This window comes from Pollicipes pollicipes, unplaced genomic scaffold (genome assembly GCF_011947565.3).
Source record: "Pollicipes pollicipes isolate AB1234 unplaced genomic scaffold, Ppol_2.1 Scaffold_6138;HRSCAF=7277_pilon_pilon_pilon, whole genome shotgun sequence".
Classification (NCBI taxonomy): Eukaryota; Metazoa; Arthropoda; class Thecostraca; order Pollicipedomorpha; family Pollicipedidae; genus Pollicipes; species Pollicipes pollicipes.
Window position 1 is genome coordinate 936,941 of NW_023596818.1, and position 61,230 is coordinate 998,170.

Sequence of the window (61,230 nt, forward strand, 5' to 3'; positions counted from 1 at the left end):
AATTCAAAAGATTATCAGTCAGCTAGACTGCACGAGCGAGGAGCCAGGGGGAAGGACACTACCAGCTGCCGGAGCCAGGGGGAAGGACACTACCAGCTGCCGGAGCCAGGGGGAAAGACACTGCCAGCTGCCGGAGCCAGCGGGAAGGACACTACCAGCTGCCGGATCCAGGGGGAAGGACACTGCCAGCTGCAGGAGCCAGGGGGAAGGGACTGCCAACTACAGGAGCCAGGGGGAAGGACACTGCCAGCTGCCGGAGCCAGGGGGAAAGACACTGCCAGCTGCCGGAGCCAGGGGGAAGGACACTGCCAGCTGCAGGAGCCAGGGGGAAGGGACACTGCCAACTACAGGAGCCAGGGGGAAGGACACTGCCAGCTGCCGGAGCCAGGGGGAAGCTGCCGGGCCGGTGGCAGCCTGCCAGCTGCCGGGCCGGTGACAGCGTCATCCCAGCTGCGCAGCAGCCAGGCCACCAGCGGCGGTCATGCCACGGACGGGCGCACCTCTGCGTAGCTGCCAGCCACCGCCCGACTCCTCGGGTCTGCCCCAGGTGCGCCGGTGGATCCAGGTCACTATGCATCACGGCGAGAGCAGCAATGGCTGCCAAAGCACACTCATGCATCCGCTGTACATTCTGCAATATATAGCGCGCTGTTCAGCACGAGATGTTTACTCACCCAGCAGCCACTTGTTCTGCACGTGGATCCCTCCACCGGACGCGTCCTGCTCCACTCTTACCACCTCCACGTGATCATGTTCGGCCTTGCGGTATCGGTACAGGAGCTGGAAGCAAGCGCATGTCCAGGTAATACAAGTGTTGCGTGTGACGAAATGTTTATCAAGGACTCAGGTATCGGCGTTGCGCTTGCGTGCTGCGGAGTCATGGCGCTCTTGACGTGTATACCCACGTGCAAATATGATAGATATCATCGCAAGTTAACAGTCGTTACTCGGTTGGAAAAGCATGCACTAAGCCCATAACACGCATCACTAAAGCGCGCTCAAACAAAATGGTGAGAGCAAGCGTACCTACGGCTGCCCGAAAGAGTCGCAGTGTAACGCAAACGAACCTGGCATGACTTACCATCCTTTGGGGTTTCCCATCGCAAATAAACAAACATTACGTAGTGTTTTGGTGCGGTCGATACGGATGTACTTTGCTCATATTGTCCACCCAAGGCTCGTTTTTTCCGAATAAACAGCTGCCTGCGTTGTCGATGCGCGACCGTCATCAGCTGTATTAAACATACAGCTGATGTTTAGCGTTGTGAGGTGCGGTGTCTTACCCTACACGTGCAGGAGTTTGTGCACTCTCACCCCATTCCGGCTCAAGAAGGTTAAGTTAGAAGTTCAACAATGCAATAACTCGAGTAATTGCATTGTCATTTAACACCGGCCTGAGTGAGTATTCTCTCATTTCGCAGCGGCTTGGGTCGATGTGCTTACACCTCACCCCGGCTCTGGTTAGCGCACTCTCATTTCACATTGGCCAAGTGAAATGCTCTCATCTCACACTAGTCGGAGGTGGTGTGCTTTTACCTCCTACCGGCTCGGGTGAGCGTGCTCTCAGCCCATACCGGATCGCATTGCAGTACGCTCGCCTCACAGACGTGCTCGGGTACTGACCTCGTACCGGCTCGGGTGAGCGTGCTCTCAGCCCATACCGGACCGCATTGCAGTATGCTCGCCTCACAGACGTGCTCGGGTACTGACCTCCTAGCGGCTCGGGTGAGCGTGCTCTGAGCCTATACCGGATCGCATTGCTGTACGCTCGCCTCACAGACGTGCTCGGGTACTGACCTCGTACCGGCTCGAGTTGGTGTGCGGCTGCCCACCTCGTACCGACTGGGGTTGGTGTATCAGATGCTCAACTCGTACCGGCTGGAGTTGGTGCACGGCTGCTCACCTCGTAGTAGCTGGAATTGGTGCATCGGATGCTCACCTCGTACCGGCTGGAGTTGGTGGACGGCTGCTCACCTCGTACCTGCTGGAGTTGGTGTATCGGATGCTCACCTCGTACCGGCTGGAGTTGTTGTACGGCTGCTCACTTCGTACCTTGCTGGAGTTGGTGTATTGGATGCTCACCTCGTACCGGCTGGAGTTGGTGTACGGCTGCCCGACGTCGACTGTCGTGCAGGTGGCTGGCCACAAAGCCTTGCTGGTCGAGGTACGCAGCACGTACCACCGTCCGCTGGCCTGCCGGGTCGGATCGGGTCACCGCAGGCCCACCTGGCTTCTTGTGGTGGGCCGCATTGGTAGATCATAACGGGTTACAACTGTGTCACGTGCAGGGGCAATGTCGGTCGAACCTGTTTGGGCAGGACTCAAAAGATCGTTCCAGGTGGATATGTTGAAAGGATTCTCACAGATTGAGCCACATGACAAAAGCTAACATTGAAGGTGAAAACGACTGCAAGGTGTTTTGACAATGACACAATGACAAAACGACCTTCAGGTCAGCTATGCAATTTGTCTGTTGTTGGAGAGCGGTGCCGTTTACCTGATAAAGGTCCTGCCCGTACGCAGCAGTCATATTTGGGCAACCTCCAAACCGGAAGAAGCTCATTTCCGGCATGCAGGCGGTAGCCAGATGCACCAGGGCCACCGAAAAGAGAAACCTAGCCTCTGTCCTGCGTCCTTCCGTCGAACACATCGTGGATCTTGATTCTGTTAGCGTCTCTGAGGCATGCACCTTTCGTATTCCGCACCTCTTCCTTTTCCGGATTCCACCTCTTTGATGTCTGGAGACTCCCCCGGTCACTTTCTGGAGACTTGTCCTGCCTTGGTCCGGGAAATGTCCCGTCTCGGTCCGGAGACTTATCTTGACCCTATCTGGGGATTTGTCCTATAACCGCCTGGAGACTTGATCTGCTGTTTTCTGAAGACTTGCCCTTGCCGTCCTATGAACGTTGTCTCGATCTGACGCTGTTTCGGACGACGCTCCAAGCCGTCTGCACTCTTCGAGACAACGCTCTTCCGCCGCAGACACCAACCTTCCCAGGCGGCGGTGTTAGACGGCGCACGAGCTGGCAGCGGGGCCCTCCAACAGCGTCCTCGGACACGTGCGCTGCGGAAGCGCTGCCGTTCTGCGCCGCAGCCCGGCAGCGGGCGCCTTTTGAAGCGGCAGTTGGACCGCAGTCTGCCGATGCCGCCGCTCTGTTTGTTGACGGGGGACCGGAGCTGACGCCGGTCGGCAGCGCTCAGTTCCGGGCCTTTCAGAGCGCCGGCAAAATGTGCCGGGGTGCGGGCCAATTAGAACAGTGCAGCGCGCCTGTGACGGCCGGCGCTTCACGCGCAGCTGGCACTCGTTAGCTGGTGACGAGTTTGCGGGCGCCTCCGCGCGGCGGGACCCGGCCTCCGGCTGACACTGATGGCGAATGTCATGGAGCTTACGAGGAACAGTTCCTGACAATAGATATATTGTGGACTGGCTCTGCACGGTTCCCATGACAACTGCTCTGGAGACCCTCTCGTGATGACCTCCTGCTCCTGGTTGCAGTGCACGATAAAAAGGTGTTGTTTTGTGATAGACCATTGTGTCGCTGCCAGTGCCTCCGTTGCCTTCGTCACGCGGCGGCGTGCGCCGTCGTGCTATGACGTTCCGAACCTATCCTACATTGACACATGCTGTACGAACACGTCCGGCTCAGCCCGGCCGATCGTACCGGCGAGTGTTTACCTGTCGCCACTCGATGACAGCCGCAGCCAACACAACGCTGTTTGCTTCGATTGTTCTCAGCTGTCGAAGTAAGGCCTCCCAGCGTGACTGCTGTGGTCCTGCTGGCAGCTTAAAAACATCAGTTCAAAACGGGATTTCCAGCTCCGTTGATACAGATTCTGGACGCTATGCGAACTTTACGCTCGCATGGGCTAAACGTGCTGCAAACTGGCTACCTCAGCGGTGTTTTGGTGAGAAGGTAAGGGGTTGCATGATGATGCGGTATGCTAGATACAAAGTACGGTTAGAGTGATGATTCCAGCTATCGCTATCGTGTTCTTATGGTTTAAGCCCGCTCCAGCTGGTCACTTTTTGAGCCTCCGTCAGCTCTTAGTCCTGATGACGACCCGAAGATGTGCAGCGCACAACTATGCACGCATCACTGTCTCAGCAGTATAAGCCCCGCCTCCTTATCTATATAGCAACGAAACAAGATTTACATTGATAAGCTAGGCTATAGCCATTGTCCGCTGTAGCCCACTGTAATCATCATTTTGTCTGACTATGAGTCCATGCAATGCCTTAGAGTGTCGCATCGTTATATGGGGTGTCACAAGCTCAAGTAGTCATGTTTGAGTCGGTCATGAATTTGCATCGATTTAGTCCCATACATCACCGAGCAATCAAACAAAATATGGACGTGTCTGCAAACATGTACACACGTTACTGCTGTCTATGTGTATACAATTTCCCTGAATGGAAGTCAGCAATGCCAGACGGGGACGCAGATGTCCCAGCTCAGCATCAGACCAGACCTCCGTCCGGCATCGGCCCGCCGCCAGACCCGAGTTGCTCATCAGACCAGACCTCCGTCCGGCATCGGCCCGCCTCCAGACCCGAGTTGCTCATCAGACCAGAGCTCTGTCCGCCTTTGGTCCGCCGCCAGACCCGAGTTGCTCATCAGACCAAAGCTCTGCCCGGCATCGGCCTGCCGCCAGACCCGAGTTGCTCATCAGACCAAAGCTCTGCCCGGCATCGGCCTGCCGCCGGACTCGAGTTGGTCATCAGACCAGGGCTCCATCCGGCATCAGCCCACCGCCAGACCCGAGTTGCTCATCAGACCAAAGCTCTGCCCGGCATCGGCCTGCCGCCAGACTCGAGTTGCTCATCAGACCAGAACTCTGTCCGCCGTTGGTCCGCCGCCAAACCCGAGTTGCTCATCAGACCAGAGCTCTGTCCGCCATTGGTCCGCCGCCAGACCCGAGTTGCTCATCAGACCAGAGCTCTGTCCGGCATCGACTCGCCACCAGACCCGAGCTGTTCATCAGACCGGAGCTCTGTCCGCCGTTGGTCCCCTGTCAGGCCCGCCAACGCGCTGAGCTACATGCTTGCGGGTCCCTGGGTGATGTGCTGATACAGACTGCGTACGGCGTAGACTGTGGCTGCGTACGGCGTAGACTGCGACTGCGTACGGCCTAGACTGCGACTACGTACGGCGCAGACAAACCTCATGACGTGCTCTCCAGAAAAAGCTGGCGATGATCATGTTAACCATCTCATAACGACTGAGAAGGACTAAGGTGAGTCAGGTTGGTCACGGCCATTTGAAAGTAGACCCCGTGTTACACAGTAAGGTTTGAACCAATTACATTGGAAGTGTGCCTAATCATCGGACAACATGGTGTGTCAGTCATCCATGCTTAACCCACACCCCACTGGGGGGGGGGGGAGCGGGGGGGGGGCAAGTAGACGCTCTCTGTTTTTTCTATTGCAGCGAAAATATAGCTGCCCAAGTGAGGTTTTATGATTACATTTATTCATAAATCACATACAGATGAAAACAACAGCTGCAGGTGGAGGCACAGGCAAAGTTGCAGGTTCTGAGTCTAATGTTAAGTTTTAAACCTTGCAGTAATTCAATATTTAGTAGAATACTCGCGGCAAAATGAAAGATGTCAAGTAAATCACGCCGTTAAATTGTTGACACCGTCTACTTCTTTAGTTAAGATGATTATCCGAAGGACTCAAATATTTTCATCTGAGTTTGGATAACACTGCTCTGAACACAATTGTTCAATGATCCGTTCAGGGAATTCAAACATGCCTGCGCCTGGAGCGCTAAGATCGCTGCCAATCCCGCAGCAGTCGTTTCACTCCCTTCAGTCACTTCCATGCAGCAATACTATGGTTGCCTACCTTGCGCCCATTGCACTGTGTCATCTTTGTTATCTCAACGCCGTGAAAAAGCACGTCACACAGCGCAGTTTCTACTCGCTGTTCCCGGATGCTTGCCTTTGAGCATGAATGCAGGGAAACGGACGGTCACCTTGAAACATGAATACCAGCGACGAGACAAGCCGATGTTATTATTTTTTGTTTTGTTTCCAAGCTGTTTAATGTCCGGGCGGCTATTGTGACGTAAGCGGCCGCCTACAGCAGTGGAGACTGCCGCAGTTCATCAGCGCGTCGCGGGACACCACCTGCGTTCTCCCCCTCCTGCACTGTATCCCGCAAATCGGGCCCGGCGGGGATGCCATTGTGTCGCGCCTCATCCACATCCTTTTACGTCGGCGGCGCCAGCTGATGATGACGTCTCGCCTGAATGGCGGAGCCACCCACGCAACCCCAGCTCCCGGGAGTGTGGGGGGGGGGGGGGCTGCAGGGGACGCGGGGTGGTGCCAGCCGGTCCCGGCCTCTGACCAGCCGTAGAAATCGGAAGTCGTGCTGATGATGGCCACATGACGACGAGGGCAAGCATGATCTGCATGATTGGCAGTTTGGCGGTGCGGCGATCCAGCCTTCCACTGCCTCACCCTGAGAGGCCTTTGTGACTGGCGTGGGGAAGCAGAAGAAGAGCTGCGATGCTGTACTTCTTCTTCAGAAAGGTTATCCACTGAAACGAGCGCCGCTTTGACATTCTTGCTAAACAGCTGTGGTGAGCTTACCAACAGCTGAATAAATCCCGTAACGTCTTTAATACTCGTCCGGCTGGCAAAAGTAAACCTCAAGAAGCGCTTCTCGCGCCTGTGGTCGGCGTCCCCTCCCCCTCCCCCCGGCACGCCCCCCACCGTGAGCGCGTGCGGGCTCCCGTTCTCCCCTGTGACCCGAGCGCGTGCCGGCAATCACCGAGGTCAGACTCTGGACAGAGGCCGGCAGCTGGGGGCGCCCGATTAGCATTGTGGCCGGCGAATGGGCGGTCCGATCGGATTTGTGGGTGCACTCGCAGCGGCCGGCCGGGCAGGTGGCGGGTCAGGGACGGGGCAGTCAGGGGGAGGGGATGGGTTCGCCGCTGCGTAAGCCGGCGGCAGGGAAGGCCGTGGGGGTCAGCCGACAAGGAGCAGCGTCTGTCTGCGATGGCAGGAGCAGAAGACGCTGGCGTGGGTTGACTCAAAGGCAAGACGATGCCAAGCGATGGATCTGCCTGTTCTGTCCCACAAACATCCGCCCCCCATTCACAAGGCCATTCAGCCGGTCCATTTGCCGGCTGTCGACCGAGGCGTACGTATCTGCGAACAACCTGATGATGCGCATCTCGTGTTATTTTCTCCGCTTCCTTTGACTCTGTTTTCATGTGACGATAGTGTGGGAGGGAGCAGCTTTTAAGACCGATGTCATGGATCGAGGAATCCTTATCGAAAGAAGAAGCTATCTTCAACATGTGCCGACTCGGCCCGGCCCAAGTCATCATCCTTTTCAACGGCCTCCAACCACATTGATCACGTGAAGTCTGTTTTTGGCAGGTCAGTTTCAGTGGTATATGTTGCTTTGAAATGTGTGTTGGCGTCACGAAAATTCCGGTTAAGTAAAAAGGAATGTACCTAGCCGGTGACTCGGGTAGGGAAATGTTTACAGTAAAGATGCGAATTATGTCTTGCATACCTTTTAAATCCGGATCGATCGCCCCTTAGCATGTAATCTACGATATTTACGGATGCTCCAAAGCATCTTCTCTGGAAATCTTTGAGAAGGTACTCTCATTCTGATCCAACGAGGCAAAATTAAGTACTAAATGAGATCCCCGCTTTTGAGCATTGGTTATGAGGACACAAAGCTGCCATCTTCCTAATGGTGGTTGAACGAGGAAATTGTGTGTATTGCAGCTTCTTCTCTATATGATGAGTGACGGACAAGTGGACCGAGTCTTGAAATCACCGATTTTGTTCTCGTAGTGCGAGTCAAAACACTCGTTCGCCAATTCGTTCTCGGCCATGGTATTCAGCATTGCCTCTACGCCACCTCTGGACTGTTGAGACTTCTCACAACACCTACCGGAATTCATACTTTATACGTTGAGGCGCGAATAAATCGCTTGCGATCTAGGCTACATCAGATCAGATTCATTCGTAAAACTCACCATGCGGTACCTCCGCAGATCTCAAGATAGGTTGAACGTTAAATTTTAGCCTCACCTGAGTGAAGCGTGTAGTTGAATTTGGTGGAAATCAAGGTCTGACATGGGATTTTTTGACGTTTGCTCGGCATCGAAGATATAGGAATGAGAATGAGACAAACTGGTCTAAATTTCAGTTCCTTAATAAATTCCGGATGTGGAATACACCGTTCGAGATATGACTCGGCAGAAGTGAAATGCTTTCATTTGCCTGGTATTATTAGTTCATACCAACAATGGGCCGGTTGTGGAATCCAACGCTTGTTTGTTAGCAGCGCCAGCAAAAGTTTGGTTGCAGCATAATTCACCCCGTTTTTTTTGCGGATACTGGGCTCCATTGCCCTGCTTCTTCACTTCCCTGCAACTGACCTTGTACATGCACAATCCCATGCAATTTTTTCGGAGGAGCCTGTTAAAAGGGGCGGCCGGCAAACATGTGTACCATGTGTTTGGAGTGAAAGGAATAAATCAAAGGATCCATATCCATATTCTTTCTTCGACCACATTTGTTAGATTCCCGATCCTCCACTCAAGCTCGAAAGCGTATCAGGAGACTGGCATTAGATTTAGGTCGGCAAAGCGATGCATATGGGGCATCGTTGCTGTTACCTTCATCCTCTGCCTACATACCTGTTATCTATATGTGAAATGTGAAATATGGAATATATATATATATATATATATATATATATTCACAAAAGTATCGGAATTCTTAGTTCGCATATTGAAACGTGAATAAATCCTTTACAATCTGAACCACATCAGATCAGTTTCAATCATAACATATATACACACACACAGACTCATATATATATATATATATATATATATATATATATATTCACAAAAGTATCGGAATTCTTAGTTCGCATATTGAAACGTGAATAAATCCTTTACAATCTGAACCACGTCAGATCAGATTCAATCATAACATATATACACACACAGACATATATATATATATATATATATATATATATATATATATATGTCTGTGTATATATGTCTATATATATATGTCTATATATATATATATATATATATATATATATATATATGTCTGATATAGACAACCATGATTTGGAAAACTGCTGTGTTCCCGGGTCCTTTTTTGCTCTGTGGCGATTAACCGAAGTACTCGATACTCCCACCGCTTTCAACCCCGTAGTTGTCCGAAGTTGCATGCGCCGTTGCACAGCGAGCGAGTGGAGCGGCTGCACCTTTGTCCTATGAATACCACCAATTAAAATCGCACGCCGTAGCCCATGGTAGCCAGCTTGCCCAGCAATGGCGAGACTGTGAGTTCGATACCCACCGTCGGCTGTTGTTTGCTGCCTCCGCTGCGACCGCGGTCAAATATCACGGCGCCAGCACTTCGGCTGTTTTGTTTGTTTTACTACGCAGTCACTCACCAATCAGCGAACGAGACGAGTGCCTGCCGTGTTCTACCTCGGCAGAGAGAGAATGGACGCCCACATTAGGAGGTGAAGATATGTTTCTAAATTTCATGTTGCAGGCGTCATGCTGACGCATAAGATGAAGTGCGATGTTCGAAATTTAGTTTAAAAAAATGAAAAGGGTATGTGCAACAAATTTTTTAGAGCTATTCAGGCTATTAATGGGGGTAGTGGTGTTCGGCACAGTCAGAACCCCGCCCAAGTCAGCTGTATGCTAGATAGAGTAGTTGGTAGCATAGTGCTGCATGTTCTCAAAGAAAACGAAAGTCATTACCCTTTTGGTGGTAGAGGCATTTCCTGATTGAATGTATACGTGTGCCATGTCTGTGTATGCGTCATAGAATAATCCCTCAAAAATGTGCACTCGCAAAGCGCACCACCTTTACCGAAAAGCGATCCCCGAAGCTGCGGATCGTCCCGCGCGGCGCCAAGACGGGAACAAATCGGCGCCAAGACGGGAGCAAATCGGCGCCAAGACGGGAGCAAATCGGCGCCAAGACGGGAACAAATCGGCGCCAAGACGGGAACAAATCGCTGGGCATGCTCGACTTCCCCAGGATTTAAAGGGCCTTCAGCACCCTGCCGCGCAGCACCACGGCCTGTGAGGATGATAAGGTGGGCCGCCATGGCGGCGGCGGTGCCCGGGGCGTCCTCCCTCCCCCTCCCCCTCCCCTGACGCCCCCGCGCGGGCGGGTCACGGACGGGTCAGAGGTCCCCTGGGGACCGGACACAGCGGGCGGGCGGCCACAGCACGAGGTAAGCCTACGTCACGCGCATTGCTGGCTCGCAGTCGACTGTGCGTGACATGTGGGCACATATGCTTGCTCACGGTAGTTGCACCTATGTTTCTGCCCCCTTTTTCCGATATGCTAATCGTTCCTCAGTCACTCCCCATGAAGCCACAAAAAGGTATGCATGCTGTGTCTAGGAAAGGGATGCTCTTCCATGACATTACGTAATCTGTTTTCAATAGCATGCTTCAGACGGATGCTTAAAATCGTACGGTTATTATATCATCATCCGTGTTATTTTATGCTAAGGCGGATGCTACAGAGGCTGTAAGCAGGTTTACAATCACGCTGCTACCGCATGGTTATCTTTGCAACCACTGATGGCGCTGCCATGCAGTTTCCACCAACAGTCGACCGATTCTTTTAAGTTGTTCCTCGCTATCTCCAAAGTATTGTTAGCATGCAAGCCGTTGTTCAGCGTGGGATGACCTAACATACAAATCTTGCCGCCCTTTCACCTCCTTCACTACACCATCGAAGGAAGGATAAAATTAAGCAAAGTAAAAAGTCAAAAAAGTTGAAGCACACGTTCAGACCCAATACTCGGCAACCCGGGGCTACAACGACATCGGGGACCTCGATGACCCCCGATGTCGTTGTGGCCCCAGGCTGTAACCCCCGACTCATCGAGGGGAGAAGACACAGTCGTGATGACAAAATTGTGACCTGAAGTGTGCAGCTGGTCTTGCGCACTCGTGCTCGAACCATAGATCGGCCAATTCCCAACTGTTTGTAAGGACTGATGTCAGGGTTCGGCAACCAGGGAAAACGTGTGCGTGATCCAATGGCATACGTAGGCAAATCGGCTGTCTACAAACTACAAGGCGAGTTAAGCAATGTTGCTCGCAATCTACCAGGAGACAGCCGGTGTCGCCTTCTTTATGGGGCCTCACACATCATACGATGATGCATAAACAGGTGTGTCGCTCAATTCACTATATCTTCGTAATGAAAATACGCCACAAATTATGCGCGTGCTGTTCTACATTATTCCCATACCGAAAACGTTTGATATAAAAAGTCGCCAATTATATACATATATCACTCCACTTGAAGGTTCAGGCACCGCCAGACACAAGCTCAGACATCTTTTAGGCGTTCTCTATTCAAAGGCTTATGCACCGGTGAATGTGTGTCCGTATTACGCAGCCGGTTATGTGCGCACGCATCGTAGTGGCGATTAATAGGCCCGTCATAAGGCTGGATATACAGGTAGGTAAACGGTGTGGTAATAAGCCAGCGGTGTTGGAATGATGGCTGGAGTCAGGTAGGGCCAAGCAGACAACTATGCGACCTCGGGTCTCCTCGGTTGAAGGCGCCCGTCTCGACATAGAACATGGGACATGATCTACCGCAGCAGCCATGAACGAGACCACTCTACTGCATCGATAGGATCTTTTTGTTCGGGTTCCCAAACATGCTCTAGCTTGCAACAACTTCACTCTGTGGACTTGCAAAAAAGGCGGCAGGGAAAGCGAAAAGTGTTTTTACTTGCGAAAACGTACACATTAGACCCGTCTGTCAGACCAAGCATTAGAAACAACCTGACATGGCCGGCAGCGACCACTCCGAAGTAAAACTTTTCAAACGCATTTTCTCCTTTCGGTGCGGAATTATTCGTTGCCGAAAGCAGCTTAAAAACAAATCTGTGACTGGAAAACCTCAGCACCTTTTTAGTCATGCATGCCTATCAAAAGTTTCCAAGAGCAATGGTTGTGGATCATTCGGAACGTAGCGTAGACGACAGTATCATATTTCACAATAATGATCTTTGGTGCAAGCCCTAGATCGCGCGGGTTGTGTCCAAAATGACAGAGATAGCAGGCATGTGCGGCAACAGGACAGCGTAGCACTAGTTGCGAACAAGCCCGCATGCCATAATAGTCTCAACGTCGTGTAATCACGACTTTTTTCCGCTCACACATGGCAACCACTGATTGTACCGCCCTGAAGTTTTTATGCAGCTCTTGTAAGCAGCATGTTGTTCAGGTTGTCTTATGATATCTACAAGGCATGGAATGCATGCACGTATTTAAAACGGATGCATTTTGGTCAGGCCTCGAATTTTTGCCATTTTGCAATATTGCCACTTCTTGACAATCCCATACCACTTGATTAACATGGTAAAAGCAAAATGTTCTGAATCGCGAACAAGTTTGAGATGCGGGTTGCAAACAGGTTCAAACCCCGGCGACTAGACGGCGTAGCGACGCAGAGGTCCGTGGTAACCCAGGCCTTTTCATCGGACCGGGCGCGCCTAGATAGCCCCAGGCTATAACTACACAGCTGGTCACGCTGTGCTGGTGATGAAGGCGCCATACTTTCCAACATCCAACATCGCTACTTTCTTGCCTTTGCTTGATTTTTTGCTTTGCTCCTCGTGCCTTTGTGCACTGTTTTTTCTATATCCGTCTTTTTCACTTCTTTTTCTATCTCCCGTCTGGTGACGCTGGCCATTCTTTTGAACGACAGAAGCCCAATAAATTTTGGTTGTATGCTTGAAAGACTAGCGTATAAACTTGCATGGCTTTATACTAGTCTTATATGGCCGTGGTGCGCAATAAATGCTGTGATCTTTGTGGACGGTTTGCAGTGACTTATTGATTACAATTGTTTTGTGTTGCCGAATTTGGAAAATTCTTCAAGCGGACGTTTGAACTTAAGGAGTGAGTTATACTGCGGCGAGCAGGCCACGTTGGATACCAATTTGACTGCTATCGAGTATGTACTGCACGTCACATTTGTAATCATCACGTTACCTGTTTTTTGACATGCGTCTAGCATACTTGAATGTCTTTATGAATAGATCATTATGGTCTGTTTACAGGTCATAATAAGTTAACTTACCATTGCTGTCTGCTCACACGGGTTGCACGAATGGGTCACTAAGCATGGGCTGGACTGGACTCAAGCATGATGGAGCACTTGTCACTGGAGCGATCGGACAGGATAAGGCTGACAAAAACTGATCTAGGAGAATAAAGTTTACCCTTCTGACAAAATTGGGCGTTAATGTCGGCAGATGTTCACGCGCAGCCGTGCGCAAATTATAAATGCGCGTTTTTTGTTTTTTAATTATTTTATCAGATGTCGGAACCCAGGGCAGACAAAGGCATGAAGCAGCGGCGCGATACAAGCGAACGTACGAACCATTAATGCAATTTCTGGACTCTCACACTCAGAGGTGTGCTAGTGAAAGATCGATGGGCCGTTATGGCCCTATTTATCAATTACCGACATTAGTACATCACGAATCTAAACCGGGAAAAATTGTGCGATAAAAAGGTCTAATCCAAGCGTCAGACAACCTAAAATAACCAGAAGCGATCACCACAAAAATGCTTGCATGTTCTCCTTTCGGTGTGAACGCATCCGTAATCGAAATAGCTCGCACTTTCCTGTATTCACGAACATCCAAGCTTATTCGAGCAAATGTTTTTGGACCTAGGGTATGACTTACATTGCGACAAGCCAGCCAGCTTGGGTGTCAGTTTTAGCACCATCGAGTGTGCACACATGTAGATGGTTAAACTGGAGACGGTCCGCTCGCGTCATGCGAACTAACCGCTTCGTACCTTGCCCATATGACACTCACGGGCTAAGACACTTATGGGCTATGGGCGACATATGCGCATAGCCCAGTTTACTCTGAAGAGTGCTTATCAAAAATATCACCGTTTTTCGCAACACGTTAGCCACAGAAGCCAAACGTTGACTTTTCACACGTTATCAGCATATCGATTAAGAACTGTCACTTTGGAAGACCTGCAGCCAGCTAACTAAATAACGCTGTTTGTAACTATGCCCCCGATTGCTAAACATTAGCGCACTTTCACCTGCCTGTTGAACTCATGAAAAAGTATGTCACGGAGGATGAGTGCAGCATCTTTATGCGGGCCACTAAACTCACCGAGCTCGATTACTTTATGTCTTGGCATCATCTGCATGGAAACACCAATCACGTCTGTCCTCATGTCGGCCATATCGGCGTCAGAGGCCATCGCCCAACTGGGATTCGAACCCGCGCCCCCACGGGGGAGTCCTAAGCGCTAACCACTCGGCTATCACACTCCCTGTCCGCTCCCATCTCGATCGTTTGTTTGTTATCATTGTCATCATGCTTGCTCTTTTTGTTCATGCTTGCTATCCTGTCATATCATTGTATGCTTGCTGTCATTGGATGCTGTGTGCTGCAGGAAGCAAACACAACAGCAAGCACAACATAAACGAAAGTTGTAAGTCCCATCAAGGTGCGCGAGACACCTTTTCTGTAGCCCTTTGTATGGCATTTGCAGCTGCCAGGGGGTGCAAGCATCGTCCAAACCATTCTACCGACCTCGACAAGTTACCAAAACGGGGCCAAACAGAGCCGAGACACGAATCGTCTTCTACCACCGTTAAACCAACTAATGAGACAGCAGCATTGAACTACCGTCCCCTCGTCCATGAGACACGCTCCCCCCCCCCCCCCCCCTCACACCACGTGCCGATTTTGACGACTCTCGGACGTGCCGTTAAGCCGCGTAACATGGGTGCTGGGCACAGCTTGTTTCGGCAATCTGCGCGCGCACTGTTCTGTGACCCTGTGCCAGATGTCCAGCAGAACAAACAAACAGATTATCGATGGGCGACGGCCGCCCCTTGATGGGGCGGTTTAAAAAGCGAGGGCTGGGCTCCAGGCCACACCACGCCCATCATGGGCCAGTGGCCATGGCGGCACGGGAGACCGCCTCGCGAAACGGACAGCGGACGAACGGAGGACCCCGCCGCACAAAACAAACGAGTGACGTGTGTGTGGGGGGAGGGGGGATTTGACAGAAGATCACATTTGCAAAAGAATGAACGAATGGGCGGACGAAAGAAAATGATTTGAACGGAAGGACGGATTGAGACTGAGGAACAGGGACGGAGACATGGACAGGAGGGGAAAGGAGAGCACTGACACATAGGGAAAATTAGCAGTGCTGGAGGTCCGTCCCTCAGGACACACATAGCTACGTGGAAGGACCGAGATTCAACACTGGAAAGCAGTCGGACACACCGAGATCCCAAGCATCCACAGCGGGTGAACACGATAATATTCCGTTATGGGCACTGCCTGTTCAGATTGAGAGCCCGCTGCACGACCCCACGCCCTGGCCAAACTACCAAGACTCCACACCCTGACCAAACCACCACGACCCCGCGCCCTGACCAAAATAACGCGACTCACGCCCTGACCATACTGCCACGACCCCACATCAGGCCCCCACCAGATGAAGACAGGCACAGGCACGGATCACCCACACGCACAACCAGTCCATCGCCGGTTCGATTCCCACCTCAGGTGTTTTATCGTGTGTATTGCACGGCTCCCTCGCCTGCCGACGCTGCCGAGGATACAGAACGCCAGCACCAGGCGCCAGGCGACCCTTCGGCGCAGCCCCGCCGGGACGCGTGGTCCGAGGGCAGAGGAGGCCCGCGCCCCGCCGCCACGGCTCGGTGGCGCTCCCAGATCGTAAAGCGGCGAGCTGGGCACGCGCGCCCGATGGCTCATAATTGGGCCGATTTGTGTGAAATTGATAGGATGACCGCGCGGCGGCACGCTGATGGGGGTAAATCAGTGTGGCGTGGCCAGCGCCGGGGACAGGTGGGCGGCCGACAGGGTCGGCACGGCGGGGCGAGCTGCCGGCCGGGCCAGACGCGTCCCCTCAGCCCGACGGAGCTCGGCCGCCGCCCGCCGGTCAGGTGAGAACTGCCAAAAGGTGGGTCAGGAGCGCGGCAGGTGGCAGCCTGCTGTCAGTGTCCTGTGCTGCCAGCCCCACGACAATCGCCGCAGTCAGGAAGAAAGCGACCGCTCTCAGACATCGTCGGGCATCAGCCGCAGCACATCCAAGTGTGGATGCATGATTTTACATGATTTGCTGCAAAAAAATCCAATATTGCCGGCGATGCATGGATGATTAACTTTGAGATGCACCTTGTCTGCTATGAGCAGCACTGAGATGAAAGCCACATGTGGCTTATTTGTTTCAGCTACGCTGCTCGAAAGTAGTTTTTATTTCTAGCTGTTTGGGTATAGGGCCGTTCTTAATGTTTTTTCATTTGAACAATGTCTTATAGCGCCTTTTTGGTGAGTCTAAATAGATTTTGCGTGACCCGGCCACATAAAATAATACGAAGTAGATGGATGGCATTGGCAGGCTTTGTCAAACATGAATGACGCTGGTTTCCATTACGATTCGTCTCCTCACTTAACACCGACAGACCCTCCTTCCCTGCATAGCAGTGCTGCGACAGCACACAACGCTAGCCTGCGCCGCTGTTCTGAGCTGTCCGCTTGTAACGGGCGGCTCAGTGTTGACCCAACCCCAGCCTCACTGCGGCACTGGGCTCACTGCTTAGCCGACGAGCCCCGGACGTACTGGTCTCGCTGAGACGAGTCCCGGACGTACTGGTCTCGCTGAGACGAGCCCCGGACGTACTGGTCTCACTGAGACGAGCCCCAGACGTACTGGTCTCGCTGAGACGAGACCCCGACGTACTGGTCTCGCTGAGACGAGCCCCAGACGTACTGGTCTCGCTGAGACGAGCCCCAGACGTACTGGTCTCGCTGAGACGAGCCCCGGACGTACTGGTCTCGCTGAGACGAGCCCCGGACGTACTGGTCTCACTGAGACGAGCCCCAGACGTACTGGTCTCGCTGAGACGAGTCCCCGACGTGCTGGTCTCGCTGAGACGAGTCCCGGACGTACTGGTCTCGCTGATACAGGCCCCGGACGCACTGGTCTCGCTGAGACAGACTGACGAGGTATTCGCACAGGCAGAGCGGGCAGTCGTTCCACTGTATGGTCCAACGCAGTCCTGTATTGGCTGTTATCTGGAGCTCGGATATTGTCCCAGACATCGTTAGCGGCCAGGGTGACTGTCCTTTGACAACATCCAGCTATTTGTGTCACTCGCAGACTATGTGTCGGCCATGGACTCTTTTGCGTCTCATTCTCTTTTCACACTAACGTTCCGTCGTGACGCCTTCTGACGAGCAGTCGTTAAGCAAGCAAATGATGGCACGAGAGCGTTGCCACGGCAAGGTTCCGACCTTGGCTTCGGTATCCGTGGCTGTACAACGTCATGCACCTTTCTAAATATAGCTCCATTGATAAGAGCGGCGACATGCTTCCATGTAATGGTAAGCTTTGCATTGCATTATATTATATTATCAACATTGCCTTCGTCGTACTACAGTGTAGAATATGCGTTTATTGACAACATCATCGGTTAAGTGGTTTCTTATTTTAACCAACTCATTGCAACACAGCGAAAGGAAATCGAATTTGCTCAGAATTCCAAAAATTGCTCGGCAGTTTTAACAGGTCAAAATGTGTTTAGCATCGTTGCAAGCGATGGATTTTTGAACTGTTTGTGAGCGGCGGGTCCACCTCGCAGGTTGATGGATACGGACCGCGGCGGCGGTGGGAACGGCGGCGGCGGCGGCGGCGGCGGCGGCGGCGGCAGCGGCGGCGGTAGCGGCGGCGGTAGCGGCGGCGGCAGCGGCGGCGGCGGCGGCGGCGGCAGCGGCGGCGGTAGCCGCACCGCGTGCGGCCAGGGCGACTGCCAGTACCGGTCGGCGCGGCGCGGCAACCTCAGCCGCCACCGTGTCACCATGCACCGCCAGCTGGCCGAGCCGCTGCTCTGCTGCCGCGCCAGCTTCGACACCAAGCACGCGTACGAGCAGCACCGGCGCCGGGCTCACGCGGCCGGCTACAGCTGTGGCGAGTGCGGTCGCACGTTCGGCCGGCGCGCGCTCATGACGCGCCACAGCTACATCCACGCGGCGCGCAAGCCGTTCGAGTGTGTCAGCTGCCGGCGCTACACGACCGCCAGCAAGTCGAACCTGCGCCGCCACCTGCAGGTGTGCTGCCGGCCGCGGCCGGCTGCCGCCGCCGCGGCATCGGTACCACGGCCCGCGCCGCGGCCGCCGATCTTCCAGGCGTCGATCCACATCTCGTGCGGCCCGTGCGAGCCGGCCGGCAGCGCGGCGCCGTGGGCGAGCTGGCCGCCGGCCTCGAGTAGCGCCGGACCGCCGGTGCTCCGGCATCCCCTGCCAGGGCTCGGCGCGCCGCTGGCCCACTACGGCCAGGCGCTTGCACACTGCGGACCGAGCCTGTTCTACGAGGCGCTCGGACGAGCGACGTCCGGACTGGGACGTGACCCCGACGGGCGGCTGGAGGTCAGCTCGAAGGCAGCAGGGCTCGTGGAGGCGGCGCTCAGAACGAAAAGTGCTCACGAACTGAGTGGAGGAACAACGGCGTGGCCGAATCTGAGTCAGACTGGTACGTCCATGGCCAAGTCTGTTCTTAGTCTCAGCCAGGCGTCCAGGTCAAAGTCTGACGTCGGTTTGATTCACACGTGCGGTGCGAAGTCTGGCTCACTCACACCTCCACGGCTGGGTCTCACTCACACCTCCAGCGCGACGCTCGAGCTCAGCCCGACTCACAAGCGCCACACGAAGTCTCGTCAAACTCCGACTGACGCGTCGAGAACAAAGCCTGTCCCGGGTCAGACCTACAGCTCTGAGACGCAGCCTGATCTGGGTCACACTCATGCCTCGAGGACACGTTCTGACCGGAATTCGCTCGACCGAGGCGTCCCCAGCCCGCCCAGGCGGCGGGCCTTCAGCTCGTTCCGCGTGGCCGACATTTTGGCCCCTGACAGCTAGCCTGCTGCTCTGCACGACAAATGGATAGGTGGCCGGGGGTTCAACAGTCAGTGCCTAGTCATGGTGCGGAAGCTGAATGGTAGTCAGACGTTTGGTAATGCACGAAAGGCCTGAATTTCGCAGCAGACGTCTAGTCAGCGACGTGGGACAAACCAGATTTGTGGTTTTAAGGATAACATATAGTGCACGTCATTTACGCTGGATATAGTTTGGGCTTACCTGAGATATACACCCAATGCTTTTACTCAAGCATATCTTCTACCATTCTGCCTACGTTCCATTCGCCCTTGCCCCAGGTCCTGCTTCTTTGCACGCTTCCGCGTGACGCGAACTTAATGCCGTTTACCGCTGGCAGAGACTGGCGTCTGGCGCTGCAGGACCCCGGATCGATCCGGGCATCAGCGTCGTGCTTCGCTACGCCTTCTTACCTGATGCACCCAATGTTACCCCTGCTTACCTGATGCACCCAATGTTACACCTGCTTACCTGATGTACTCAAAGTCCGCGGGTGCATCGACCACAGCAGTGGAGCTCGTGTGTTGCACGGTCGTGGAGGTAATTGCAGATTACGACACGAACGCAGTGAATGTTGTCCAGATCCTTTTGGGGCTGAAGACGATTGGAGACCGTTAACAGCAAGATAATCCGTCAAGTAAATGAGATGATGGTAAACGTTGTGCGTGTGGTGTTAGAGCGCGCATTGGGTGTCGGTTTCACAGCCAGTGTCATCTTGTTAGCGCGAGCACCACACGGACTCACCTTTTGTACAAGGAACACTTTCGTTGCCGCTTCACCTGAAAGTGCGCTCACGCTCAACAGGAAGTCGTGCAGTCATAGGAGTACTTCATAACTTATAAACTAGTCAGATGGCTTACAGCTCAAAGCTTCCGAAACTCTCCACTGCCACTGGCTAGTCGGACCCGTAGCGGAGGTCGGCAGTCCGAACTTCGGTCTCTCTCTCCCACGCATTGCTGCTCAGAGTCAGTCTAGGGTCGCCGACCTGAGGCCTTATCTAGTCTTCCGCTCGGCAGCGGCGGCGAGCTCGCGTGGTCCTGGACCAGCAGCGGATTTCACGTGTGATAGATAAGACGCGTCACACCAAACATGTTGACATTTTGTGGCTAGCATCGGGTTTCATGGCTTCATAATGGGCACACGGCCTCGGTATTGGCCCTGGCTAAATCGCGGGTTCCGGGCTTCCTACAGTTACCAGAACACCCACAGCTCACATAAGCGATACAATGTTCAACAAACTTGTGTTTTAAACAGATCGGCCGGCCTTCCCCTGGCGGCAACAGACAAAACTTTTACCTCGTCGTCAGCTCACTGCCAAACAGCCGCCCCAGTTTGAGTCGTTCGCACGACCACAGCCGCAGCGGTGCCGCCGCAGTGAGCCAGTCACTGCAAATAACAGTCAGTCATGCACAGTGGCGGCACGCTGGGATACAGGCGCTTTCAATTATGTAATCGTCCCATTACTCTCCATCATGAGGACAGCGATCATCTGTTCACGCCCCAGCCCGTAATACGCCATGTGTCAAAGAATGTGTCCGCATGTGTCATGCTGAGTTTCAGCGGCGTAACCGTGACGGCCAACAGCCGACTTAACCCCGCGTCACCTCCGACAACCGAGTGCGCCCTTCTGCGTGTAACCGCAGCACTGCCGGCGAGCGCAACCGAGAGATGACCGCAGCGTTCTGGCGGAATGCTTGTCTTGTCTGGTGTGTGCTGTCTGATCATTAAATGAGTGTTTTTCGGCCGTTACATGAGATGCGTTTGTTTTCATGTGCCGTGCGAGCATTGCGCACCTCCCTGAGGACGTTGCGGCATGAGTCACCAACTCAGCTCAAAACGTGCGTGCCAGCGTGGGCAGCATGCATCTGAGATGCTGTTCTCCCGTGAGAGCGCAAGCATGCGTGGCGTCGGTTGGCAAATTAGCGAGAACAAAGCCAGCCGCGATACTTTAACTTACAATGCTAAGCGTGGCATCAGCCGCTCGATTATTGCACACAAATGACACTTATTGACACAAAGCACCCCCCCCCCCCCCCCCCTCCTCCCGCCCCAAGAGACCCTCCCGTCGTGCCTCAGCACTCAGGTCCTGCACAATACACCAAACCTCGGTTACAAGCTGTTTGTTCTAAGTCGTGGCATGCACTTCATGCTCTGACGGCTCTTCTGATATATAGATCTAAGCCGTTCCCGGACTGATGTAATCAGCTCATGATAACCAGTCTGGGAATAATGCAGAGGATTCATATTTCGTGGTGCGTGTGCATATATGCACGGCACTGGTGCACGGCACTGTCCGGTGGACGGGGTGCGTGCTCACACCAGCACTCACATACCACTCACTTCTCGCAGCTGTATTGTGAGATGCACAAATTACGCAATTGCGTTTACGACATGTACGTGTCTATTTCAAACAACACACATATATGGAAAGTAATACATCCACACCATATATGAAAGCCTATGTCTGATTCGCCCCGGACGCAATAGGACCTCTTCACAGGAGGCGTCACGTCACGTCACGTCACGAGGCGTCACGCCTCACGACGCCGCGAGTGGACGAAACAGATCTTTGGTTTGCCGTGAGATGTCCGAACAGATCACTCGATATCATACGGTGCACTAGCAGAGCGGCCGGTGAAGATCGTGCGACAGTGACCTCGTGCCAGCGACCCCAGCTGGGCGGCCGAGAGCAGCCGGTCGTGTGCGCTCGTCTGGCAGCTTCGCGTTCCTTGTTGCGCGGCGGGGCGCGGGAGCTCGCGGCCGGACCGGCCCCACGCCGAGTGTGCTCCGCGGCCCGAGGTTCGGCCACGGAGCCGCCGCCGGCGGAGCGCGCCACGGGCCGGCCCGCAGACAGACGCCGGCCGCTGGACGAGGGCGGCTGCTGCACACCCGTATCACAGTGCCGGGAGGACACGGAGGGCCACGCCGCGCGCCGGCCGCCCCCAGCTACGCGTCCGGCGCGCGCCGACACATGTGCGTACGAAAGGCCCAGCCTGTGTCGCCAAGTCCTCTCCAGGCCGAGAGAGGGTTCGGAGAGGACGGTGACGCGCGCGCCTCCTGGGATCGGATAGGGCGTCAAAATAACGACAAGCGGCGGAACAGTTTGCACGCGTCATAAACGACAAAATTATTAAAAAAACAAAACATAACAGTAAATGTTCACTCGATGGCGAAAGGTCACCATGGTGAGCAGACCGCAGGACCGGTCAGCACGTTGAACGGGATACAACACAGGCGGACAACACAGCACGGACGTATTGTCTGAAAAGTCGCGAAGCGGTGCACAGACATCTCACAGCTACCTCACCTACCACGCCGCGACAGGCGACTTTGTGAGCATCAATCGCATACGGTCGGTACGGTCGAAGCCCGGTAGGTGGCGCTCGCCAACTGCTGGGAGCGGACAGAGCAACTAGATGGCGCCAGCGCCAGCCCCTGTGCGGCGATGTGGGCCTCCGATAGTGTCGACAACTCCCCACGGATCGGCGCCCATCTCAACACGCGCGCAGTAACATGACGGACCGGTGACTAGAGCTTCCTCTACCCCGTGCGGACTCCGGCCGGCGGAGAACGTTTCCCCGCACGCGTCTCGTGCGTCGACCACCCACCACGCGCCCACTCGCCGCGTACAAACGCCCACTGGGAGCCGCCCGCCCGCCGGCAGACGCCAGCGCCGCCCGCGGCCGCCGGCTCAACTACCGACGCGCGCGCCGCCGCTAGTGCTTCTTGCGCAGCTCCTGCGCCATCTTGAGCACGACGGGCGCGAACTGCTTGGGCTCCGGGTGCAGCCGCACGCCGGGGACGGTGAAGACGCTCGCCGTGTCGGGCAGCGCCGCCAGCTGCGGCGGCAGGTCGGCGAAGTAGCGGTGCCGCCGCGCCGCGTCCGCCGCCGCCCGCCGCTCCGGCACCAGCTGCAACAGGCGGCCCGCGGGCGTTAGCGCTGGCGGCCAGGGAGGCAGGGCGAGCACCGGTCCCCACGGCCGGCGCAGGCCCGTACCAACAGGGACGCGCCAGCATGCTCGGATCACGGCACTCCGACACAGCTGGGACCGCGACTCACTCATGACCAGAGTGTGCAGGGCCCGCTACGTTCGGGCCTCGCTGCGAGAGCTACGACACAAACATGACTGAGACCTCCGCAGCTCGAAGTCAGGGCTCATGTTCAGCAAACCAAAGCCACCACTGCTGCTTCACACCGCGCCCGCTTCCCCTGCCGCTGCCCACCGTCCCCGACTCTCACATGCAAGAGGCGGCCGGCGAGAGGCTCGGCATGTGGCAGCTCGGCCAGCCGGGGGAAGGCGTCTGAGAGCCGGCGCGCCCGGTGCCGGCCCAGCCGCTCCGGACGGTAGCCCGGCAGGGCGGCCAGCGCCGGCCACGCGCGCCGGTCCGGCGTGCCCGTCACGCGGAAGATCTTGTCCAGCTGGTCGGCCACGTCGCGTACGCCCGGGAAGCACGGCACGCCAGCGACCATCTCGACGAAGATGCAGCCTACGCCCCACATGTCCAACGAGGTGGTGTAGTCTGGAAGCGCAGGGGAACACCGAGGTCAGGACAACACCCACCACAGTGTCCTTGGGTCCAGCGAGGTGGTGTAGTCTGGGGCGCAGGGGAACACCGAGGTCAGGATAACACCCACCCCATGTCCAGCGAGGTGGTGTAGTCTGGAGGCGGTGCGGCATGTCCGGTGGAGATCACGTGCGGAGAAAGCCTCCAGTGTTGTCACTCAGCGGGTGCAGTGTACGTAAGGCTTCAGGGGGCGGGGATAGCGGCACCCTCGTCTCGAAAGTGACGATGTTAACAGGCAGACGGCACAGTGCCGCGAGTGTGGAGGCAAGGAGGCAAGGCAACCAACACGCCTCTGCCAGCCGAAAGACCATACCGCCCCCCTCGGCGACGATCCAGCCGGACCACTGTGACCGGATCGCTAGCCACCCCAAAGGCGCCGTTCACCACACGTGAAACACGACAGGGCACAGCATGGATAGCAACACACCTTGACGTGCGCATGCCTCGGTCATACCGCGCAACCGCGCGTCAGCCTCTGGCCGGTCCGCCCTCCATACTGATTATCCTTTCGTACGTACCTCGCCGACCAGCACACCCGAGGGTGGAGCCTACGCTTCACGCGCCGCTGCGGGCATAGCCACGTTCCTCCAGAACCACAATTTAATACTTTCTACACCAAGATGCGTTCGCTCCCGTCGCGTTGTCGTACATATCTTTTTCAGCATTCTCCAGGATCCAGTGTACCCGCCCCCGTGACCTGCACCCCTCCCCACTGACCTGTGGAGCCGAGCAGCACGTCGGGCGGCCGGTACCAGAGCGTCACAACCTCGTGCGAGTACGTGTGACTCGGCACAGACTTGGCCCGTGCCAGACCTGCAGCAGGGTCAGCTAGGTCAGCGGAGGACACGGCGGGGTCAGCGGAGGACACGGCAGGGTCAGCAAAGGACACGGCGGGGTCAGCGCAGGACACGGCGGGGTCAGCAAAGGACACGGCGGGGTCAGCAAAGGACACGGCGGGGTCAGCGGGGGACATGGGGGGGGGGGCAGCGGGGGACATGGTGGGGTCAGTGGGGGACATGGCGGGGTCAGCACAGGGCGGGGACGGGGCGTGGTCATCGGCGGACTGGTCCGGCGCCGCGCCAAACCTCACCCCCGCTCCGGCTGCCGGCCCAGCCCACCGGGGCTGAGCGCCACACGGCCGATACCGGAGCCACCGCGGAATTACGGGAAGCTCCCCGCCTCCGATGGGCACCATTAGCTGAACCGTCTGACCAGACCGACGATTTATTGTGCAATGGAGGGTGGAATAAATGATACGGTATCATGCTGCTGTCGCTCGGCCACCATGCATCATCTTGAACAGTGGTTTGGAAAAATAGCGCGCCAACTGAACCACTCCTAAAAGCGCCAGATAATACCACCAGCACGAGGTCATTAGATCGACGCTTAAGATTCGTCAACTTCGCCGCACGTGAAAAGGAACCTCGCCGAAACATCCGCAACCAGCAGATAGAAAAGATATGCGCGACCGTTCACACAGCCCCGCCCCGCGCGCTCCATACCCCTGCCGCCTCTGCACCGCTCACCGAAGTCGGCCAGCTTGAGCTCGCCGATCTGCGAGATGAGCAGGTTCTGCGGCTTCAAGTCGCGGTGCAGGATGCGCCGGGCGTGGCAGTAGCTGAGGCCGCGCAGCAGCTGGTACATGAACAGCTGCACGTTACGGCCGTGCAGCCCGCCAGGGTGCTTCTCCAGGTACTGCGACAGGTCCGTGTGCTGCCGACCACGACAGGCAAGGGCGTCAGCGCACTGCACCGGGGCAGGCGGCGGCGTCAAGGCGCTGCACCGCGGGGGGCGACGGCGTCAACACAGGACACCGGGGCACGCAGTGCGGTAACACACGACAACGTGGCAGGCGGGGCCGTCATATGCATACAGCACCAGAGGAAGTTGTAAGCTGTTGAGCAGGGCAAAGGATGCGGACGACAGCGAAGGGCACGCCAACATTCTAAAGCGCACCACCCATATCAAGACGCACACCATGGATACAACGCAGGTTCGCTCCTCCACATCGCAGAGGACCTAGAGTGGCGGCGACCACAGACTGATTTTCAGCCACCGTCACGACCACACACCACGTATTCGAAGACGAACGTGAGCGCGCTCTTGGTGTGGATGATGTCGTGCAGGATGACGATGTTGGCGTGCTTCAGCTCCTTAAGCAGACTGGCCTCACGGATGGCGGTGAAGGGTGTGCCCTCTTCCTCCTGCAGCCGGATCTCCTTCAGCGCCACCGTCTGCTGCGTCAGGCTGCCGCAAACGTCAGGTCAGGTCAGGTCAGGTCAGGTCAGGTCAGGTCACAGGCAGATTCCGGCCTTGTGTCCCACACTGGTGAACAGACTGGTCGCGTCACACGTCAGGTGGGCATTAGGATCAGGCAACACAACCGATCATCAATCGATGCTCGCCTATCGACGTCAGGTGGGACTAAGGACCAAATAACAACCAACACCGGTCGCCACCAGACCACGAGTCGACCCGCTGATCTGCTGAGGTAATTGGTATTGCTTTCCCCCGCTCTCACACACACCGCTATCGCGTCAAGGCCACCAAATGCAGTGCTCGTAAACCGAACCCGTCAGCCAGCAAACACGAGTCCGCTTACGTCCCCACCAGTCCTGCGGAGTAACGGAGGGGTATCAGCAGGTGCGGTGCGGCGGCCCGACACAGAAGGCTGTGAGGAGGCGATGGCAGCCAGCTCTCCACTCCAAACCCTGTCTCAGCGACCCTCCCTTCCCGCCCTCTGTCCCAGACTCTCCTTCCTTCTCCCACACCTCCGCCACCCTGTTCCCAACACTGAGTGACGGTGGCACGCGCGGCAGGCGAACCCCACTCCCGATACGAGACGACCGGCCTCCGACGGCGAGCGCGCGAAATCCGGCGAGCGCGCGAGCGGGGCCGGCCGACCGTCCGACTCCGATTCCGACTCCGGGCAGCGACGACTGATCCGGTCAGCGGGAGCCCCGAAGGCCCGGCTCGGCGGAGTCGTCTGCCGGCCGACCGTCCGACTCCGACTCCGGGCAGCGGGAGCCCCGAGAGCCTGGCTCGGCGGAGTCGTCTGCCGGCCAGCCGGGCGGCGACGTCCGCCACAGTCGGCGCCCAGCCTGATCCGCCTGCCGGGCGGACCGGCCTGTTGTCAGGCGCAGTCAGCTTCCGTCGTGGATGATGCTCCGTCGATGCGCCGCCCATGGCTCGGCTCACGCGCTCGATGGCGACGCTCTCCGGTCACCATGTCGGTTAAGTACCTCCCGTCGCCTCCGACGCGGCGCGCGGCGCGCCATAGCCCCGGGAGGTCCCCTCAGGCGCGTCGATGCCGCCCGCTCGACAGAGCCGCTCCCATCGACGCAGCGTCTGCTCGTCGCCACAGCCGGGGCCGGCACACCGAGCGAGCCGGCTCCGGAACAGGTCCGAGTGCGGCGGCCGAGATCTATGACAGATGAAGACGGAGGCGGCACTCTCGGGACCTGGCCTCCGCTCCGCCCGCCGGCGGCACGACGGAGGGACGCCCCCCGGGGCGAGTCCCGAGAAAGAAATCACATTAGCCGAGAACAATGCCGGCTGCGTCGGAGCGGCGGCACGCGGCCGACAGCCCACGGGGCGGCCGGCAAGACGACAGGCGGCGGCAGCGGCGGCGACGGGCAGCGGCCGGCCGGCACAGCGACATACTCCAAACAGCCTGCCGACAGAGCGCAGCGACAACGCGGCCGTAATGGACAGCCGCGTCCGCGCAGATGCAGCAGAGGACGCGTCAGCCAGTCGGCCTGACATAGCGCAGCGGCACAAAACAGCTTTGGATCGCCGTCACGAGACGGCTAGGGCGACGGGGAAACCTCGGCCGGCCCGGCACACCAGCGGCCGACACACCAGCGGCTGGCCCGACACTCCCCGGCCGGCCCGACACACTAGCGGCCGGCCCGACACACCAGCGGCCGGCGCGGCACGCCAGCGGCTGGCCCGACACACCAGCGGCCGACGCGCCGGCGGCTGGCCCGGCAAACCAGCGGCCGGCCCAACACACCCCCGGCCGGCCCGACACACCAGCGGCTGGCCCGACGCATCCACGGCCGGCCCGACACGCCAGCGGCCGACACATCAGCGACAGAGTGGTCATGCAATCCTTCTAAACACCTTTGCGTGTCGGTGGGTCGCCCACAAACCACCTTCACCCGAGCGGACTCGGCTGCACGTGGGTGGCCGGCATCGAGCCCGGTCGCGGTCCGGCCTGCGGTGGTTTGGAAATGAGGCGGGAAGCCGCGACGTTCTCACCGCCTCTCTCGCCGCCACACAAACCGCGGCTGAAGTGGCGCCGGCAGCTCTGTCCGCCAATTTCGCCCGGGGCGGGAAATCCGCTCCCGCTGGCGCCGCACACCGGGCAGAACTGCACATGGGGCGTCTGTCGGGCGATGGAGGCCGGCGCCCAGCTGCCGGGCATGTCAGCTGGGCGCCGGGCCTGACACCTGACACAGTCTGCCAGCCTGACGCGCGACGAGTGCTGGGGTGCTGGCGACTGCTGGCTCGACGGACACAGACACGGAGCAACCGACATGTCAGCCGACACGTGCCCGCTGCCGACTGGCCTATCGTGACGCCACACAGCGTCCGCCGGCCTGCGCCCTGCCGCCTGCGGTCCAGGGGGTCGGCCTGTCAGCTGAGCTCGGGCCGTGGACTGCAGCCGCCGTCGGCGGCCGGCCAGCTCCAGACAGTCCCCCACCGAGCCGAACGGATGGTCCACCGGGGCGGCGGGGAGGGGCGGGGGCACTGGCAGGGCCCACTGTTGCCCCGGGTGATTACGCAGCCGTGTGATCACATTAGGCGCCGGTGTAATCACATTTGCCCGATGTGATCGCCTGGCGATTGCCCAGACGTGCCACCAGGACGCCCCCGGCCGCATGCGCCAGGCACCGCGGGGCCAGGCGGCGGCCGCCGGACGGCGACCGGAACATGACGCCGGACGTCGAGCCGCTGGCGCTCCGGAAAGAGGACAGCGCGGGGGTGCGGAGTTAGTTGCCCAGCCCGCCGCCCGCAGCGGCCACCACAGGACCGCGTCGGCGTGGCCAGGCCCGGCCCAACGCTGCCCGGGGGCTGGCTGTCAAGCCGACACCCGCGCCCCGGAAGACCGGCGGCCCTAGAGACGGACGCTGCGCCGCCCTGCGCCGAGAGCCGCCCGGCGAGGCGGCAACAATGGTCAACGGATGACAGAATCGATCGTCAACCGCTGGCCGGCATCCGATGACAAAGGGCGCCGCCAATCCCGGACGCACAAAGCCGCGGCCGGGGACGCTTTTTCCCCGTTCTGACGCGACGCCCATTCGAGGAGGACCGGGATAACGAGACAGCGCGTGGGCGCGGGGGGGGGAGGCGCCCGCCGCGCAAGACGGATGGGTGTCGGCGCGGTATCGATGTCCGGATCCGCGCAAGCGATGGCCGACCGGATAAGCGACGACGGTTTGTAGCGAGGACGCGGCGAGCGGGGTGGGAAAGAGCCACACGGGCGGAGAGCCACCGGCGGACGGAAAACACTCAGACACCGGCTCGCCGCTGAGCGGGGGCCCGCGCGCCATGACCGCTGACGCCACTCGGGCCAGCGCACGCCTCCCGCCCGCAGCACAGCGCCGACCGTCCCAGCGATGTGCATCGCACCACGCTGTTGAAGAAAGTCCCGCGTAACGCTGACAGGACACGTCAACTGGACTCGAACGTTCGGCATCGGTCTGTCACTGATGCGCGTCCGCCTACAAACCGACCCGGACGCTTCACCTGCCCAGATTGGTCGCAAGCGGTTACGCGCGAAGTGCCTTTCCGCGGTGGCGCGACACGTCCGGCGACTTGCGCGCCGAGCGCACACCCGAGCGCGCGAGCCCAGCGGAACAGCCGGGCGCAAGGCTGAGCGGTCGAGCCGAGCGCACAGTCGCAACGCCCCACGTCGCCAGCCTGCTGACGGCGGCCGTGGCGTTAGCATTCCCGGGAGCGGACGGGCGGCGCACGGTCTCATCCGGCATGCCGGGGCTAAATCGGTCGATCAGAGGCAGCGGCGGCGGCGGCGGCGGATGGCCGCCCGCCAGGCCCCCCCCCCCCCCCTCCCCCCCCCCCGACACACAACACCCCCGTGACTGCCGAGCGACAGACGGGAGACAGCAGGCGGCCGGCGGCCGGCTCAGGTTCGGAGGGCACCGGCCACACCAACGGCTCGGTGCACCCGTTGGTCGTCTGACGTCTGATCTAAGCACGTCTGTCTCGGTCCAGACCTCCACTGTCTCGCGACGCCTGCGACTACGACGGCCTTTGGCGTCGATGACGCGTGAGACAACTGAAGCGAACGACGCAGAAACACGGCAAAGTGTGCGTCCCGAGCACACCGCTTCATGACCAAGAGACAGCGCTGCGAACGTCGCGCGGAGTGTGGGGAGAGCAGATCCGTGGGAATGATGTCACGTGGCTAACCTTGCAGCGTGACGGTTCCAACCCACGCGCATGCCAGACGCCGCAGCCGACGCCATCTCCCAATGGAAGAGCCATCGAGTACGTTTTTATCCCAGTTATTGACGAATCGTTGTACTTGTAGGCCGCGTCAGCTACTGGCGCCATTTTGAGCTATGATTCTCGCTCACAGCAACTTCGCGCTGTGGTGGATGAGGCGACAGCTGCGACGGGCCGACCACCGCTGCTGACCCGGTTCAGACGGGAGCCGGGGGCGAGCTCCCGTCGAGTGGCATTCTTTCACACGGCATCAGACGAGCAACTATGCTGCCGTAACCCTTGTACGCAGTGGAAGCAGGCGCCAGCGCCGAGCGCTATCCTGCACAGAGCATTCGAGGGCTACTGACTCGCCATCACTCCTGCATGCGGTGACGTGGGAGGCGGCGGCAAGTGCTCTCCGCACACAGCCTAACTGCGGCCACTCACTTGCTGTAGCCCTTGTAGACGGTGGCGTAGGAGCCCTCGCCTAGTGCGTCCAGCTTGACGTACGCCTCCTGGCGGCCGAACGGCGAGTCGCCCTGCAACAGACGGCGGACGGCTGTGACGGACGACGGCGCACAGCGGACGGCCGAGGCGGAGCTGGGGCTCATCACCGCTAGTGGTGACGGCGACCTGGACACACATCGGGTGCGTCTGATGAGCGACGTGATGGCGCACCCTCTGACGTCATCTTCGCATGTGAGGAGATGTTACTCACGCTACTGCATCAACCGGTTGGGGCGTTGACGGTCGGCGGCGAGGGGATGTTAGGGGACTCAGCACGGGCCACCTTCACAAGGTGATCCATGGAGGGCGAGGCCGTCAGTAATCGCCTCTGTCCCAAGTGGCAGCCGGGCACACCACAGGCGGTTTTATTCGACGCTCCACGGCAAACACCGGCATAACACGTTATCGCTTGCATAACAATGTAAGCCGCCGTACGGCCGCCTAAGGGGATTGCCTCGCACCCGCCACGCACACAAACTAGCGTGCGTGCGTGAGCCGCAGCACAGGCCACCGGTGGCGGCGCGAGCTGACGGGGCTGACCCGGAGTCGGCAGCCGGCGGGGCGCTCGCGCCGGCCGGTAGCGGCGGAGGCGGCCGGACCGCGGCCACGACCGATAGACGCGAGCGCCGCGGCACCTCACGAGAACAGCCGAGCAGTGCGGCCGAGCGCGCCGACTCGGCGCCGGCACACAGGAGCGCGCCGCGCCGCCGGTCTCCGCACGGCACGGAGGCGGGCGGCCGACAGCCGGGCTCTCGGACAACAGCGGCGAGCAGCCGCGCCAACAATAACTGCGCGCCGGTAATAACCGTGATGAGGGTCGATACTGAACGCTGTTGTCACGCGTCGGTGCCGCTGGCAAGAGGGGCGGCACGGCATTGGCTCGGCGTCACACGAGACGGCCGGCGTGGGGCGCAGGGCGCGCCGGCCGGAAGCCGAGGACGCGGCGCGGCTTCGGTGCGGCTCATCCCCCGCCTCTCCCGCCGGCGTCGAGCCGCCACCGCCGCCCCGTCCGGCGTTTCCCTAATCAACCATCAGGCGCAAGCTTCGCGCGCCTCCCTCGGCGCCAGTCGGAGAAGCCGTTCCAACGCGTGTCCGAAACTCGGCGCGACTAGCTTTTCATAAACCCGAACTCAGACTCCTCATTGGATATCCGCCGGCTCTGCGTTGAGCCGCTGACGACCGGTCTGCGCTGCTCGCCGTCCGTCACCGGCGACGCCTCCGAGCGGGCCGCGAGACGTGGCCGGCGCCGTCCGGCCTGGCTAGGGCGGCCGACCCGCAGAATCACCACCTGACCCGACGGACCGACCTCGGCCAGAGCTGAGGCCGCGGCAGGGGAACCTCACTCCTCTTGTAGCTGTAGGCCAAGGACCCTTAGATCTGCGAGACCTGCCGACACCAGGCGGTCCGTCGACGGCCGCGCGTCCGAAGGTGGCGCACGGCCAGGGACGGGCGGGGCACCGGTGATGACAGGGCGGGACAGGCGTGACCGGCCGTGAAGGGTCGTCACGGGCGGTATCCGACAGCAGCCGGAGGTTCCGGGCGCTGGCGAACGGTGCCGGTCGGTGACGGGCGGTAACGACCAGTGGCGGGTGACGCGGCGACGGCAGCCGTCCAGCAGTGACGGCCGGTGACGGCCGGTGACAGGGCGTGTCTGTCGCCCTGCCAGGCCGCCGCCGCCGCCGCCGCCGCCGCGCCACGGGTCAGCGGTCCGCCAGCCGTGCCGCGACGGTCGGTGCCCAGTAACACAGGCCAAGGACCGGCCACTGAATCATCGAACCACCAGGCAACTGCCATCAGCAGGGCGTACCCACGGAGTGTCACTCGGGGGCACGTGCCCCCCGCCCGCCCCCCACCATTCACATGCATTTATATGTGTGAATGCATGCTGAGAGTTACAAATTCGAGGTAGACACGGAAAACTACACAAACTGAGAGCACGTGACGTTTTAAGCATCGCAAAAGAACTTCATGCGCCTGCGGTACGATAGGCTGTGTTTTCAGTTATCTTGTTTTTCTAGCTGTGCCCCGTCCCCATTGCCAATTACTGCGCATGTCCCTGGCGGTCAGAAGCCGGCCGACAAGGCCGAGCCGGGCCCCACCAAGACGAGGTTCGCCCATCGCCGGCCGTTCAGCGTGCTTGAACGTCTCCAGATGCAAATCGCCCGCCGAGGACACGGGCGCAGTACACGCAGTTCCCCATGCCACACTGCTCAGAACGGCCGTCACTAACGGGCGCCATGGCGTTCGTGACCGCCGAGCCCGGCCGAACGCCGGGCCAGCCGGAGTATGTCGCCCTGCTGACCCAGTCTGTCACCACGGAGGGGCCACCGGGCGGGGCAGCGCCCGCTGGCGCCGACACCGCGCTGTCGAGGATCATTAGCAGATCACACGCGTGACAGACCGGGCCTCGCTAGGTGTCCTCTGCGTTCTAAAGGGTTTCCTCAGGGGTACAACACTCATCGAGGTCATATTGCAATTGCCAGTAATGATACTGAGGATTTGAGTTCGAATGCGCGACGATTACCGTAGTCCATCTGCGACCATAACGGCGTTACAGCGCTAAACGATCCGGCAGAGGTGAAAATAACCGAACACCCCCTGTATCTGATCGAAATGGAAAACACTGGCTCGTCACAAGCAAGCGACAATCCTTTACAGGAAATCGACACGAAATGAAGCATTGCGCTCGAAATGCAGGCATCGCTCTTCGGTGGACTTCGGTGGACTTCGATGGACTCTGGGCGTAACTGAATAACATGGTGGACGGTCATTGGCGTATCACGAGGACAGCATTGCCGGTCTCTACCACACACTCGACAGCCGACCACAGGCATGCGACCCGTCCACGTCCTACCGCGCTTCTTCTCGGCTCGCGTGAGCTCGATGGCCAGAGGTCAAACTCGATAGCCAGAGGTCAAGCTCGATGACCAGAGGTCAAGCTCGATGACCAGAGACCAAGCAACGGCTTACCACTTCCAGCGTATCATTACCACCGCCAGTGTGTTATTCGCCGTGCCCTCCTAGCAGCGTTGCCATTTTCCCATTACACAGCGCATGATGGCCAGCCAGGTGTTGGGCCGCCAGGGCCACGACACGTGGGTAAGTGTGTGATGCTCTCCTCGTGCTGCAACTGCGACGGCAAGCTCATTGCCGCGACACCCACATGGCTCGGTATCCAACAGGGCACGATTGCGTCACCCGCGTCGTCTGACGCGGACGGGTAATTATCGACGAGCTAAGTCGTGATTTAGAGGGAAGTTATACGGAGTGCGTCAGCATCACAAGAACGGGCTGCCCTGTCAAGTGCAGCACTTCAGCAATGTCATTCTGGTGTCCCAGTCAAGGCACGTTCACTGTTTACGTCAAGAGAGCGTGTGACGTTGATACCGTAGGGCTCCTTTGACCCGGCGCGATCAGCTTAATCCGCCGGTTTTGGCGGCCTGGCTCACTCGTTATTATAGAGTCGCGGCGCTCGCGCCCGGCCGCTCCCGAGTCCGCCGTAACCCGCTCCCACCCCGGAGCGTGCCGGCCGCCGCCGCCGCCACCGCCGCCCCAGGCGACGGCCCGACGGCCCGGGCCGCGTCACCGAGCCTGATAAAACCCCGCAGCGAGCCGGGCCCGGCCACGCCGGATAAAATCCGCTCCGGCGCGATTTCCTGCCGCTGGCCGCCTCCACTTTAACGACGCGAGAGCGGCTGGATCGAACGACCCGGCCGGCGGGCACAGGCCCAGTTCCGGGCGGGGACGAGAGCCGGTGAGAGCGAGGCCCAGGGCAGCCTCCCACCCCGGCCCGGGAAGTAGCATATCATAGGCGTCCCCGCGGGGCACAATGGACACGTCCGTCGCAGCGATCTAGCTTAGTCAGCCGAACTACGCGAAGCTCGCAAGGAGAGCACGGACCACCGGAGTTCATATTCGGGGATGCTGAGTCAGCAGCGGAGCCCCGCAGCAACGGCAACGAAGTCAACCACCACTGGCCGAACAGACTGTCTACCCTACAGCCAACCCAGCCGCCGCTCCTCTACACCCCACCACTCCCTCGCCCCTCCCATAGTTGCTCACCCAACAGCCCAGACAAATCTCACGTAAAAGCCGCCTGCAAAACAGGCAATATGGTCGGCGAACCAAAACACTAAGTGGTCTGCAAACGTACCCCGAAGGCCGAGTAACGTTTGGATTTCCGGCTCTGCTGGCAGATGAGCACCTCGGACTTGGGCCGCGGCGGCCTCTTGGGTCGCATAACGACCTTGACCTCCGAGCCGGCCGCGCCGTCCAGCAGCCGGCTGTCGGACGAGACGGACAGCTGGCGCGACACGGGGTCAGGGTCAGCCAGCCGCTCCCAGCCTGAAAACGGACGCGCCGGCGTCAGGCGGACAGGAGCACAGACGTCAGGTGGTTAGGCGTCAGGTACACAGGCGTCATGAGACAAGCACATAGGCGTCAGGCGTCAGGCACGCAGACGTCATGTGGATAGGCGTCAGGCGGACAGAAACACAGGCGTCAGGTGGACAGGCGTCAGGTGGACAGGCGTCAGGTGGACAGGCGTCAGGTGGACAGGCGTCAGGCACACAGGCGTCAGGTGGACAGGCGTCAGGCAGACAGGCGTCAGGTAGACAGGCGTCAGGTGGACAGGCGTCAGGCACACAGGCGTCAGGTGGACAGGCGTCAGGTGGACAGGCGTCAGGTGGACAGGCGTCAGGCACACAGGCGTCAGGCACACAGGCGTCAGGGGGACAGGCGTAAGGTGGACAGGCGTCAGGTGGACAGGCGTCAGGTGGACAGGCGTCAGGTGGACAGGCGTCAGGCAGACAGGCGTCAGGTAGACAGGCGTCAGGTGGACAGGCGTCAGGCACACAGGCGTCAGGCACACAGGCGTCAGGTGGACAGGCGTCAGGTGGACAGGCGTCAGGTAGACAGGCGTCAGGTGGACAGGCGTCAGGTGGACAGGCGTCAGGTGGACAGGCGTCAGGCACACAGGCGTCAGGCACACAGGCGTCAGGTGGACAGGCGTCAGGTGGACAGGCGTCAGGTGGACAGGCGTCAGGTGGACAGGCGTCAGGTGGACAGGCGTCAGGTGGACAGGCGTCAGGTGGACAGGCGTCAGGCACACAGGCGTCAGGTGGACAGGCGTCAGGTAGACAGGCGTCAGGTGGACAGGCGTCAGGTGGACAGGCGTCAGGCACACAGGCGTCAGGTGGACAGGCGTCAGGTGGACAGGCGTCAGGTGGACAGGCGTCAGGCACACAGGCGTCAGGCACACAGGCGTCAGGTGGACAGGCGTCAGGTGGACAGGCGTCAGGTGGACAGGCGTCAGGTGGACAGGCGTCAGGTGGACAGGCGTCAGGTAGACAGGCGTCAGGTAGACAGGCGTCAGGTGGACAGGCGTCAGGCACACAGGCGTCAGGCACACAGGCGTCAGGTGGACAGGCGTCAGGTGGACAGGCGTCAGGTAGACAGGCGTCAGGTGGACAGGCGTCAGGTGGACAGGCGTCAGGCACACAGGCGTCAGGCACACAGGCGTCAGGTGGACAGGCGTCAGGTGGACAGGCGTCAGGTGGACAGGCGTCAGGTGGACAGGCGTCAGGCACACAGGCGTCAGGCACACAGGCGTCAGGCACACAGGCGTCAGGCACACAGGCGTCAGGCACACAGGCGTCAGGCACACAGGCGTCAGGCACACAGGCGTCAGGTAGACAGGCGTCAGGCACACAGGCGGCCGGAGGGTAGTCCTCTGACTGCCAGACTGAACAGGCGCGCGGGAACACTGGCACCAGGAGTCAGTCAGACAGACAGGCGTCAGGAGGACAGCCGCCTGGCTAGTTTCCGCCTCACGCTACAGCATCAGGCGTCTGGCCAGCGCACGGCCGGAGGACAGTCACGGACAGGAGTTAGGGACGCGGTTCCGCGCTGTCGCAGAAGCGCGGCCGCCGGCTTCAGCCTGCCCTCCCGGCCCAGTCCGGCACAAAAAAAAACAATATTCCATCAACGAAACGACGACCCATGTGGGACCGTAAAACACAGTACGGCGAGGTTCACGTTCTTCCGTTCACACGTTCACAATGCGCGCAACTGTGCGAGCGCATGCTGTTTGGGAGTGGCTTCGCAGAACCTGGCGCCACTGGACAGCACGAGCGGGCGGGGGTCAAGCCCATAAAGCGGAGACTCGGCTCGTAACGGCCGGCAAACGAGCTCGCACAACTCGGCAACGGCCGTACCGGCGAGCCGCAATACACACACACACACAACACACACACACACACACACACACACACACACACACACACACACACACACACACACGCACGCACGCACGCACGCACGCACGCACGCACGCACGCACGCACGCACGCACGCACGCACACGCACACACACACACACACACACACACACACACACACACACACACACACACACACACACACACACACACACACACACACACACACACACACACACACACACACACACACACACACACACACACACGGGCCGAGAACGGCCGACGAGAGCCGGCCGACGGCGGCACACAGCCCGCCCCGCCTGGGCGAAACAGACAGAGGACCGCCGGCCCCGCCTCGGCGGACGAGACAGCGGACCGCCGGCCCCACCTCGGCGGCCGGTCTGCGGCCTCGAGACCGGCGGTCCGTGGCTCCGGCAGCGGTCAGAGCGGGGCGGCCCCGCCTCACCGGGCCGGGAGGTCGGGCTCGGGAGGCCGGCGGCCGGGAGCGGCGCCTCCTCCTCCGCCCACACTGCGGCCGGCGCCGGTGGAAACGCGGCCGAGCCTTGCATGCCGGCCGGGCCGAGCCTCCAATCGATCCCTCCAGGCCGGTGTAGGTCGTTCCGACCCCCTCCACCCCGGCGGCGATCCGCCATCGACTGCGCCTCGAAGGTCAGCGGCCAACGCCGCTCATGTGTTAACGCCACAAACCCGCTGAGGTGTAACGCGGGTGGAAACGAGCCGCGCCCACCCCGCTCGCGCCGGCCGCTGGGAGGATGATCCCAAGCTTGCAATTTGAGTTCATTCAGGCTCGGTGCAATCACCGTCTAACGGCTGGACACTCGTGAAACGACAGTGATATTGCGAAGTGCTTTAGCGGTTTCAAAACCGCTGACATCCATAACGACACACTATAGCAGTCTCCCCAGCATTTCCGCGCACACCCCGTGCACCTCTGGCCCGCCACTCCTCCTGCCGACCCCACGTACCCCGAGCGAACGCCATCAGCCTGCCTCCGGCACCAGCAGCACCTCCGCACTCGTCATCCGCACCAGGCGAGCACGGCACCAGACCAGCGCAGCACCAGCGCAGCGGCGCGGCACGGCCGCCGGCGGCGGGGCACCAGGCCGCCCCGTCCTGTCCAGCCACGCCGGCACACAGGCGGGGCCGCGGCGGCCGGCGGCGGCGGGCGGGGCCGGTGTTTGTTCAGTGCGCGTGCCGTGCGGCGCCGGTCCAGCCGGCACCGGCGCCGCTGTCGTGAGCGTCAGTTAATTACGGAGCCGGCGGCCGACAGGTGACGTGACGCCCGGCAAACGGGCCCTGGAGACCGAAGACCGGAGCGGTGCTGGTGGGGACCGGAGACCGGGCCGGCGCCGGTGGGACAGCAGGGGATCGGGGATCAGGGATCAGGATCGGGATCGGGGACCAGGGACCGGGGACCGGGGACCGGGGACCGGGAACCGGGGACCGGAGCGGCGCTGGCGGGACAGCAGGGACCGGGGACCGGAGCGGTGCTGGTACGATGGCAGGAACCGGGGACCGGGCCGGCGAGGGACAGCAGGGGGCCAGAGCTGCGCTGGCGGGACAGCAAGGGACCGGAGCGGCGCTGGCGGGACAGCAGAGGATCGGGGACCGGGGACCGGAGCAGTGCTGGTGGGATAGCAGGGACCGGGGACCAGGCCGGTGTTGGAGGGACAACAGGGGACCGGAGCAGGCGCTGGCGGGACAGCAAGGGACCGGAGCGGCGCTGGCGGGACAGCAGGGGACCTGGGACCGGGCCGGCGCTGGTGTGACAGCGGGGGCCCGGGGCGGCGGTGGCGGAACAGCAGGGGGCAGTAGTGGCGGGACAGTAGGGGGACGGAGCGATGCGGTAGTGCTGTTTGTTTGTTTGTTGATTGGAGTTTTAGGGCGCGTCGACTACTGTGGTCGTAGTGCCGGGGGGACGCAGCAGCGACAGTCGCAGGAGAGCGGGAGGGTCCCAATGGCACCGCAGGTTCACAGCGACGCGTGAGGATTGCGGTTGCAACGGAGAGCCCTCTTCGCGCTGGAGAGGAACACTGAGGCGGGGGGGGGGGGGGGGGGGGACACCACTAGATAGCGATAAACCACGGTATTCCAACACCGTGAGATGGGATGCCACCGAGACCTGCGACACACTCAGAAAATACCCATCCACCCCTCAGCGCACGCTGGTATCCGTGTGTAATGGTGTACCACGGTCACCCACATATTCAAACAAGATAGCTGCGCGTACACGGACCGCTACAAACGCATTGATGAGGAGCGACACCAGGCCAAGGCTACCCGGACATTTGAAAGCCCCTCACAACACCGCCCGCAGCAACCCCGCTTGATAGTGGCGTCACCCGAGCCGCGTTGATCGGGTCACTGCGCACGGTCGGGCCGGCGCTCAACGCGCATAGCATCATAGGTCATCGTAACGTAGTCTTCCCAATGCGACATCCTCTCGTCCGTCCCGTTGTGTTGACCCTGTGCAGTCAGCCCCTCCCGCCCGTCCCCCTGCGTACACTCCAGTGCAGTCAGCCCCTCCCGCCCGTCCCCCTGCGTACACCCCTGCACAGCCGGCTCCTCATGCCCGTTCCCCCTGTGATGACCCTGTGCAGTCGGCCCCTCCCACCCGTCCCCCTGCGTACACTCCTGTACAGTCGGCCCCCTGCGTACACTCCTGTGCGGTCGGCCCCTCCCGCCCGTCCTCCTGCGTGCGCCCCTGTTGTCGGCACTCCCGCCCGTCCTAATGCGTACGCCCCTGTACAGTCGGCTCTTGCCGTCCATTCCCCTGTGCACACTCCTATACAGTCGGCCCCTCCCGCCCGTCCCCCCGTGTACGCCCCTGTGCAGTCGGCCCCTCCGCCCGTCCCCTGTATACGTCCCTGTACATTCGGCCCCTCCCATCGGTCCCTCTGTGTCTGTACGGTCGGCGGTCGGCCCCTCCCACCGGTCCCCCTGTGCGGTCGGCCCCTCCCATCGGTCCCACCGGTCCCTGTACAGCTAGCCTCTCCCGCCCGTCCCCCTGTGTACGCCCCTGTGCAGTCGGCCCCGTCGCCACTCCGTCGGCTAATGGCGGGGGTGGGGCGCGGCGCCGCCGACGCAGTCCGGCGGGGGCTGCTCATTAGCGGCCGTGGAGGGCCATCGGCGTGCGGTCCGGCGCGTGGCCGCGATTTAACGAGCGCCGCTCGGCAGCGGGCCGGCGGAGACGGCCTGCCGACGGATCTGACAGACGCCGAGGACCGACGGCCGCACACTGAGACCGAGACACGGGGGCGCGGACAGACGCCGAGGACCGACGGCCGCACACTGAGACCGAGACACGGGGGCGCGGACAGACGCCGAGATGACGGATGCCGCGGGCCGACGACCGCACACTGAGACTGAGACACGGGGGCGCGGACAGACGCCTGCGAGTGCACGGACACCGGGACACGGACACGCACTCAGACACGTCCAGATACATTGCGACAAGAACAGGCCCATACACGTCGGAACGCGGGTACCGAGATACGCCGGGGCGGGACAAGACGAACACGGTGATGGGCACGGACGGACACTGAGACACGGAGACACAGGGACGCGAGGAGACGGGGTTACGCTAGAACACGGACAGATGCTGAGGTCGACACCCGCCGGGGGGTCGGGCGTGAAGACACGGGAGGGGCGAGGGCATGGGAGGGACGCCCGGACACGGAGTGACGAAGGGCCGCTGGGAGACACCGCGAAACAACGACAGACGCAGCACAGCCTAAATGCCCCGGAGAGCGGACCGAGTCCTGGTGCGATCACCGACCCCATCGGCGCGCTCCGAGCTTACCGAGGTGCAGCGAGTTGTCCTTGGGTATGTTGCCGTTGGGCTCCAACCGGTCCAGGTACTCCTCCGAGTAGCCGTTGCTCCTGAGCGGGTCGGCGGCCGCCTCCTGCCGGTCGCCGACATCGCGCGCGCCCGCGTCCACCGCGTCCGAGCTCTTGGACAGCGCTGGCGACGGCACGGGCCAGGCGGCGTCACTACACCGGGGACGGCTGACTGGGGGGAGGACATTGTGGCCGGGCGGCGGAACACAGCGGCGTCGCAGACCGCGGCAGCGCAGCTGCTTCAGCGGACGGGCACCGGGCAGGAGCAGCGTCACGGGCCATGGCGGCGCCATCAGTCATGCAGGCGGACGAGGGAGGATGGTGGGACGAAACGAGCCACAGATTACGTCGGTGTTAAAGGAGGCCCAGCACGTGGTCATTATGGGCCACGGCGGGGCCGGCCACGTGACGGTACTGACAAGAGCCCGGCGTCTTGTCAGAGGATTTAAGGTGCTGCCCGCCACCCGTGCCTGGCATACAGAGGTTCGCCGTCCATTGTTTGTTTGTTACCCCGTTCGCATATCATCCGTCGACAGTCCCCTCCAGCTACAGATAAACAAACAACCACACCGTAAATATTAGCGCTACGCGGAGTCGGCGCGACTGCGAACACTGGCCGGGAGGAAGTCGAGATCTCGGCTCTTAATCCGGTTACACGGTCGCCGGAGGCGGCCGTCATTTATCGTGTTTGGCGAGCTGCTCCGCGCAAAAGCACGGCCCACAGATGAAGTTGGGGAGTTGTTTTCCAAGCCACAGGGGACCGCCGAAGTTGACAATCAAAACACAATTGGCTTGTTGAATCGGTAATCAAAACGGAATTGCTTTCCGGGACAGCAATCAACGCCGTGGATGGTTTTCCCGCGACAGCAGGCGTAAAGAAATTATTCATTACGTATGCAGCGGGAAGGGCGAACCTCTGAAGCGACCACAGACCTCCCGGGATGACGGCGCATTAGAAGGCAGCCCACGAGCCGGCCGCAGCCCGCGGTGACGTAATGGGCGAGGTCACGTGCCCGGTGTCAGGGCTGGCAACACCAATGCTCGGGGCGGTCGGCTCTTCGGCAGTGTAAAATGCCAGCAACAGCTCGGCCGGATTTTCGCTCTTGTTTTGATGCAGAGTCAAATCGACAGCAGCATTCAGAGATCTGCCCGTATCGGTTTAATAACAGGGCAGATTCGCCGTTAGTTAGCATAAGCACCATCAGATGTGGGAAAACCAAGGCGAGTTTTTCTTTTGGCGTAACAGCTGAGGCTGGCTTTATCAGCGTTATCAGCTTTAATTACACCCCAAGTGGAAAACCGCATTCTGTGTGGAAGTACCGCGGGTCTGCGTCACATCAAGGGTGAGTCGAGACCATTTCCGCTACAGATTTCGTCGCAGCACCGGCACGGGGACGCTGTGAACGGGTGACAGAGTGGGCGGGGCGCGGCTCGCCAGCCTCCCCGCTCACACCGCTGCCGATGAAGGGGGCCGGGCGTCACTGTGAGACGAAACAGACGCAGTGAAAAGCTGCGAATGATTACAGGGGTGCTGGGTCGAGACCATGAAACTGTCCGGACGGGGAGACCCGCATCGCTGAGCGATGCGCCAGGACATGTCAGGACATGTCATGCACAGCACAGCTATATTTGCGCAGTCAAACAGGCTTGGCGGGAGCCGGCTAACCAGCTGTTACCAATTAAAACAGACTGGCACAAACCCCTGCTGGGAAAAACTGGCAACACATGACAAAAACCCACTTGCGGCAAAGCCTGATGTTGGGAGGTAATGCCGCGAAGTGGAACGGCACACTGACCACGCCAATTACGTGTTAGGCATTACCAGTGTCAGCATGATATCCCAGACAATATGAATATCGTAATACGGACTGGCGTGCCACTTATGGCAAATGCATCACGTATCCTGATCACACTCTTGCATCAGCTTGCCTTTGCTGGTATTTGGACCGAGTAGGACGCATCGCGACAAGCACATAATTCCAAAAATGGATAAAAATATGACTTAATCAGTTGCAAAACCGTGGGGACCACTTCGGGCCATCGAAGTACCGAGCCTGTACACAAGCGGAAATTGTAAAGCCCCCGGTGCACGTTAATTCAAAACCGTGGATCCGACAAGAAACCAAGGATAAACTACCCAAGACTGCCTGTCTGCCTGGTGCAAAACCGATATTATCCACCCGCCTGATGATGTTAGAACATGGGGAAAGGGCAGCTGCATAAGACCCTGTGTCTGACAGTTCGGTAAACACAACTTCCTGCCTCATAAACGAGCTCACTTCACAGGATAATCTGAAGACCACCTGACCCTACTGCACGGCGGCTTTACCGGGCTAACGGAATCGTTCCATAGCATTACGATGCTTTCCAGAGCTTGCCACTCGCCGAGCGTCCGTAGTATTGCGATGCTTTCCGGAGCTCGCCACTCGCCGAGCGTTCATAGTATTGCGATGCTTTCCAGAGCTCGCTACTCGCCGAGCGTTCATAGTATTGCGATGTTTTCCAGAGCTCGCCACTCGCCGAGGGTTCATAGCACTGCGATGCTTTCCAGAGCCCGCCACTCGCCGACCGTTCATAGTACTGTGGTTCCAGAGCCCGCCACTCGCCGAGCGTTCATAGTATTGCGATGCTTTCCAGAGCTCGCTACTCGCCGAGCGTTCATAGTATTGCGATGTTTTCCAGAGCTCGCCACTCGCCGAGGGTTCATAGCACTGCGATGCTTTCCAGAGCCCGCCACTCGCCGACCGTTCATAGTACTGTGGTGCTTTCCAGAGCCCGCCACTCGCCGAGCGTTCATAGCACTACGATGCTTTCCAGAGCTCGCCACTCGCCGAGCGTTCATAGCACTGCGATGCTTTCCAGAGCTCGCCACTCGCCGACCTGCTTTTCATCTCCCCTGGCTTCCATCAGAGGTCCACTGGATGACAAAAATGCTGCCGAATGCGCGAAATCCTGCCGTATGCAGCCGACTCCATCCAGCGGAGAGGACAAAGTGAATTAGTGGGGAGAGCGAAGTTATAAAAACAAAGCCAACCAGAACCTGGACTTCCTTTACAGACACTAGGGTTAATCGAAGAAAGCGAAGTGTTCCGCTTCCAAAGTGGCTATGATTTTAAACCTTAGCCATCTGTTAAATTTCTATTGCACGTAACTGTGCCTTGGTCCAAGACAAATCACACACTGAAAAACTTTCACGTATTATTCGACTGTTTATGCAAAGGACAATATGGAGAAATGACAAATAAGGGAGGCAACAAGGGCACGCCTTCTTTCGAAATGCCGCCCCGAAACGGAAAAACTGCTCACATTTGACATGTTGCATACATTTAGCTCCCAAATGACCATCTTCGACCCCTGTTATGACGTCATGTGTTTCGGCTTACCATGGTCCCTAACAGTGATTTCGTGCACACCTGAACAAAAAAGCACGAAGTCATGGCTTCTGGCCAATACCACGGAATTTTCGTAACATACCAGAGCTATGTTTTTTCAGCGTTCGTGTCTGTACAAATGTCGGTCGTCAGGCACGCTGTCCCCTGATCCGCGTCGCATTACGGCCTTACAGCGCAGTAAACATGTCGGAACGATATCCTTGAAGACGACAAGGCCGAATTTCCACGGGGCAAAAGGGCGGACCTGGCACCGTCAGACAAGCAGAAAACCACAAGAAGCAATCCAGCACGAGCGAATTATTCTGCAGCAGTGAAGTTGCGACAATGCCTCCAGATCTAGAGCAAAAACAAGCTCCGCCGAGGGCCGACAAATTACCTTCCTAATCAGAGACGACGCACGTAACCAGATCGCAGCCACTTTCGTGCCCACTAAATCACAGATCGGCGCCACTTTGCTGCTCTCCAAATCGCCCGCCAACAGTCAACTTTTACACGAAGTTGGGCTGAAAAGGCGGGCAAGTTTGCGCATTCCATTAGGGCGGGTCCCGGCGGGCCCGGCGCCGGCCCGCCCCCTGGCGGACGCCGGCGACGGAGCGGGCCGGTCTCTGAGGCCGCCGCCCTCGGGATGGCCGACGGACCCGTCTCACCGGAGTGCGGGTCACCTGGACCGGCCACTTCCGGCCAGACCCGGCGCCCGCACAGGGGCCTGGGCGAGGGGAGCGACTGCTCTCACGGCAGACAGGCTACAGGCTGGGGAAGTGGATAGAAGCTGGAATGGGTATTGCGTTTGCGGGGACCGGGCTAACTGAAAAGTAGGTTCTGGGTTCAGTGAGTTTAAAGTTCCGACATATTTCCCCGCATCTTTTGATATCTTTTTCTTTACTGCAGGTCTCGGCAAGGGTTAATGTTTTGCGCAGAACAGTTTCGCAAAGTTTTGGTCCTAACTTGGAACCTATAAAGGCGAATATACGGGGCTGGTACTTTTCATTATTGCGGTAGTTATGCAAAGAACAAGAACCAAAAGGCTGATGGCGTACCACAATAGGGTCCAAAGAACAACCGTTTCAATTCCACGACATCCTCTGCCAGTTTTTCAAAATAACACATTTCACAAACTGCCAAAATCCTGCATCATAAGTTTATCCACGCCCAGCTAAACCAGGTACTGCTTACGCCCCGGACAATGACATGGAAAAGAAGCTTCTGCACTGAGTCACGGAGTGCACCTGCGCTGCAGGAGCGACAGACGAGCGATGACAGATTACATGTGAGGAGCATACACCATAGGCAACAGAAGTGTCAAACATAGCATAAAGGGGGTAGGGTGAGGTGGGGTGGGGTGGGGCGGGGCCGGTGATGCCATCTGCCACGTTGAAAGACGTGCTTGTTTGCAGCGAGAAATGGCCATTGCTTCGTCGATTTTTAGCGCAACCACATCTTTTCAAGCCCGCAAAACTTTGGATGTGACTTTTCCAGTGAGATGAGATCCCTCTTATAGATAGTGATCACCACGATGAGTTCCAAAAGCTTTGCTTTCCGCGTCTCGGAGATGCTCGTGTACCTTGTTCGCACAAGACACGCATGTCCCATCAGTGTAACTTTTTACCACGGGTACCAATGGACATGATACCTAGAAAAAAAGAAGCTCTTGGAGCTCCTCTCGGTAAACCTATCCTAAAAAGCACCTCACAGACGCCACCTCACCGGAAACCCTTACCCCAAAATGCACCGAACTTGCAAAGATGAGGCTGTGCTAAAAGTTGCCGAATGAATGACCACATGTCACCGCAAGTCAGACCTGAACATGTGTCCTCAACATGACAGCTTGCACCACCCCCACCCTACTAGTGTCCACCCTTTGTGCTGTACTTGCTCCGTATGTCGTTCACCTACAGAACGTGCTTCCTACATGTGATCTGTCACCTCTCATAGGTGGCTCATGTGGCCAGGTGCACATAACCGTTCAGAGCCAAAGGTTCCTTAAAATGAAATTGTCATGGACGTAACAAAAAAAAAACCGCTTCATTCATCATTTTGCTGGTCAGTGAAATGAATACCGACACCGGGGAAGCCGCAAATGTGAAAAGTATGTCGTGTTTTTGTTCCCATTTCAGTTTCCCACGAGACTGTCGGTTATTGTTCTCCGATAATCCCGAACGAACATCTCAGCTCAGCGACCAGTCACATGGCGGCACGTTAGTCAACAGCGGCACGGCAGCAGGCAAAGTGCATCAGTGACAATATTTCCGCAGTACGGGCTTCGCTTGTGTCCTAAGCCGCTTCCCAGAATACTAATCCTCTGCTCGTTCTGACAAAGGCGGCATGAAAAATTTCTTCGACGACAAATCCCTTCAATCTTCCGCTCTGCGACGTCGGGGCAGAACGCCGGCGGCCGCCAGCGTCGCTGCCCGCCCGCGGCCGCCGGCGTCACCGGCCGTCCGCAGCTACCGGCGTCGCTGCCCGCCCGCGGCCGCCGGCGTCGCTGCCCGCCGGCGTCGCCGGCCGTCCGCAGCTACCGGCGTCGCTGCCCGCCCGCGGCTGCTGGCGTCACCGGCCGCCGTAGCTGCCGGCGTCGCCGCCCGCCCGCCGCCGCCGGCGCCCGCCGGACGGGGCGGGCTTATCAGACGGCCGCCGGAAGCCGGCCAGTCAAACGCGCAGCGCACAAACGCAGTGGTTCCGCCCCGGCGCGCCGAGGGGCGAGCCCGAGGCAGCGCGGGACACGAGCGGGGCCGAGAGGGGAGGCGGTGTTCCGCTCCACCGCCCCGCTCTATATACTGCCTCACGAGATGCGCGCTGGCTATCGATGCGAAGAGAGAAGAGAGGGGCCACATGGACGCGGTCGTTCGACGTACCAGCCCGGCGTTGGAGTACAACTGTAGCATGGGCCAGCTCAGCAGGGGTGACGGAGGGAAATACAGCGGCACTACCTACAACAGCGCCTGTGAGCTTGGAACAAGCACCCACGCACGACAGGGGAGGGGATGAGGCACCGCTAACCCACACAGGCGGCGTCAGCAGCAGGACGCGGCGGGGCCAGACCAGAGCGGCGGCCCTGCGCACGCCGCCGCGGGAAAGCCGGCCGTGGACCGACGCCGGCGCGGCCCGAGCCGGGGCCGGCCGCCGATTTCTCCCGGATCCGAACGCAGCCCGACCCGGGCCGGCCGGCCAGCCAGCCGGCCGGCCGGCGGGGCGCGTGCGAACCGCAGCGTCAGCGGTCGCCGCGCTTTGAGAGGCGTCGCGTGCTGCAGCCGGGTCGGGCCGGGCCGGCCGGCGGGCCGCCGGCTGCACCGGCTGCAGCGTGCGCCGCCGCTCGCGAGGGACGCCGCAGCGCCGTGGGCGAGAGATGGGTTTACGATCGGGAGGTCGGGGGTTCGGAACCCGCTATCGGTCGTTCGTCAGCTTTCCGCCACCATCCGCCAGAGACGCCGCCGTTTGTGACCATGGAGGCCGCAAGCGTCGTTACTGACGAGGGACGTTGCGACCATGGTAGTCACACGCGTCGCGGCGGGACCTTACAGGCTCCCGCGGCAGCGGGACGGCCCCACAGGCCGCCACAGGCGTCGGGCCGGCCGGAGCCGAGCGCGAGCGGCGCTCCGTTTCCTGCTGACGAGGCCCACGGTCAGCAGCGTGGGCAGGATCCGGGCACGCGGAGCCGCCGCCTGCGCGGGCGGCGGCGCTGGGCGGAGCGCGAGGCGGCCGGCCCGGGTGGAGGCTCGATTTCGAATGCATTGCGATGCATGGCAGATGTAGGCCGATTCAAATGCATTGGAAGGCATGGTTTAAGAAGACAGGTAGATCGAGGTCGGCTTTGCCCTCACACGGGTCCGCTGACATCCGGCCGAGTTATCGCACGGTCCTGACGCCGTCACACAAATCAGGGCGGACAGTGAGGTCACACTGCTGACGAGAGGCTACGGGCCCAGGGCGGACAGTGGGGTCACACAGCTGTCGAGAGGCTACGGGCCCAGTGCGGACAGTGAGGCCACGCAGCTGTCGAGAGACTGCGAGCACAGGGTGGACAGCGGGGTCACACCGCCGTCGAGAGGGACTAGGAGCACAGGGTGGACAGTGAGGTCACACCGCCGTCGAGAGGGACTACGGGCACAAGGTGGACAGTGAGGTCACACCGCTGTCGAGAGAGACTACGGGCACAGGGCGGACAGTGAGTTCACACCGCCGTCGAGAGAGACTACGAGCCCAGGACGGACAGTGAGGTCACACCGCCATCGAGAACAGGGTCGACAGTGAAGTCACACAGCTCTCAAGAGGGACTACGGGCACAGGGTGGACAGTGAAGTCACACCGCCGTCGAGAGGCTACGGGCCCGGGGACGCCGGAATGCGCCGTCGAGCGCAGCCACCGCGGCAAGCACAACACCGCGTTGACATCTACTGTCGAAACAGTACAACCTGTGGCACTGTGGTAGCTCCTGAGGCGGCTCCGGCGTGCCGATGAAGGGTCAAATACCGCCGTGGCAGTTCCAATGGCTACTATCGCAGCTCCATAGCTACGGCCGCTACTGGAACACCGCCCGACAGCCAGATGAGCAGCTCGCGTCATCATGGCATCTAGTGAAGAAGAGACCGAATAGCCGATGCCAGCGCCACTGGCCGGTCGCTAGATGCAGCTCTGTCGGCAGCGGCCTCAGAGAGCCACCCGAGCCTGCTCCCCACGCCCATCAGTCTCCCAGAGGGCTACCCGAACCCACCAGTCTCTCATAAGACCACCGGAGTCAACTGCCCATGCCCCCCCCCCCCCCCCCCTCCTTCCTCCCGTCTGACGACTGGCAGCGGTCTGTGGTCGCCGCGACTGCTGCCAGTCGACCGCTCTCGACCCCCTCCCCGCTGCTCTCTCCGGACGAGAGAGGAGAGAGCAGCAGAGGCGCGTGACGCTACACAAACCAGCGACAGCTCATCAAATTATCGTCTGGCACGAGGCGCCGCACAATGAAAAGGGAAACCACAACGAGCTAATTAGGCAGTTTTCGTCTCCCTGATGACGCTCGCCGTCCGAGTTGCAAAGTTAACTCAAGAACTTATTTTCAACCAATCTGCTCAATCTAAATCAACCCCGGACTTGCGCCATTTCTCCTTAAGTCGTAAGCGCAGTCGAATCAGACTCGTGCTGTGCTGTTCAGAGTACGACGCCAGACACGACGCACTATACGACACGGAATCAGTGCCCCGCACGTGACTGGGAGTCAGAGCTCCGTCCTGCTCAAGCGTATGCAGGTTCAAGTCTGGTTGCTCAAGCTCAAGTTGTGGCGAAACTTATAGGGAGTGTTTCACAGTTAAATGGGGTTTTGAGCTGACATAGCCATCCTGAAGATCAATCAGTGCAGTTCACAGCCTTGCCCAGGCAAGGAGCTAGGCCCCTCTAGGTTCGGAGCCACACGCCCGCGAAAATACGTAAAGGTATATCGGAGAAAGCATTTCAGTCACCTCGGCACTCATGACGTCATAATCACGTCACTCAAACCCTGCCATTCCACAGGTCATACGACAATCAAGGCCAAGAAAAATACAATTGTCCAGGCGGTCAGATATGGCGTTCGAGAGTGCGACTTTCGGATATAACGGTCGTCAACTGGCTCTCAATCAATACTTTGCAAGGCGCGATGACGTAATCAAACAATGACGCATTGAGGACCATATTTACTTAACAGAGAACTGCGCTGTCTCGAACAGTCTTATCCACTTAAAAACCACACCAATAGCAAATAATAACTAAAACATAATTTTACATATAAACAACAAAAGTATACCAGTATAACTGAGCTTTCATGATATCTCATACCTACTTATATCTTTAAATTTGAAACACTCCCTTTAATACTTCAAGACAAGACACCCCAACTTTCATCCACCAGGCAACATGGCTGATTCAGCGTAGATCGGTGTCCTCACGCCACCCTACGATAGCTGAGAAGTGAGAGACACCACGTGCTACACCACGTGTAAACCAAAACGCGTAACGTTGCCATGCTACCTTGACAACCAAGGCGCGGCCCGTTGCCCCTAAAGTCGTCGCGGACGCCTGGTCCTCGTCTCCTTGTTGTCGGTCATGTCAAATATTTCATTTCCCACGGGAGTCACCGCCGGCGCCCGCAAGACGACCTGGACTGATTGCCGCCGCGCCGCAGGGAACCAGACCGCAGCGCATACCACCGGCCGACGTACGGCCGCGCCATCATCGGCCGACACAAGGCCGCCCCATCATCGCCCGACACACGGCCGCCCCACCATCGCCCGACACACGGCCGCCCCACCATCGCCCGACACAAGGCCGCCCCATCATCGCCCGACACAAGGCCGCCCCATCATCGGCCGACACAAGGCCGCACCATCGTCGCCCGACACAAGGCCGCCCCATCATCGGCCGACGCACGGCCGCCCCATCATCGGCCGACACAAGGCCGCCTCATCATCGCCCGACGCACAACACATGACGGTGCCCGCATTGTCGCCTGGGGCGGGATAAGTCCGTTTACATCGTGGGCAGAAGGGAGGGGGGGGGAGGAACAAACACGGAACACAGTGCCGACAGTGCCGACGACAAGACTCCGACATCCGCGGAACTCGAAGTGCGGTCCGAGGCGCGCTAAGTCGGCTTCGGAGGGCGGCAGCCTCTGCGCGAGCTAACGGTGTCACCGAAACGGTAGGATCTGCGCTCGAGGGTGAATCGCGCCAGCTAGCCAGCCAGGGGAGCAGCTCTGTCCCGCAACAGCGCCGCCGGCAAATGAGACCACGGACGTGGACGAGAATGGTCTTGTTTGCTGCTCCGCCAGCGGGGACGTGTTGATTCCCTGCAGCCTGGGACTAACACAGGGCGCCGCGCCCAACACCACTCGGCCTTTCTCTTGGGGTTGTCTTGCTACCTTAGTGCAATCACATTGCACATGTTCACAATTAATATCAGGAAGCTTTACTTAGCCATGGCCAAACAAACAGGCAGCGTGTGGTTTCTTATTCAGTTGGAAGCTGCAGTCGCCTCCCAAAATTTGAAAAGAACATCGGTCAAATTCAGGGAGGGCCCAGTTTTCTGTAGTTTCGGGGCAAGTTTAGCCATTTTCCCTTCGTCCCCCAACTTCCAAGATCCAACAAATGGTAGGCACGCATAGCTGATGCGCCTTCCCACCGACGTCCATGGTCCCCCGGCCGTCTGCATTGGCGCACAACGTATCCCACGCGGTGTTGGAACGTCTCCGACCATTCCGAGTAACTGACTCGAGGCCGTAAAAATTCAAGTCTCCGATTTGCTTGAGGGTCTCCGCCTTCTGACAGGTGATTGGTTCACAGTGCAAATGTTCTGCTCGACTCGCGCTCTGAACACCCCTACATATATCGCGTCAGTGCCAAACCGCTTCACGTTATCTGCCTGGAATGGAGCGAGAGACAGCCCTCATCTGATGTCGGCCTTACCAGATCGAGCGTTGGACCAAATACCCTCAGTACGTGGGCGGCCAGCGCCGGCTGCCTCTGACCTTGCCAGATCGAGCATTGTACCCACATAGCCTCCGTACGTGGGCGGCTAGCGCCGGCTGCCTCTGACCTCGCCAGATCGAGCATTGGACCCACATAGCCTCCGTACGTGGGCGGCCAGCGCCGGCTGCCTCTGACCAGCTCGGCGACCGTCACAGGTCGCGCCGATGTTTCGGTTAACGGACTTTGCAGGGGTTCGACAGCCGTTTAGCAGATTTGACTGCACGAGTTCGTTGTGGCTTTTTTGGCAGCGTATGTGTGGCGACACACTGGCATCAACGCTCAAATAGACTGTAAACCCAGGGGCGTTATCACATATTAAAGGTTTGGCACAGGGGTTCCGTCTGCTATGACGTGTTGAGGACGAATCACACAAATAGCCTGATATCCCTGAAGGTCACTGAACTCTTGATCCAGTGACTACACTAGCGACCAGACCCGTGGCGCTAGACCCGCTTTCTGGCGCACCCCGGTGATACATCAGCATCTTACACCCTATACAGTGTTACACTGTATTGTCCAATGCCATGAAACTACGGTGAGCCATCTGTCTAACTGAATTTTTCAGTGAGCGCAGGGGCGAAAAGTGGAGAGTACACATCAATGTCTATAGCCCTGCAACGGTGCACACTACTGGAAATATACCTGCCTGTCAAGGAGGAAACAGGCAATACATAGTAGCCTTTTTAAAGAGCACGTAATTTGCCGGGATGGCCATCGGGTCAGAGACCTCGCTGCGCTCAGTGTGTTCTGCGTAGAGCCAGTTTGACAGAAAGGCTCACTAACAGACTTGGATGTTCCGTGTCATGTCGTACAATGACCTCCATATGCCAGCTTGGCCAGGTCTGCACCTGGGGTAACAGTGACTGACCCGGGTCCATCGTCCCCACACAGACCTCCACCGTAACGGCCAAAACACGTCGCAATTACTTCCAAAGTCTAACAACCACCCATACTCCATCATGGGCACATTTTTGCTTTGTTGCCGGTGTTTTTTGGTTCCTGCAGGGCCGCGGCCGATATGGCGCCGTAGTCTGGGAAGCGTCATTCCGCGGCGTCGGATTCATCGCCGCACGATGCTCGGCTGATGGGATAACATGGCGCGACTGATGCGCACCTGGCTTCAGCCGCGTGACCTGACACTTCACGTCACGTGTCACACCCACTGATGAGGTATTATCGATAGTGAGGATGAGTTATTATCGATACTGAGTTCGGTGTTCCCGGGGCTACACAGCACCACGCTCCCCACTGCCGTAACACAATCATCGCCGCACACAGAAAAAACGCCCGCCTTCGCTGCTCTCGCCCGTTGACCTCGTCTGACCTTTCAAAGCTTTCTCGCACCGGTCTGCAACACCACCCCGCTGCAGTTTTACGCGAGCTATCTGAAACTCCTCCTCGTTTGGAACTAGGACGTTGCGTGCTCGAGATGGCAGGTACCTGTGTCAAACCGTGTCATTGCCCCGCCTGGTGGGGTCAAGTACTTTTCAACAGCAATCAGCAGCCGGATAGCCATGCAAGTCATCGAACTCTTGCAGTGGGAACGTGACCGCAGCTCAGCGAATATGAATCAAATGATATCAACGGGATGGTAAAAAGGCACGTAGGCATGATGAGCTGAAGCGAACATACTCGTCATCAACGGACATCATCCGGCTCGGCAGGCTGCAAAACAGCAGAGCACGACTCTGGGGAGTCCCACGATGTCAAAGGTCAGCTGGCAGCGGGCCAGGACATCGCTTAGTAATGAGGTGACGGACCGACCATAAATGCCGTCCAGTCACGTTACATCCCCCGGGACACCGGCCTGTCCATCCGCGGGGGACACGTCACCCTGCTTCGGAACATGCCCGTCTGACATCAAGTGTCAAGCTGGACTTGATCAGGCACTAAGCTTGGTAACAACAGTTTCTGCGCCGCGAACCTATTTGTGCGAATAATTCCGGGATTTACTAGAGTGAGCCGCTTTACTGCTCGCAACGCTGCGTATGATTGCTAAGAAATGCGTAACTTGGTAAGGCGAGCTCGTCCTTTCCAGACACGATTGACACTATCCGCTGCACACAATAACACGCGACACATGGGGGCTGGAAGTGCTACACTGCAGCAACACACGTCACAATTCGCCCAGCCAGCTGCCTGAGCGGGCCGAACGGTGGCACTCCCCTATACCCGTCTACACCACAATTCCATTACAGGGCCAAGCGCGTCCCATGTCCCAAGGGATGAGCCGATCGAGAACAGCCCGCAACCAGCACGGCTACAGAAATCGTACGAGCGCCGCCAATCTGATGGCTTGTTTGCCGATAATTGTCATGATCGGTCCCGGGGGAAACAGATGCGTTTTAAGTGCATTTATGCTGCGCGTTCCATATAGCTTCCATATTTTGTTGAGTGCATGCACGTACCCAGTTCAGCTTCATACGTGTGCGAACCTCGGAAAAACGTCCCCAATAGGCACCGCAATGCCAGCTCGACCGTTCGTTTTCCCTTCTGCCTGCCCGCCGGCTCAGGATGCTGAGAACTCTGTGCCGTAAACTGCTCGGAGGTGCGGCCCACCCCCGCTGGCAGCCGGCCCACACACCTCGCCAAATGGGCACACAAACTTCCGGCCCCACTTAAGAGGCGTCCCAAAAGCAGAGGCAGACGGCTGGTGGCGTTCAAAGTAGAGATGGAGCAGCTGCCGTGTGCTCTCGCACGGCAATAATCAGCTGTTGACAGCGCCACGATGCTGCGTTATTTGACCAACGCATCGCTTGCTGAAGCGAGCTAAGCAAGCAACTTTCAGACATGAGCAATATCACTGTCGGCAAGCACACTTCCAAACTGGGATCAGGATACGAGGGAAGAGCGACTAACCTAGACAATGGACGCAAGCGAGGACTGGTCGCCCTGTCTCGTCAGACAAACGCCGCACCAGCTGACGCCCGCGGCGCAGACTTAACGGCATCGTGGCCTGTAAATGATCCCTCAGTCCGATGGCCCACCCCGAGGCCGCGGTCTCGTCCTGGCCCAACGGACAGTCTACCCCCTCATCAATGGGTGGATATCACAGTTGGAGCCCAGAGTTCCACAGCGGCCCGCCGAATGCATGCGTACTTGGGCGAGTGTTCAAGACAGCGAGCGTCAGTGACGTCATATGTCACGGAAACAGGGGGGAGGGGCTCATTAGCTCGGACTTCAAAGACGCGGAAGAATGGTTGGGTGTGCAAGCATGACTGGTCACCTATGCAGTTCGCTTAACGATAATCGATCGAGACTTCATTTGCGGGCCACATTTAAGACCGGGCTTCATCTGAACGTGACACTATGTTCAAGATCGTCCCGCCAGAAGCGTCCCGAAAGAAAATACAGAAGAAACACTTGCAGCCAATTTACCAGAGGACGACCGCAACCAGATGTGTTTTAATTCACCGTGTATGAGCTGGGACCAGAAAAAAATAGCTTCGATCCAATGTGTTGCTTTCCCATCATTGGGAATAAATGATTACTGATGGAGAAGTATTGCACATAAGAGGTCGGAGATCATGCATAAAGCACTGCTTAGCGTGGATGTTGGTCTCAGAAATTCATACAATCCTACACCCGACATAACTTTAAAAACTGCTATGGTGTCCACGCACATAACATTCACGTGAAACTGAACATTTTTTGTTGTTGAAAACTTGCCACCTGGGAGTGATAAAATTATCAGTTGATACAGGCTGGGTGGTACATACCAATCGGCTTTATTATAGGGCTACATTCATTGAACTGGCCTGAAGATGGATAGCCTTGTTTGTGCAGGCATTTGTTTCACGCCACACCTTCAATGTGCAGATGTTTCCCAGTTACACTTCTCAAAGCTGTAATAATTGTGAGCTGCAGATACCAAAAGGTAAGCAACACAGTTGGGATCATGCCAACAGAGAGGAAAATACAAATCAGACCAGAGCGGCAGATAAAGGGTACTCACAGAGGCGCCCGAAGCTTGAGCTGATGCGATGCTTGATCTTCTGGACTTTGCTCATCTGGTTGGATTTCTTCTCGCGCATCACCACGCCTGGAGCGAGAGAGCCCGACGTGACAGATCTCCCTGCTAGCCGATCTCCACACAACACCACTGCTACTCTGAGCGAGAGAGCCCGACGTGACAGATCTCCCTGCTAGCCGATCTCCGACCGTGACAGATCTCCCCTGCTAGCCGATCTCCTCACAACACCACTGTACTCTGAGCGAGAGAGCCCGACCGTGACAGATCTCCCTGCTAGCCGATCTCCCACACAACACCACTGCTACTCTGAGCGAGGAGAGCCCGAGCCGACCGTGACAGATCTCCCTGCTAGCCGATCTCCACACAACACCACTGCTACTCTGAGCGGGAGAGCCCGACCGTGACAGATCTCCCTGCTAGCCGATCTCCACACAACACCACTGCTACTCTGAGCGAGAGAGCCCGACCGTGACAGATCTCCCTGCTAGCCGATCTCCACACAACACCACTGCTACTCTGAGCGGGAGAGCCCGACCGTGACAGATCTCCCTGCTAGCCAATCTCCACACAACACCACTGCCACTCTGAGCGGGAGAGCCCGACCGTGACAGATCTCCCTGCTAGCTGATCTCCACACAACACCACTGCTGCTCTGAGCGAGAGAGCCCGACCGTGACAGATCTCCCTGCACAGACCGTGACAGATCTCCCTGCTAGCTGATCTCCCTCTCCACACAACACCACTGCTACTCTGATTCGGGCAGTGAGAACAGTTCTACAGGCAAGCTATTGGCTATGTCTTACGCAGTACACTGTGGCATCCCACAAAGGTGCAATGCGTCAAAACCAGCATTCACTTATCACTGTAATCAAAAATGGGCTTTGCCGGCAAACAAAACATTTCATGATGTAAGTTGGCTCTGCAGTCAGAAGTTGTGAAGGCCTGTATCTTAGACCTGAGGACAGTTATGAGATCCAATACAACTTAAGTTCTTACCTTCCCTTGACCACCCAGCTGATGCATTTGAGCTGTATGTGTTGTTCATTTCAAGTCGATTGCCCTATCAATTTTAAATAAGACAACACCGGATGTCATTTACTCATGTTGAAGACTTGCTGAAAACATCAGGAATAAATTAACACATACATGGTTAGTTCATAAGGACAACATTATGATGAATAGAATTATGAACTGTTGAAGAAGTGGATGAAAATGTCATAAAGCATGCCATACTGCAAGCTGTAGCAAATTTGCAATCACAATCATCTTTGGAAGTATTTTTGTATTTATTTACAGTACAGTTACAGCTACAGCATGAACAGTTTCTAAGTGCATTTGTTATATGGCCAGTGTGCACATAATAAGGCATATTGTAACTGCAGTACTAATTACAAACATGCTTGTACCAATAAGTGTTGTGCAGAAAACATTACAAGGCATGAGCAAGAGCACCCCTCCATGCAGTACATGGAGTGGGGAGCAAAGGCCATATCTCTCACATCCAGGGTTTTACTATGTTTGCCACTTTTGGTACCTCTCAAAGTAAATTGGGTTCAACAGAAGACATCAAGACAGACTTAGAAAGGGTTGAGGCATATGATATAACCTAAGGCCAAGATCAGAGTAACAAACTTGCCACCAATGAGCTTCAGGAATGTTTGTCATTAAATGTACAAGCATGCAGACTGAGATAACATCACCATGACAGGTGGGGATATCCTTACTTATCATCCCACCCTAGTAGAAATTTAATTGAGAATCAAGCACAAACCTCTAGGATGATCCAAGCTATATTCCTTAGGTAAGGAATATTCATGCAGCATGATTGACATATACAATATATGCTGCTTTCATCAAAGGATAAGGGCTGTTAACAGCACTGGCAGAGCAGTCTTATTAAAAGAATAAAAAACATTAAATTTCAATTGTAAACATGAGCCACAAAGGACAAAAAATCAGGAAAAAGCAGGAAAGCATGGAAATGTCACTCATACTTAATCTCCAAACTATCAAACTTCAAACTAAAACATTCCTTACTAATCCAAAAACTGAACAAGTTGATGCATGCTTACTGAATCCTTTCATGGCAATACCACATCAATTGCTGGACAGCTTATAGCTTTTGGTACAAAGCACCACAAGCTCTTTACATCACTACTGTAAGTCGACAGTCACTGATGCAAACCAACTGAAATGCAAATCATCCTAGAAATTCAAATTTTCAGAGGATGCGCCAGCCACAAAAAAGGCAGGATCAAAGTCTACATTAACCAAATTTCCCAATCACTGACGGGATAGCACAACTGCTCAATTTCCCCAAACTAGACCCGATGATGATTTGATGAGTTGAGCTTTCAGGTGCACTGACTACAATGGTCTTATGGCACCTATTCTGACAATACCTCATTTGATTTTTCTGTGAATGAAGATCCTGTTCTTTGGTTCATGCTTTGGTCAAGCTTTTCTGCTTTGGAAAAACTTATCAGAGCTGTCTGCCAGGTCATATTGAGCACAAGGTAAGGATTCTTTTCAAAATATCTTGGTTACCTTCGGAATAACTTTCATGTCTGATGTGCCTGTACCATAGTCTGGTTGCACCACGAACAACACGTTTCCTTCGTCCTTCTCGGTATAGCTCAAGTTTATTGAGCATGGGAGATTGTTAGTTCACGGTAAAAAAGTTGGACAGAAGGCACAAAAGTGGAATCAGCCCGGAACAAATGTTTTGGTCAAGGATTAAGCCTGACAGGCGTCGGTCAAAAATCACTTACAGAAAGGACAGGTTCCTGAGACAGAAAACTGAACTGAGCACAAACTCATCGCAAAAAGGTTGCAAACATCCTAACCCATATTGAGAGGCACGCAAGCACGCACCACACACCACCACGCGCGACCCCCTCACGCTCTCTGCCGCCTTCTCTGTTTTGTCTTCTGCGGCGCGAGCCGCGATGGCGCAGCGTCAGCTGATCTGGTCCAGGGAAGACACTGAAATGCTGCCATGCTACCACGCACGCGCTGCACAAGAAGCACAGCGTCCTTTAGCCTTGGAAATGCAGCTCACGGAAGCAAATATTAAGGTGTTTTTGAGTTGGGTGGCCACGTTCCGAGTGTAGCCTGTCAGTTGTAAATTGTCATTATATAATCACAACCATGACCATCACCATGTTTTACGTCCTTCGCACACATGTTTTTTTTTGGGGGGGGGGACCGCACTTACATTTGCTACTATATAGGTAGGTAATAATTGAAGGCATACAGCATCAGATGCACAACACAATGCAATTCAGCGGAAAATGCCCCTCACCATATTTCTGCCTTAGCACGATTCTTGGCATAAAATCCCGGCACGAGGCTAGAGCCTCGTACTTCTTCCGGCGCTTCGTACCACTCAACAATTGCAATAGCATATGGATGGACACCATCGGTGTAGTTTCCTATTCAGTTAGAGACTTCAGCCCGCAACTTAGGCTCCATCGCCTCCTCCAACTGAGAGAGAAGAAAGGGCAAAATCTGGGAGAAACACGTTTGTTGGTGAATTTTGGTGATACGCTTCACAACTTGCCCTGGTCCATCCCCAAACTCGCTACGAAACCACGCCCCTGAGGAGCACGTGCGGAAAAGCGGATAATTCTGGATGCCTTCGAATGATGCAGGACCTCAGCCAACAATGTCCGTGGCGGTCGAGCGTCCGCACCGAGCACGGTTTGTGGCAGGGACCGGGCTGCGGCTCGCGGCCCGCAATAGCGTCTGCGGCACTAAATCCCTTGGGCCAGACTCCAAGCGCGTGGATTTTTTCATGCGGTGTCCGCCGGCCTGTTTCGGGAAAAACGTTGCTGGGCTGGCAAACGCATCCTGCTCCGGCACAGTAGGAACCAGCACTGAGTGCGGCGCCGTCGTGGTTTGCGCCAGGCGGAGGGACGAGCTCCTCCGTGGCACCGTTCGGTCGTTCGCTGTGTCAAATTAGCCGATCCACGCGTGGCTCACGCAGTTTTTCGCGTGCAGGTCAGCCCCAATGCGGCAGTGTTCGCTCCTCGTTTCACATGGGACGAAACAAGGAGATAATACAGAGTCCACGCAATACATTTATTCGCTCAGCACCAAAACCTTTTGGTGTACGATTGCATAAACTCAATAACAGACACGTGTATCTCACAGCCACACATGATAAACGTCGTATTACACGGCAGAAATTCCCTGTGCTTTAATTTACGCTGAATATCGTAGCTCATTCACGATGCTGGCAATAATTCAGTGTCATCAAGCAACTATAATCGTCACTATCGATGACGTCGTTGAATAAGCTGGCTGACATTCAGTGTAGGCACGCAAGCAGAAGTCTGTCGGTGACATTTTGGGGACAATACAGCTTTGGAAACATAACCTCTCGGCTGTTATCATCAACAATGTACCCTTTTTGTGGCAAAACACAATTTCATCCGGATGTGTCAATCTATAATTCATTTGTAAGCGTCCTGCCCTCCCCCCCCCCCCCCAAATGTTGAGGTACCCCACACCGGCTTAGCCCTCCAATATTTGTCACTGAAGTAATGTAAAAGACGTAGGAAAGGGCGGACTATCAGGCGAGGCAGTTCTTCTCCGAGCATTACGTGCTAACCATGATTACTGTTTTACTCAAATTAAGGACTATTTGATACAAGATAAAACAACTAGAACACAAAAATCGCCGTCCTTTAGAACAAGGTGGGCTAAACCCGTTATCACACATAATTTTGTGGAAAGGCTATTGGTCGTTGGCCCCTCGGCTCGGAGCGCTCGTCACCTAGAAAAAATAACGCCCTGACTTAGTTGGTTTTGACATAGGCTCATGTTGATGTGTAATATATCACTCTTACGTGTAAGACAGCATGCAACGTTCAACCGTACTCAACCAGAGCCCTTAAGTGCTGCATCCTATAAACGATACCTTTGACGCATAGCATTCGACTTCAAAAGATTCGTTTAATGCGCATTACGAAAAGAGCGCTTTGACAATCATCGTTTAAATTAAGACGATTTGGGCAAACTAGCAACTGACTATAGAATACTTCGGCACTTATCATTCATCTTAAGAGCATTTCAACAAACTAGCTTTCGACTGAATAAGATATCGTTCAACTGGCGTTCACTTAAGGAGTATGTAAACTCATAAACATTTCTTACATTTGACACGTTGGCGCAGAGACATGTTCACGACATGCCATTCCATTTTTGTTGTTTCGCTTCTGGCAACGAGCACAAAAAGACACGCAACCGAATTAGTATTCGGCTGAAGGCATTTTGCAAAGCGACCTTCGGCTAAATGCATTTCGGTTATTTGTGCCTATATCCATGTCAATATATGGAGGGAGCGTATGGCTGAGGCGAAGTGAGGAAGAAGACCGTATTTCTCGCTGTAAGGCAAGAGTTTAGTTTTCTACATATGTTTGAGGGGAGTGGGAAGACCAGGACTTAGCCAAGCAAATTAAACTGTCCTCGCATTCGAGTTTTTTGCCGACTGGGGGTCAGGCGGAAGAAATGAAAATCATTTACACTTTTAAATGCACCGATTTTGGGATGACGTTGGTGAAGGTCATGTTATGGTTACCTATGGTTATGTCGGAAATATGAACGCAATTCAGTAAGTCATCAGTGTGGTCTTTTTCAAAGATGAAGCTCTCCTGCTTGCTGTTCTGGCATCGCATGATATCTCTTGTGACCTGACATACTGTTTTTTTCAACGTTCATTTTGCGTTAAAAATGTGACGTATCACACATGTGGTTGCGTTCTT

General features: G+C 57.6%; 3 protein-coding genes across 3 annotated transcripts in view; 1 reads left to right on the plus strand and 2 right to left on the minus strand.

Moving 5' to 3' along the window:
- LOC119106254 (uncharacterized) overlaps window positions 1-3,072 on the minus strand; it is a 6,280-nt gene extending 3,208 nt beyond the window's left edge. Inside the window, exons 1-3 of the mRNA XM_037229861.1 lie at window positions 2,498-3,072; window positions 2,083-2,193; window positions 675-780 (exon numbers count right to left, since the gene is read on the minus strand). Of these exons, the coding sequence (XP_037085756.1) occupies window positions 675-780; window positions 2,083-2,193; window positions 2,498-2,650 (370 nt within the window). The 5' untranslated portion in view covers window positions 2,651-3,072. The remainder of the gene's footprint in view (window positions 1-674; window positions 781-2,082; window positions 2,194-2,497) is intronic.
- Window positions 3,073-16,384: 13,312 nt separating this feature from the next.
- Window positions 16,385-18,897, plus strand: LOC119106026 (zinc finger protein 525-like). Its single transcript, XM_037229621.1, has 3 exons — window positions 16,385-16,405; window positions 17,879-18,184; window positions 18,886-18,897. The coding sequence occupies exons 1-3, from the start codon at window positions 16,385-16,387 to the stop codon at window positions 18,895-18,897; spliced, it is 339 nt and encodes a 112-aa protein (XP_037085516.1).
- Window positions 18,898-21,342: 2,445 nt separating this feature from the next.
- LOC119105997 (cyclin-dependent kinase 14) lies at window positions 21,343-58,344 on the minus strand. Its single transcript, XM_037229593.1, has 11 exons — window positions 58,234-58,344; window positions 56,459-56,577; window positions 55,445-55,531; window positions 40,576-40,737; window positions 34,686-34,876; window positions 30,473-30,564; window positions 25,645-25,819; window positions 25,099-25,285; window positions 24,290-24,385; window positions 23,247-23,527; window positions 21,343-22,917 (listed from the first exon to the last, which is right to left on the minus strand). Exons 2-11 carry the CDS (start codon window positions 56,505-56,507, stop codon window positions 22,723-22,725), a joined length of 1,515 nt encoding a protein of 504 aa, XP_037085488.1. The 5' UTR covers window positions 56,508-56,577; window positions 58,234-58,344; the 3' UTR covers window positions 21,343-22,722.
- Between the last annotated feature and the right edge of the window lie 2,886 nt (window positions 58,345-61,230).

What these genes read in the sequence shown, in the direction of transcription:
- LOC119106026 (XM_037229621.1), top strand. Translation starts at nt 16,385, where the DNA reads ATGTCTTATAGCGCCTTTTTG. An exon ending in TGTCTTATAGCGCCTTTTTG is followed by an intron (nt 16,406 to 17,878) that starts GTGAGTCTAAAT and finishes GCGTGCGGCCAG; the next exon opens with GGCGACTGCCAGTACCGGTC.
- LOC119105997 (XM_037229593.1), bottom strand. Translation starts at nt 56,507, where the DNA reads ATGAACAACACATACAGCTCAAATGCATCAGCTGGGTGGTCAAGGGAA. An exon ending in CTCAAGCTTCGGGCGCCTCT is followed by an intron (nt 40,738 to 55,444) that starts GTGAGTACCCTT and finishes TGCCGTCGCCAG; the next exon opens with CGCTGTCCAAGAGCTCGGAC. An exon ending in TCGCCGGCCGCCTCTTGCAT is followed by an intron (nt 22,918 to 23,246) that starts GTGAGAGTCGGG and finishes CGCCTGTTGCAG; the next exon opens with CTGGTGCCGGAGCGGCGGGC.